Source organism: Lolium perenne, chromosome 5 (genome assembly GCF_019359855.2).
Source record: "Lolium perenne isolate Kyuss_39 chromosome 5, Kyuss_2.0, whole genome shotgun sequence".
NCBI classification, from domain to species: domain Eukaryota; kingdom Viridiplantae; phylum Streptophyta; class Magnoliopsida; order Poales; family Poaceae; genus Lolium; species Lolium perenne.
This window is the reverse complement of record NC_067248.2, coordinates 84,669,829-84,741,917: the sequence shown is the minus strand read 5'-3', so window position 1 is coordinate 84,741,917 and position 72,089 is coordinate 84,669,829. Positions and strand designations below refer to the sequence as shown.

At 46.1% G+C, this 72,089-nt stretch overlaps 2 protein-coding genes across 2 annotated transcripts; one reads left to right on the top strand and one right to left on the bottom strand.

Moving 5' to 3' along the window:
- Positions 1-6,091: 6,091 nt before the first annotated feature.
- Positions 6,092-18,515, bottom strand: LOC127300718 (quinolinate synthase, chloroplastic). Its single transcript, XM_051330876.2, has 8 exons — positions 17,799-18,515; positions 16,710-16,994; positions 15,702-15,920; positions 15,398-15,577; positions 12,948-13,463; positions 12,199-12,360; positions 6,443-6,549; positions 6,092-6,329 (listed from the first exon to the last, which is right to left on the bottom strand). The coding sequence occupies exons 1-7, from the start codon at positions 18,498-18,500 to the stop codon at positions 6,481-6,483; spliced, it is 2,133 nt and encodes a 710-aa protein (XP_051186836.1). The 5' UTR covers positions 18,501-18,515; the 3' UTR covers positions 6,092-6,329; positions 6,443-6,480.
- Positions 18,516-40,928: 22,413 nt separating this feature from the next.
- Positions 40,929-53,409, top strand: LOC127300716 (uncharacterized). The gene is made up of 7 exons (XM_051330875.2): positions 40,929-41,360; positions 41,459-41,538; positions 44,550-44,610; positions 45,946-46,003; positions 46,738-46,795; positions 46,880-46,952; positions 53,086-53,409. The coding sequence occupies exons 1-7, from the start codon at positions 41,007-41,009 to the stop codon at positions 53,176-53,178; spliced, it is 777 nt and encodes a 258-aa protein (XP_051186835.1). The 5' UTR covers positions 40,929-41,006; the 3' UTR covers positions 53,179-53,409.
- The last annotated feature ends 18,680 nt before the right edge of the window (positions 53,410-72,089 follow it).

The following is a 72,089-nucleotide window of genomic DNA, read 5'->3' as shown; positions in this document are numbered from 1 at the left end:
ATCTTATATTCTGATGTAAAGTTCATTATCCTCATTACCATCTTCCATTCTAATTAGCATGGAGTCTTACCTCAATTTATCTCGACAGTTTTCTTACTTGGTACAGCCGTACAGGTGAGTACCGCTGAGGCGCTGATAGTAAACACTGTATTGGCGCTTGGCTTATATAAAAGAAGCCATACATGATTTAACTATTGTTTTGTTGTCTGCAAGACTGCAAGCTTAGGTTCTGTTTGCAGGATAGTTGACATGCTGCCAGATCTAGAATGCTTATTAAGTGTGTTCCTTATCACCACCCTTGCTAAAAGGACATGGTTTCTGTAAGTTTGATTTTTCTCTTTCTTTTTCCAGTTTTAGCCTATTCACATGAACACAGGGAATAAAACTGAGTATATCAATAAGGAAAGGGAATTTAGTGCTAATTCATAAAATCAGCTGACACATATAAAGGAAATTTGTATCTACTGGCTGGCATATGTCAAGGAAGTTTGTTTCTACTACTAGCTCAGGGGAGAGGAACATACCAGTTTACAGCAGACCAGCTTTGCGTGCGTTGCTCTTCTTCATCCATGAGCCCATTGACATAACCAGGGATGCCAGAGTGCTGAATCCTAACCACAAGCGATTCCTTATCACCATATGCCAGCAAAACTGAGATCTTGCCAACGCTCACCACCTCTTCGTCCACGAACTATGGGGACGTCAAGATGTTCAATCTCGACCAGCGGGAGCGCCCCAATGCCCCAATACTGCGCATGCTCACAAATCAGGGCTATTGCCTATTTGCCCTTCTACTCTGGACTCTGGAGCTAGCCTACCCTCTGTGCTTTAAGGCATTGGATCTGGATAGGCGCAAGATTCCGTCACTGGCTCACCGCCACCCCGTTCTGCAGTTTACTATCTCCCCTTCACTTTCTTATTGTTTCTGCAATTCTGCCATGCATGGTCTCAACAAAAAAAAAGTCGAGACCTACAGAATTTGCAAGTCATATCGTACCGGAGCAGCTAATATGGCCCAACCTACCAACGACCGAGTCAGTCAACTAGATTTTTCTTTGAGGGAAGTCAGTCAACTAGATGTTAATAGGAACCGGTGTGATTGTTGTTGAGCCGACTTATAGAATAAAGGCTTCGAGTACCCTCTTCCTACCTCGTCTCTTATATGCCCGCCTTATCTCACATATAACAACTACTCCGAGTACTGAAGTCGATGCAACATTTAAACTGGTATTACACATAGCAAATAATCACCACGGGTGCGGCGTGCCGCCGCGCCTTTGCTTCCTAGTACCGTATCAGACCTAGTCTCCGTGCCTTGCTCCTAAAGAGTCCCGGACAAGGTCTGTATAAAAGGGTCATATATACATTGCTCAAGCCTCCTATAGATCAACCAACACGAATTTCCGCTGGCTAATCGCGTCGAGACGAAGTTCGTGTGGCGTGCCTCTGTAAAAACGTGAGCACGATCAGCACGATCTTCGCTTCCAAGTCTGGAATAAATGGAATTTCGTGATTCTTCGTGGAGGATCCCATCAAGACGAACTTTGTGGTGGCATACCTGCTAAGTAGCCTTGTCTGGCTCAATTTTTACGCGAGCGATTCCCCACCCGAGCAATGCTAGGGTTGGTCAGTTTGTATCCGGACCATAACGAGGGATCAACTGACGACGTTTGCTTGATCGCGTCCGAGCACATCCTCTCCATCGGTGACCGAGGCGATGGCACTCAAAGTGATTCCGCCGTACTACGTGTTTATTATTGACATACCCGAGCGGCCTCATTTTTTTTTTTTGAGGTGAATCAGTGGGTTTCCCCACTATGTATATTTATAAATTTTCAAAAAGTAGTATGTACAAAGAAAGTATATTGCTAGAGTTTAGCAATAGCTAGCTAACTAGCAGGCCCTAAGCCCAAAGAAAGAAGAAGGAAAAAAGAACAAACTTATCTGCGCCTATTGAAATCTCTCAACCCAGAGTTTGAGGCCAGAATAAGACTTTCTAGTAGTCTTATAAAGAAGCAGCGAGACTTCCTCCTTGAATTTTCTTCGACATCGATATAGATTCGGTGGAGTACTTTTGAAGATGAAAGCATTACGAGTAGTCCAGATAGCCCACGAGATCAACATGATCAGCTCCATAAAGAAAGGAACATTCAGAGATAGTTTCAAACTTGTAATGAAGCTTTGAATATCTGTCTGTTGTGGGGGAATCCAGGTTGGGCTTACATATTGCCAACACATCTGAGCAAATGGACACTGAAAGAACAGGTGAGTTCTTGTTTCCAGTTCATCCTGATCACACATAACACAAGAGTAAGTGTCCATGAAGAAATTCTTCCTTTGCAGCATAGCCCTGGTATTAAGGCGATTATGGATCAGCAGCCAGAAGAAGACCTTATGTTTCTGCTGACAACAACTATTCCACATCCATTTCAAGGCTTGGATAGTGCCACCCTTGTTCATGAGAGATTTATAAATTGCAGAAGTTTTAGTAGCCCTAGAATTCCCAAGAACAGTCCAAGTATCCAAATCATTAATTGGCTCAAGATTCAAAATCAGGGCTTGGAAAAGATGGAATTGCCGCAAAGCCTCTTCAGATAGAGGAAGGTAAAAGAGTTCTACCAGATCATTGAGAAGCAAGGCCTGCTGAATAGAAATGTTTTCATCCTTACAGAAGGAATAAAGGTGTGGCCAAGTATCTTTCAAGATATTAGTGGTCCATTTGTCTTGCCATAGAAGAATAGTGCTGCCTTGCATAAAATCACATTCAGCCAGGGTTTTGAAGGATGGCTGCAGCTTCAGACAGTCCCTCCACCAGAAAGAAACCTCTCTAGTTCTAACTGGAGGCAGACAATTGGAATAATATAATTCCCAAGACATCTTTACCTAGGGCAGATTAGCTCTTCTATAGAATTTGTGCAGATGCTTCATTAACAAACAATCATTGTGGACTGAAAGGTTCAGGACACCTAGTCCACCTTGATCCTTGGGTCGACACACCAAATCCTAGGCAGCAAGAGGAGGATTCCTTTTCTGTAAATCCTTGTCTCTCCATAGACAGTGTCTTCTGTACTTATCAACTTCATCAATAACCCATTTGTAGATCTTTAAAGAACAAAGGTAAAACATGGGTAAAGATGAAAGTACTGAGTTAACCATCCTTAATTTGCTACCATAATTCAGATACATAGCACAGGCTGGTAATCTCCTCTGGACAGTCTGTATTAGTGGAATGAAAAATTCTTTTCTAGGCTTGGTTGTACTCAGAGGGAGTCCCAAGTAAGTAAAGGGAAGGCTTCCCTGCTGACAATGCAATGCTTCAGTAAGAGCTGTAACTTCTTCATCAGCAATATTTATTGGGATAAGACTAGACTTAGAGTAATTGACTCTCAAGCCAGAAATATCCCCAAAGTCCTGCAGTATCTGTTGTAGATGCCTAAGTTGTTGCTCATCTGCTTGAAGGATGATAAGGGTGTCATCAACATATTGTAAAATAGGAAAGTCTGTGGAACAATGCAAGGCCAGGGGTCTGCAGAGAAGGCCATCCCTCAAAGCTTCATTAACCAATGATTGCAGAACATCAGCAGCTAGAACAAAAAGCAAAGGGGAGATGGGATCACCCTGTCTTACCCCTCTTTTACACTGGAAAAATGATCCAGGAATTCCATTCAATAGCACAGAGGATGTTGCAGAGGTTAAAAGCTGTTTTATCCAGGAGCACCAAACAGGGCCAAAACCCTTTGCCTCAAGAACTGCCAAAAGGAAGGAGTGGTTGACCTTATCAAAAGCCTTCTCAAAATCAATCTTAAATGCCACTGTTTTCTTTTTAGTTTTATGGCAAAAATGTAAGTATTCATAGGCCCAAGCCAGACAGTCTTGAATAGTTCTAGATTTTATAAAACCATATTGATTCTCATGGATAATACTCTGAATGACAGTTTATAGTCTGTTGGCCAGCAGCTTGGTGAGAAGCTTCAAGGTGCAGTTTAAGAGAGAGATTGGTCTGAAGTCATGCACTATCTCAGGATTGTCTTTCTTTGGCACCAGAGTAATAAAGCAACTATTGATACTCTGGAGACAAAGGTTTCCTTGATGGAACTGATCACACAAATCATAGAAATCCTTCTTAATGATAGGCCAACATTTTCTAAGAAACTCAGCATTAAAACCATCAGGCCCTGGAGATTTGTTATTTGGAAACTCCTTAATAACTGCATCAATTTCATCATGAGTGAAGGGTGCTTCCAAGAAAGTAAGGTCAATCCCTTCATTATTAAGCAAATGTGCAAAGGGAGACAGAGAAGATATGTTCTCTGTTTGCCCTAGCCTATCCTTGTATGCATGTAGGAGCAAAGTGGCCTTGGTAGCATGATCACTGACAGGGACACCAGAATTGTCTTTAATTGTAGCAATATGGTTTTTATTTTTCTGACTTGAGGCCATTGAGTGAAAGAATCTAGAGTTCTCATCTCCCAAAGTAACCCACTTAATTTTCCCCCTTTGCTTCCAGTAGGCTAGCTGTTGTTGCAAAAGAGTTGCCAGATGTTGTTTCATAGCAGTTCTAAAAGATCTTTCCATAGTGGATAAATCTCTGAAGTTTTCAATAGCATCCACAAGTGAAATCAGGGAATTTAAATCAGCTATGTCTTCCTTGATGGATGAAAGATTCTTAGCCCAAGCCTTGAGGTCCTTTCGCAAGCATCTGAACTTAGCAGTAATCCTCTTGGCTGCATCAGCATAATGGATAGATTGAGTCCATGCCCTTTCAACTAGAGGCAAGCGGCCTCATGAACGGCAGTGGACAACAGGGGACGGTTGCGACCACGGTGTGGCGTTCAAGTCGGCAGCAAAGCTAGACATCGGCTTGTGCAGGTGGCCGATGGGTGCAACGGTGGAGTGGTGTTTGAGTCGGCAGCGGCGGAGCTCGACCTAAACATGAGCGTCATCATGGACAATAAGGGGCCGCCGTGATAGTGGTGTGGCGTTCATGTCAGCGGCAGATTTGTACATCGGCCTTGTCGCGCATAGCAGGCGCCGCCTGTTATGCGCGAGGATTGACCTGAATGGATCAGGCTAGAGCTGAGCTAGAAGAGCAAGTGAGAGGCATGGTGGATGGGGCAAGTCGGCTTGCTTGCTTCCAACGTGTCCGTACATAGATTCGGCCGGCTACAATGAAGGTATGAAAGCATGGAGCCGAACAGCCTTTGTACTTCACTCAACGGCAACATCAAAAAGTTGTTAGAGCATCTCCAACAGAGGCTCTAAAATTTGGCGTTGTAAAAGTTGTTTGCAGCGCGCTTGATCCAGATACAGCGCGCAGCGCCGGCGTGAGCTTTACCAGAGACTCTATTCTACAATCAAGATGCCAAAAACAACCCTTCACCAGAGGCTGTAAAATAGAGCTTTACAAACAAGTTATTTCAACATACATACAACAAACAACAAGATCAAATAAGCCACAAATAAATCTAAAAAAAATCAACTAAATTTTACAACTCTAAGAGGGCTTATCCATCTAGCTATCAATTGATCTAGCTAGCAAGAAATTACGATTGATTGCATGCACGCGCAATTGATTCCCATGCGCGCCTGGCGGCCGGTGGAGCTCGCAGCACGGAGGCTGGCCAGCGGAGCTCGCAACGCGTGTGGAGCCCGGCGGAGCTCGCAGCACGGCGGCCGGCCCGCGGAGCTCGCAACGTGCGCGAAGGCCGGCGGAGCTCGCAGCGTCGGGTAAGGTCAGGCATGGCCGGCGGACCTCCTCATCATCGAAGCGCGGAGAGGCGGACGAGGAAGACATTTCAGAATCGTTTTCCTTCACGCGGTGGGAAGAATCACACTGCCAATTTACACAACGCGCAAGCCGACGCACCAGACATATCGCTTTAGATAGCGCAAACTGCCGCACACACTAAAATATTTACAGCGCGACATACTTTGCAGCGTCTGCTGGAGGACGAAAAACAGGGCTGGCGCTGTATATTGACGGTTATTTTAGCTCAACGCTATTTTACAGCCTCTGTTGGGTGCTGTATATTGACGGTTATTTTAGCGCAACGCTATTTTACAGCCTCTGTTGGAGATGCTCGAGATGCTCTTAGTACGGATACACTGTCGCAATAAGTATACAATTATATTTAGTTTCTTCCCGTTACATGTAAAGCACACAAATCGATGAGCGACTTTATTGTACACATTGTCGCACATTTATGTACTCCTTATCTGACACCCACATGTTGAACATACGCGAGGCAAACATTTTGATTGGGAATAAATCACAACTGGTCAGCTCAGTTTACTTACCCACTGCAAACGCCGCAAGTGTCATTCTGCACCTGTAATATCAGCAACGGAAAACATTTTAACTAAAGAAAACGGATACTGCACCCCACAAATCTATATCAGGTTGTACTCTACTCGGGCAGCACACTGTCTCATCCAGACATACCTGAACGGAAATAACAGGGAGGGTATGAGGAATGGCCATCATGAAGATTTCCCCCCGTTACCATGGATAGCCTGATAAACAAGCTTGTCTGGTAATCTCTTTGTCGCCTGAAATAGATGGAATTATCATAAGCATGGGTCTGGTAAAGCCTAGAAGGAAAATACAAAGGAACGCCACTAAAATTGGCACGTGAAAAGAATATTACTTAGTTTAGAATGTGACATGTTAAGAAAGAAAACCCATTATGTAGACGGCTCCCACCTCAGGCTACTTATAGTTGGAGTAACATGCATAACATTACACATCCTAAGATATTTTGGTGACATGGCATATCAATAAATAAAGAAAAAGAGTAAGATTGTAACTAGCTTAACATCACTCTAAGACATGACAAGTCTACAACATAATAAACACAATGCATGAAACCGCATATGCTATATATGCTACTAATCTAAATTACTCCCCACTGTGACCAGCCTCAAACCCCTCCCCACTGTGACCAGCCTCAAACCCCTGGACGCCACCTCTGGCCTTCCAATCTTGCTGCCATCACATGTTGCCTTCACTGGTGGCCTGTCGGTGGTGGTGGGGCATCCCTGCGTCTTCACCGTGTCGGAGTCGCCTAAAGATTATTCTCTATCGGTTTGCTGATGCCATTGGGCTGCGCATCAATTTTCAGCCTCTACCACCTGCGGTGATCAGGCCTATCGATGCCCTTCACCGCACCTTCCTGTGGAACGCCGCTTAAAAAGCCTATGGGGTGAAGTGCTTGGTGGCCTGGGACAGCATCTGCCACCCTAAGGTTGAAGGTGGGCTATGTGCTCGTTCCCTGTCTCCAAAACGACTCCCTGCAAGTAAAGCTTCTTCATCGGCTCCACACGAAGCCGGTGCTGCCGTATGCGAGCTGGGTCTGGCAAATGCTCGACGGCCCTATCTGTGCTAGGCGCATGCTCCACGCTCATCGGTCCCCACTGGGGGCATCAATTCCCGTTCTCCTCTCCCACTGTGTCAGCTCTGACATCTCTGTCCGTCAGGTTATGGACGGTGCCATCTTGCTCGTTCCGCGGCTCACGAAGGTGGCCGCGCCTGAAAAGGAGGCCCTCCTTGGCATGTTGTCTCCCATGACTGTCGCGGTGATTGTGTGGACGAGCGCAAGCTTCTCCAATGCCGATGGCCAAAAGGGCCGTTCTCTGCATCAACACTCTACAAACTCTGCAACTGCAACTTCGGCAGAGTCACGGCTGGTCACTGGGTTCATTTGGTCCAGCCATGCGCCGTCCAGGTGAAGTTTTTTGGCTGGCTCTTGGCGCAAGATCGTGTTCCCGCACACACTTCACTGCTGAAGAAAGGCATCCTAGAGCCAAGCGAAGCCATCTGTCCCATCTGCAGAAGCCCGGAGGAAACCAGCGCTCACCTATTCTATGGGTGCAGTTTTGCGAGGCAATTCTGGGAGCCCGCCTGCCGACGCCACGGTCAGGAAGTTCTTCCTTTATCCTGCTCTGTTATTGGCACTTGTGCAAGCACCGTAACGGGGTGGTGTTTCACCTGCAGCCCTGACTCCCTCTCATCAGCAAGCTCTGTTGAGATGACGCCCTGCTATGGCAAGCAGACTTCCCCCAGGATACCAACATGAAGCGGCGATGTGGGTTTGCTGTTTCCCTGTAAACCCCTGCTGAGTTTTCTTCTGTATTGACTCTCGGGTTCCATTCTCCTTCCCAATGTAAACATGTATATGAGATACAGGCCTTTGGCCACTTATAAATGAAAACTCAGGTGAAGAATTTTCTGCCTCCCCCGGTGAAACTTAATTAACAAATGTCCTGGAACTGCCCCAGCTCCCTATGGTGACGTGGTTGGTGCAAATCGTGGTCTTGCACAGCAGCGGTTGCAGGTGGCAGGCTCCGCCAACAAAGTTACAAAGGTAACTGGCTGTGCATGCTTAGGGTGGCGGCACTTCTCCTTGCTGCCATGAAAAATCCACTTGTGTGTGGCATGAGTTATATCTTTTTAGCCGGTGGATTGCAAAGGAGCTTAAGCCATGGTGTCCTAGCTTGTCGCTCTGACATTGGCCTCTAATGTGCATCACGAGCGGTTCTATGGATCTGGTTCTCGGGCTGGCTTGTTCGTGAGCGGTCCTATGAATCTGCTATTACGAATTGTCTACGGTAGCCGTGGCACTCCAGGTGAAGGCCCTAGACCTTGTCAGAGCCGACGATGGTGGACACGGCTTAAGATTAAACCACACCTTAAAATCCCTTCAATACATTGGTGCAATCCGCCGATGTAATCTAATCCCTTGAGCCCTTTTTAATAGAAAATTAACCCTAGAGGACCTCCCTACCGTCTTACGGTAAAATGAAGTATGTTGAATACCAGTATTTTCCCATAGTTGATCTTTGTACCTTTACACATACTGCTACCAAATTTTCAAAACTTGACTACACTGAACCCACAAAGAGCTGCATATATGTGAAAGGAGGACCATAATCTTAGATTGAAAAGTAAATGGGAGCGTGAGCCATTCTTTTTTCTCATCATCAATTAGCTTTGTATCTCAAGCTTATTCTCTAATGTGAAACACCTTCGTCGAGCCAATTACCACTACAAACCAGTATGCCATCGACGAAAACCACAACGAACCAAGCAATGCAGCGAAGCGACGCCATCAAGGGTGACCTCTTCGGAACAAGCCATGCGGGGAGAACAAACATCCTCGACAAGACATCACAAGAGACAATCCAAACAACATGACAAAAGACCAAGAGCAGGAGCCCAATGAGCGCACACAACTCCGATGCCATGCGCTAGAATGAGGAGCTTGCGAGGAGGCGCCACGAGTCCAAACGGGAGGCTCTCAAGGCGTCCAAGCTTGCTCGAGAGACGATACAGAATTGTAGTGAGAACCTAAATTGCACGGATACGGATACGGGTATCCGTATCTCGATGATACGGATACGGAAATACGGCATGTTGAAAATGCGCAGATACGAGGATACGTTTTACTATTTTTCTGAAAACAGGAAATAAGTAACATCAGGCCATCAGGGAGCTACAGAAATAGAAGATTTACGAAAAGAGAGAGAGATGGAGAATGAGCTATTGAGCTATATGTCTGTAATCACACTACAAGCATGAGCTACATCATGAAAGGACCAAGGAGGAAGGAGACTGCTCCCTGCTAGTCTGCTACTGCCGCTGGAGAAGTGGAGAGGAGGAATTGAGCTGCTGCTGGGTGCTAGGCTGCTGGGCTGCTGGCCTGCATCGGTGCTTCCTGCTTCCCGTGGGCAAGGCAGTGACCTCGAGTTCTGCTCCTAGATCCTGTCGGTGAGGAGATGACGGTGAGGCGGAAAGGTGGCCGGATCTCCGCCGGCTAGGTTGTCCTCGTCGGTGGCGGCTGGATGTAGATCGAGGGAGGACCGGAGGAGGTGGCTGTGTCAGGGCTCGGGGAAGGCGGCTGTGTCGGGGGAGGAGGATGATGCGAACTGGGAAGGGGATGGGGTCACAGACGGGGTAGGGTTTTTAGTTTTGGGCTGGGCCGTATCAAAGCTGTGTCCAGAACCGTGTCCAGAACGTATCCAAATTAAAAGCAATTTTTTTAATTACCTTAATTTACCGATACGGCCAAAACCGTAGGGATACGGTATCCGAGCCGTATCCGTATCGGATACTGTATCGGACACGGACTCGCCACTGATGCACCGTATCCGTGCTGCGGAGGTGAGAACATCTGAATCCTTGGAGAAGCCACTCATGTCGGTCTACGCACGATGCCTGCCCACATCCACGAGCAAGTCCAAAGAATCAGGAATGGGCACGGACAAAGTTCTACTTCACCAACCACGAACTCAAGCAGCCACACGGGGAACCTCCAGCTGGAGCACGAAGACAAGACCCACAACCAAATAGGGGACGAGAAGTTATGTATTTGGCGAACCTCGCCTGACTACTTGTCCCAAGGATAAGGATAGACCAATAGAAGTTCCAAGCGATCGAGTTACCTAAGTATTTTTTTGACCATGAATTACCTAAGTATTTTGGAGATATCTAAACCGCTGGAGTTCACAAGGATCTATAGTTCTATACCGCAACAATCATGGCAACTAGCATACAAGAACACGACGGTGCCTCAAATTGTAACCTCACTCCATAAGATCATGGAATAGATTGTCGCATAACCACTACCAAGCAGTTCACGAGCAAACCAATGGGAGCTAGCAGTCAACATGTTTGCCATGATCAAGTGTTGAAGGACATCACGGACTGTCCACCACATGAGCAGGAGGGTGATCAACCACGAGGAACCCGCTGGACAGTCCAATTGCTATATTATGTCATGGGAGGTGTAAGTAAGCCAGAGTAGAGGAGGACCACGACCAACAAGTTTGCCTCAGAGGCCGGTGGGAGAGCAACAATGATGCCCTTCGGATGGCTAGAACCCAGGGTGGCCGTAGACTAGGGGTGAAAACGGAGCGGATACGGTCGAATAATAGTGAAACCATATTGTATCCATATTTTTTTCGTATTCGGAATCTGAGCGAATAGTGTGCGGATACAAATTCGGAATCGGAGCCTATCGGTTACGAATACGGACCGAATACGGGGCGAATACGGTTCGGTTGTGGATAAACATTTTGTCGGATCTCTTTAAAAATAAAAATAGGACTCACCAGCGGAGTATTATTAGCTTGTAAAAATTCTTCTACAAATAGAGAATAGATGCTATTAGCGCCCATCGGCTAGAGCTACAACATTAAAGGAGCTGGTGGCCACGAGTGCGGGCTAGGGGAATTAAAAAAGGGTAGGCTTACGATGTTAGGATATATATAACGAGGTCGCCATTTGTGGGCTGGGCTGCAATTTTATATAATGTTGGTCCTAAGATTTGATTTATTAGTTGCCGAGTATTTCATCGGATATTGACCGGATATAACCGTGAAATATGGTATATCTTCTGATAAAGACAGATATTAGTAAAACCATATCCTTTTCCGTATCCATTTACTACTAGCCGTATCCATCAACTATCCGACCAAATCCGTTTTTGCCTTCCGTAAGCCTCCGGTCAGCCGGTCGGAAATAATCCGTTCTGTTTTCACCCCTACCGTAGACTACCCTGCCACAGGCTGGGGCTTACCCCTGCTATAATTGGTTCCCCACGTAAGCTACACGTAAGATTTCAAGTTCACTCTCAAAGTAGTTAAAGATGCTACTATTCATTGTTGAATTTCTTTTGTACCTGGAAATGAATGAGTAACAACTTCAAATTTTGCATTTCTCTAGAACATTATTCTCACGATTTAGTGTATAGATACGTCCAAATTTAGACAAATCCACGACATCCTTTTCGGGGCAGACGGAGTAGTACTTGAGACATCAAAACATGGTTTCCACCGGATATTTTATCATTCACACAAGCTATAGCATATTATCAAGCCTGTTAGGACAAATCCTAGGAAAACTGTTTTTATGATATTAAAACTGATTTTCTGCATAGGAAATCCAAGTTTGAAGTAATCAAAAATAACATGATGAGATGAAAGATAACTAGAAAATCCTTTGCAGACTTGGTCTGGTGGCAGCTAAAACTCCAGCCCAGCATACCGACATGGCATTTCAATATTCAAATATGAAAATGCAGATAATTTTCATTGTATGGAAGCCAGTGGCGTTTCAGTGGAATAAAGCAAGTGAATCAGTAAGGTGTCACGTAAGGTGTGCACCATGAATTAATGATAAAGAGCAATAAGATGGCAGACCTGGAAATGCCTCATGTGCAAAATTGGCTCACACCCAACCTCCGCAACCAATTTCCCATGAGAAGTCTTAGCATTTAATCGAGTAGCCTGATAGACAGATAGTATGTTGTCTTCATCGGGAAGTTGCTGGCAGACATTAAGTAGCGACCCTAGAGAATTCATCTGCAAAAAATAGAACGGCTATATCACGAGCTACAAAAGTAACCTTCGAAAATTTTGGCTGATACCAATAAACATATTATGCTTTACCTGCCATAAGGTTAGATCACAGACTTTACAAGATCAGAGCAACTGAACAACAATGCTAAATTACCAAAATGAACAATTGACATCGGAACTGCTGGCATGAATACTTGAGGAGTTCCAGACGAATGGGTAGACCAAAAGAGGATGAAACACTAATATATAAAAAGAATGAATTTATTCCTAGGACAAAAGATGACAAATATATCCTTAAAAAACATATATATTAGGAAGTTCTTAAGTGATTATTAGCTCCTGCCTGTATATCTTAAAAAAGATTATCACTCTATGGACAGACAGACATCTTGAGCTAGACAATATTGAAGAGTTATATATTGTAATGCACAACATTACTGACAACAATGCTACTGTTAATAAGTAGTTGCAGATTACATGAACAAAATAGCTTCCAAATGAAACAATCAACAAGTTATTGTTGATATTATATTAAATTGATTGAATCTCAAATTTCTAATTATCAGTAGAAGAAAAGGGAGAAAACAGACCTTCATGTAAGGGCATGACGCACAGCCCCCGTGGATAGAGCAACCTTCACCAGAAACCACACCAGGGACAATAGTAATTTGTTCAAAATCATTAGTTACTGAAGAGCCAAAATCATGAGAATCGTCAACAGATGTCTTAGAAACTGAATCTCGTGAAACAGGGAACACAATTTCTACTTCAATGTTAGCACCATATTCAGAAGATTCATAGGAATCAAATAATTTGCGGACAGCAGCAACAATCGAAGTGATCATTCCTGATTCTGTTCCTAACACAAACTGAAGATGATCATCAACATTCCGGTCCAGAGCCTGTTTCAATTTATTTTTAATGAAATCTAAGATATTCTGAGTGGATCCAACAACTCCCATTCCCCTGGTCTTTGCTTCCATGGACAAAGAGAACATTTCTCCTGGGACCTCAAAGTGTGCTGTTAGAAATGCATCACAATATTGCTCCTTTATTTTCTCCACAACTTCATGGCCGAACATATCATGGACAATACAGTTACCATTCTGTAAACATATAGCAAATGAGAAAGAAACAAATCATGAGATGAAAAACAATATAATATTGTACAAAACGATGAGATGGAAGCAACGCTTTTGTGCGACGACAGGCCCAGAGATTCCAACAAATTATACTAATGGTAAACAATCTTGCAAACTGATACTATACAGGTTATATTTTTATACTTATATATACAATTTTGTAGTTACGATGATACAGATTTGTTCTCGGATACAAGATGCATACAAAACATCAAAGACTACCGAATCATGTTATCACACCCATCCAGATATCCACAGCAGTATTTTTCTGCATACCTCTAGAGTCAATTTCGTACCCCAATTTACATACACTTCCTTGCCTTTTTACAACTATGAATATACTCCGGCCGGCATTAAAAACTTGTGGCAGGTTTAGGGAAAATGTAAGCTAAAATATGTCTAGGTTCACTGAACCCCATGGTTTAAGGCGTCGCCAAGTCGTCGCCCAGGCGACGCCTAAGCGTCAGAGCGCCTGCAGATGGCAAGGCGTCGTCCTCGTCTAAGGCTCGTGTCTAAGGCGTCCAGATTCGACCTTTTAGGTGTCCAGGTCGTCGCTTAGGTGGGGAAGGCATCGCTCTGGCAGATTTTGGACGCCATGGACAGGTCGACCTGTGGTGCTGTGGAACGTGCCCCTCCGACTTTGCTTGTGGTGTGCCCGTGAGTGAATAGCTCAGATCTGACGGTACAGTATGTGAACAGTCCAAGTTACACTATTTACCAACAGTGCACAGGTGCAGTGTTGTAACTACAGTGCAAAGTCCATAGTGCTTCGTCTACAGTACAGAATCTTGACCTCTAATTTCTTATCCAACGGGCCAAGTTAGCACAACATAGGAACAGCAAAGTCAGAGGAGCTCGTTCCTCCTGGTGCTTGCTGCTTGCCTGGTTGCTGCTTGTGCCTCTGTACTAAGGCGTCGCTTCGCGCTTTAAGCACCTAGGCGTTGAGGTTGGGGCCTGGGCGCTCTCGCCGGCTTGCCGACGCTACTCGCTGCTGGATGGTCGCTGCTCGGCAGAACAAGTATCTCCAGCAGTTTGGACCTTTGCCGCTCGCCAGATCGAGTATCTCCGGCAGTTTGGACCTTCGTCGCGCAGTCGCCGACTCACGAAATCACGGCCTTAACTGGCGCCATGGATGCGGCACTGACTAGCAGGAACAACCAAGTGAAGCGAGGATGTGGATCAAGAACAAAGCGGAAAAAATGAATTGCCTGTCTGCTTCTCACGTGAACTAGGCTGGGTTAGTGGGCTTTAGGATACACATAGGTATAAAAAAAAGTGTTTTGCTCCTTGGCTGGGCGGACCATGGCCCAGTTTTGCCCTAAAGAAGCTCCGCCAGTGCGCCCCCCACCCCACCCCCCCATCGTCTTAAACCTCCTCAACGCCTTACAAACCATGATTGAACCCGCGACAAATAGTTAGGGCTAGAGGGAGTACATCTATTTTGGTAATTTTTTTCTTGAATGCTATCAATATCACATATACACAAAATAAAAGTTTTGATAGTCAGTAAAAAATATTATATATTGAAAAGACAACCAAAACTCGTAAATTTTTTATATAGAAAAATCAAAATATCTCAAATACAGAGAAACTCTGCTGCTTAACAATTAGCAAGTTAAAGCAAAGATTTCAAAAATCATAACTGTTAGAATAATGGAAGTCCCAAAAAAAAAGAATGAAAAATAGTTGGTTGACTGTAAGGTCATTAAAACTGAATTAAAGCAGAGATGTAAGAAACTAACATGTAAAAGGAGAGATTGGAAGGAATGTTTTATACTAACAAGCATCAGATGTTTGAATAGAGCACTCACGGTGAGGTTCATTTAACTGCATTAAAATGTGCAAGAAAGCATGAATAAACTACCGAATCTGGCACAAAGGTACATAATCACACAAACCTGATAGTAATGTAGACGTGGTAGCAATGAACTTATAGTTTTTCTGTTGTGATCTGGATGTATCTCAGCAATCTCTTCCTCTGACATAATAGCCATTCTCTTAAATAGGTCTGCTATGTTGGCACCCATATAGGAATCAGGACCGTACCAGACATTAAGATCTGGTATTTGGGAAAATGCCTAAGAGATAGATGGATAAGGGGAGCATATTGATGTAAAAAGATAAAAATAATTAACCTTGTTGGAAAATAATGCAATATAAATCCACCAAGAAATATAATATTGATACAAAGAAAATGAGTACCTGTAATATAGTTGCAACAACATTGGAAGAAGTACAAGTTATTGTAGGAACAAGTTCATGAGAATGAGCTTTTGTTTCTAGGGACGTATTGATATAAATAACATGTAAAGAAGGAGAAGATCTTGATGCTGCCTTGAGAAAATGTGTATAAGCAGAACTCGAAGCAGCATCTGCCAAGGAACAGCCAATTTGCTCACTTGACATTCTATAAACACCAACCTGTGTAACAAATCCGTAAGTGAGAGATACAGAATGAGAGGGAGAGAGGGGGTGTCAAACATAGATGTCCTTTCAGAAAGACATAAGCAGTTGTGGGTTATCAAAACATTGGGTATTCTAAATATGCCGGCGTCCGATAATAATTAGGTTACAATCATCTAAGTCACCAGTATTGACAGGTTTTATAATGCCACGAATGCGGTAAAATAAAGAGTGTGGATTTTGTACACCCACATATGGGTACACGAGTTATCATGTCCACATGACCATCTTTGAGATTCATGCAAATTATTTGAGCAGCTCATTGTGAAACTGGGTTGTGTAGACATATGCAAAGTGAGAGCGGAGAGAGATGGTGAGTTCTAGACATGAGAGAGAGAAGGCCGACAAGTAGCGCTGGAGAGGGACATGGCAGCCACATGTGTTATCAACTTTTCAGAGATTCTATTTTGGTAAACGATCTCGCGAAATGCAAAAAAATCTCCCAGGTTCGATGTTTTTCCGAATCACCAAGCAATGTGTGGTTGAGATAGCTCGTGTACCCATGCGTGGGAGTACATATGCATTTCCGTAAAATAAAACTATAACAAGTTAACCAATATAACAAATCTTGTCAAAAGTACAATGTCATATGAAGGACCCAAGTAACACTATTGCAACCAACATGACCTATCAAAGTATATATACAAACCCCCTAGAGCCTAACTCTTGTGTTGTGCTGTGTCCATAATGATAAGTACGAAACTTCTTAAAACTTAGTGAAAGTCAATGATATAGCTGAAAAAATACCTTATTAAAGCCTGCCTGATCAAGTATTGCACGAACATTTTCTGACATAAAGTCAACACCTAGGACAGCGATATATTTGCATCCTGCTTCAGCCATCTGAACAGCACGATCTGCCATTACCAACGAGTCAGATATGTGAATGTGGGGCCATTGACTCTTTGCAGCAGTTAGTACGCCTTGCACCTCAGGATCCATATAGAAATGGGCCACAATCCCAATTTTTCTCTCCATAAGGGTGTTCACAAGCTCGGCAATTTTGGATTCGTCAGGCGATAGAAACATTGCCTGCGAAATTAACAATTAAAACCAGTCACCAAGTCTTTGTACACCATGAAGGAACAATGAAGTAAAAAAATCTTAACCTATCTTTCATTTGTTACAGATTTTTAATCTATAAACTCATGTAACTGTTGATACTTGATGCTTGTTACGGACTCCTAGCATCAAGCGTAATAATTGGAGACATCCGTATTACGCTTGACACTTAGAAGTGTTGCGGCTCTTGTAGCCAAAGTACATAGTTGCTTCTTTTTTCAAAAGGAACGCCCTTCCATTGCCAGTCAGGAAAGAACAAAGCACGCTTTTGTTTTGTAAATTGAAATATATGTGGTGTATATTCGGCATTTAAGGGCATGCCCAACTGAATTTTCCCTAAGCAAGCCATCAATAAAGCAACAGAAAGTAGAAGGTAAAGGTGAGGTTTTTTTGCGGGTAAGTGACGTTGACACCATTTGATAGTGGCCATTCTTGACCATACACACAGCCATGACCACGAGTCAGTTCCTTTTCGCATGACAGATTCTAGAAAAAGGAAAAGGGGGAAATGGAAGAACCAATAAAAAAAGCTAGCTTTAGATGTCCCGTATAATTATAGTGCAAAAGTTAAATTGGCACCCAGCCTTGGCAGATTCTACACGTCGTATATTATTCAAAGCAAGCCACTGCTTTCTTAGCTAGTACTTATTTCTTAGTCAAAAATGTCGCTGATTTCCAATTTGTGGAGAAACAGATACGTCTTTTCAATGAGATGCTGAGAAAAGCCGAGTGATTAATAAAGGACGTAAGCCGAAAAAAATAAAGAGAGCGCACCTGGGCTTTGGCGTAGCTTCCCTGCGCACGGACGGCGCCGTCGCGGGCAATGACGAGAGAGGGGAACGGGTCCCCACGGGGTCTGCCCTCGCGCGCCGCGATGGCTGCCCGCGCTAGCTTCTTCATGCCGACGAGAACGTTGTGCCACGTGTTGGCCCGCGACCTGGCCCCCGCGGCCACACCGAGCGGCGCGAGGTCGGCGGTGTCCACGTCGAGCACCTCCTCGGGGCGCGCGCCGTCGAGCGCGGAGACGAGGCAGGAGCAGTAACCCCGCGAGAGCTCCGAGTCGGAGTCGGCCGCGAAGAGCATATGCCCCGCTCCGTCGCAGCTGGCCAGGAGCCAGACCTGCGCCACGCACCCCATGACGCGGTTGGCGGCGACGCGGTCCGCCTGGGTCAGCCGCGGGAGCGCGGCCGCGTACGCGAGCAGGCGGTGCGCGCGGTCGGCTTCCGGGAGCGCGCGGAATTCTTCGGAGATTCGGCGTAAGCGGAGGCGCGGAGTAGCGACCTCGTCGTCATCGGAAGCGGCGGGGAGGGGCGAGAGTGGAGGTGGTGAAGCGTGGGAATTGGCGCAGCAGACGGCGAGGGAGGCACGGCGGCGAGGGAGGCAGGGCGAGGGATTGGGTGGAAGGAGCAGGTTGAGGTTGGGCGTCTTGGCGAGCGTGACCAAGGAAGCGACGGCGGCGAACGTGGAGGTGTCCATGGAGATGGAGGTGGAGTGGAAGAGGGCACGCGTTTTTATTTATTGAAAAAAAAAACGGGTGGAGGAGGCGGCGCAGGGCGGCGGCGGCGGCGGCGAGTCAGGGTTTGGAATCGAATGGGTGCGCGCGGCTGCACACACTCTTGCCGTGCCGACCGGGGAAATTTATTATTTGCCCCTGTTTATTCTGCCACTTTGCCTTTTGCCCTTATTTAGTTGGTGCTTTAGTTTTTGCCCTCATTTACATCCACACTTCACCATTTGCCCCTACTAACCCGGGCCTACCACATAAAGACCAACAATGCCCTTCTTGACTCTCTTGGAGAGAAGCTCGCTGACGGCGCCCCTAAGGCTGGCCATAGTGCTAGTATCATAGGTAGTATCATGCATACTAGGCCCACAAAAATGATGATGTGGCATGCAATTAAGGAGGAGAGATGGGATTAGAGTAACATAGGTAGATACTGTATCATAGCGCACGTTACGAGAAAAGTAAATGCTAAATAGATCTTGTACATAGATTTACATTGGGATTCTACAAAATAATAAATTTAGAAGTTTATGATACTACTCCTATAATACCACCCACTATAGAGATAGTATCATAGAGAAGTATTATATGCATGATACTAGTATATGATACTATGCACTATGACCAGCCTAAGGCAAAAAAAACTCACATCTTCTCGCCTCCCCCTACCTAGCTTTGCCTTCTACTCCTATCCATCATCTTCCCCACCTCTCTCGTCATCCTCCCCTCCCCACCACCTCGGGTCCATGCCTCCCTTCTTCCCTACCTGTCCCTACAGCAATTCCACGCAGATCCGCCAGCGTTGCCGTTCGCCGCTACGGCACGTGCCACCATGTACAAATGGAGAAGGACGGGGACGACGAGGTTCCGGACGACCATAAGTTGTACGTCTCCGATGGCACCCCGTCCAGGTCGCCACCATTCTTGGTTTCGTGATCTCTGGCTTTCTAGATCGAAGAAGACGCAACGGCGCCCAAGGTCGCCGTGACCGCATACTCTTTATCCTCCTACAAAGCGATCGTCATCGAAAGCGTTGCCACCATGTCCGCGCCGGGTTCTTCTTGAAGGTTATACACAACCTGACATCCATGCAATTGTTCTCGCCCGCCATGGCTAGTTGCATTACAAGCTTTGTGCCGGTGGTGGGAGAGCAGGGGAGAAGCAGACGGGCGGCACGTAAGGAGCAGTTCGCCGGCTACGACGTGGATGGAGCAGTTCGCTAGCGACGGTGGTGGAAGAGCACGAGGTGCTAGGGGTTATTTCGGCCCTCGCCTAGTCTTGTCGTCCAAACCAGAGAAAATATGCTGGAAAGGGCAAATCATAAATTGTCAATGTAAAGGAGGGTAAAAAATAAAACACCAAGTAAATGAGGGCAAAAGGTAAAGTGACAAAGTAAACAGGGGCAAATAATAAAATTCCCCCTTGTCATCCCACCTGAAAGGGTGTCTCCAACTGCCCCTCTATCGTTACCTGTGTTCATTGGAAAAATGGGTGGAGGAGGCGGACGGAGACACCCGTTCCGCAGTTTAAAAAGAGAAAAGCATTTGAAAAACAACGGGTCGAGACCTATGCCTATACTTCGAGGATTTATAGACGATCAACGACGGCGGCGAGCATCTTGGCGCAGAGGTTGACGACGTGGTGACACGCACCTGCTTCCATGATTGGGAGGTGGAAGACGACTCCCTCCCATCGCGATCTTTTTACGTGAAAAAGTAAGGTGGGTCGGGCTTGGCTGGGCTGTGCGGTCGGCTAGAAGTTGGGTTGTTCTGTGGGCTGCTGCTAGACTAGCTCGGGTAGCTGGCATGTCCTGGTTCTCTCTCTCTCTTACTTATTTTCTGTTTCCTTTTCATTTTTTGTTTTTCAGTTTCCATTTGGAATTATGTTTTATAGATGTTTGTAAATAATTGAACTCTTGAAGATTTCTCCTACACCAGAACTATAACTTTATTAATATTTTTATGAGTTTTAATATGATGATGTTTTTAACATACTAAATATTTTACATAGATATGTCAACAAATATTATTTTCATTCTCTTTCTTTTGGAATGCAAAATATTTTTCTAATACTTATAATATTACCTTATAATAGGTAAATGTTTATTTTGTTTCCTTTACCAAGAAATGATTAATAAGAGGTGATATTAGTACCTAGTTTCTTATTTTAGAATATTATCTCATGGGCATGATTGCATGTGCTTAATTATTGCTAAGGACTTGGAAATTTGTTTAGGTTTGTCCTAATGGGTTAGTCTTATTTTATCAAGCCTTGTTTTAAAATGATTAAAATAATTTTATTCCTCTCATGAGATATGTATTTTTAGGATGGAACTTTGGGTTGTATGACACTTGTTAACTTGATTGCTTCATTCATGGTTTGCCCTTAGTTTTAAGGATAAGTATTTGATTGCACCACTTGGATTTGAGTGTAGAAATTAGTACTAGGGTTTTACTGGTGATCCCCATGTGATACTCAATTTAAAGTTGATATATGTGGACCTAGGTTTCTATAAGTGGTTTGCTACCATGTTAAGCTAACTAGGTTGATCTTCCTCACAATAATGTGATGGTATCTTTAAAATAGTTATAGAGGTGACCTAGGTGCTTGGCTAGGCAAGGTCTTGGTATAATGGCATTACTTCTCTAGTCATGATGTGAATAATGGTCTAGGGTAGCTTACTAGTGATCTCCCTATGATTTTATTTGATGGACGATATCTGCTTATGATATTACGGTTTGACTTAGTATTCCATATCTCCAGAGCATAGTCATGCATGCATTAAACATGATCAACTTATTCTCAATAACATCTTACTTAAGGTTCTGAGGGTTAATGATCATTACCAATTTGTGATGATCAACGGTTTGGCTTCCTAAGGATTGACTTAATGAAGTATGGTGCTCACTTCCAATATCAAGTGTTTGCTTAAACAACTAGAGTGTAACACTCAACTTGTATTTTCTTGCATATGCATGATTACTCTAGGATTTATGATATACTCACAAGATCTCTTTAGGTATCTAGGCTAAGACTCCACTTGACTAGCTTCATTGGATTAATCTCTTCTTACTTCATCTAATCATGGATACGATCTTATTCCATTTGATACTGGATTATATCACAATCCAAATTGAGATAGATTATATCCTAATGCTTTAGTTCAAGAGTTGTCCTTGCTTCTTTGATAGGTATAGCTAAGGTTGGTATCAATGGTTTCTCTCACTTGGATTTGGCTTGAATAATAGCCTAAGGTTATGCTCCAAAGATAGTGATGTGACCATCAAGATCTATGGTTAGTACCAACGGATTCTCTCTCTAGGAAATGTCTTGAATAATACCCTAGGGTTCTTATTAATAGATGATGATGTGAGCATCTGGATATATGAATAGTCACCTCCCTTCTTTGAGGTTTAATGACGATAGATTTGGATATAGAAGAATGGAATGGTTAAGGTTTGAAAAATAACTTGTATGAATGTCATTGACATGATTTCAAGAATTGAGTTTAAGATATACCACGAGGATCATGGTAGAAACATGATTTGGTAAAGGATAAGGAGAAGATAAGTCAAGAATGGTTTCCTAATTATTTATTATTCTTTTATTTGTGGTTGAATATATATCCATATGTGGTTGCAAGGAATACCATATTATGATTCTTTATAAGATTTGGTATTTGATCCTCCCTTAAGGTGTGGTTGGAATAGTTCTAATTCCATTTGATCTAACCCATAGATAAAATCATCTCCACCCAAAACAAGGTTTTAGCAAAGATCACATTGAGGTTTATAGATGATCTAATTCAATTCCATCAACTCAAGTGAAACTTCAGTTATTGTGACAAGTTTTTTGAAAGCGCGAAAATTCCCTGGATTTTCTATGCATGAATGCAATGCACATATCTGTTTCCTCTAATTTTTTAACCCCAAAACCTGGGATGATACGGCCTCTCCCCCTTAAACTAAATTTTGTCCTCGAAGTTTGAACTCTCCTATGTTTCGGGATGTGGAACTGACTTGTGCAAAGTACGACCTTTCTCGAACTATGTGGTTGCGGTGACCCAGCATACCACTGCATGTTGTAGTATACAAGTCGTTGATATGATCTTCATGAAGGGACTTCTTCACAAATATCACATCCCTCAGAGTGGTACAATAGAAACATTGCAGGTCATAACACTCGATAATAAATTACAATCATGGTCTTAACAAGTTGGTATTCTCACAGGTCCGATGAGAACACCCTACAACATAAGGTACTAGTACAAACCAACATCACTACACGATGGACCAAGCATGGAGGCAAACAACTGCCGGGAAAAGTTGACTTATGGAGGCAATTTAGCTGCCGGTACAAGTTTACTGCCGGAATAGAAGCAAGGTGGCAGATGAATTGCCGCTAAAACTTTTGGATCAAGGGCAATTAACTGCCGGCGCAAATCGTGGCGGGGAAACTGCCGGAACACATGCAGCAGAGGCACCTCATCTGCCGGCACAAAATTTAGGCGCGTGGGAGCGAAATTATTGCCGCTGCGGGAGGGAAATCTTGGCGCGCGAATGAAATTGTGGCGCGTGACCCGGCGAGCGAAATACATTAGCAAAGTCCCCAAATCCCCAAATCTCAGAAACCCTACCGCACACACTGCTCTCCTCCGCGCCGCCGCCGCACCCACCTACTCGCCGCCGCGCCCACCTGCTCGCCGCCTGCTCCCCCGCTCGCCACCTGCTCGCCGCGCACCTGCTCGCCTCCGCGCGCCGCCCAACCGCCGCGGCCGTGCTCGCAGAACGCCGACCCGCTCGCGGCCACGCTCGCCCACCCGTCGGCGTCGCCGCTGCAGCTGCCCACCGCCGCCACCTCTTCCTCAGCCCTACGCCGGCCGCGGTACCCTCCTTCTTCCTCCCTCTTCCTCCCCCTCCCCTCCTTCTCTCTGGCCGTCCCCTCCCTCTTCCTCCCTCTTCCTCCCCCTCCCCTCCTTCTCTCTGGCCGGCTATTTTTCCCCTATGTTTCCTCTTTTTTGCTTTGTTATAGAGTAGTGATCTACATGGAAGAGCTATAATATTGACAAATTCCAGAATTAGCCATGCTACATATACTACTCATACCTATGGCCACTTACACCTGTAACATGTGGAGAATATGGCACTGAAATTATAATTATTCGTAGCACTTCAGTAGTAGAAGCAGCAGCAAATTGGAGAGCTTCTAACACATAAGTTTTGTTTGCATGCAATTCCTAACAGAATTGCGTTCTTGAACACATAGGACATGTTTTGATGAGTGGTGCTGCTTATGCTTCATTAACCGTGTGCATTTCTTTTGTGAATACTATGATGAGTGGTGATATTTTTGCTTATGTTACATTTGCGTTGCATTTGTTATAGGTCTATCTTATTGTAACTAATAAAAATGGACAAGAGATGGATGGGTGAGGCTAGGCACACAACACCTTATACTGATGGTGTAGCTCGATTTATTCAGTTTGCTTTTGCACATTCAGCAAGAGGAAATACAATATTATGCCCTTGTAGGAATTGTTATAATTGTTCTTGGCTTGAAGCTGATGTTGTCCGTGAGCATTTAGTATGTGATGGGTTTGTATATGCAGATGGAGGAACAGAAGAAGTCCACGGATAAGCCTACCTCAGCTCCCGTTCAAGAACAGGTACACTTGTCTTCTTGCTTCTGAATTTGCTTATTACCATGTGATGTTTCAAATACTCTGAAATAAAATAACTAGTTCTGTAGCACAATTACTTTGTGGTGTTTGACTTGAACAAAAACTGCAGTTTCAAATATTCTGAAATAAAACTAGTGCTGTAGCTCTTCTTGTGTATTACAAAACAACACATGCAAGACAATAAGATGAAAACAGCAGCAATTCACTGGGTACATGACGTTTGTATCTTCCCTAGTCTAGCATGGGTTAGATATTCTCTGGAAGTGTCAAAGCATTTGGTTTTTTTCTTTCTCTGCCCAGTTTTTCTTGCAAAGTTTTAGTATATAAAGTTAATTATTGTTACTTTAGTTTTAAGGTATTAGAACAAGTATATGTATAAACTACGCCGAGAAGAATGAAATGCTCAGGTGTTCATCCTACTGACTCTTGTCTGATAAGACATATAAGCGCTAGCTTCTCTATTTTTCCTTTTCTTGAAACATAATATGCAGGCTCAGTACATTCAGTGTGATTCTTACTTATTTGTATCCTGTTGTAAAGCAGGAAATTTAGATAGCATAAACTTTTTTATTTTTCACATTGATGTTAGCTTGACAACTCTACTTAATGTTCTCAGACCTTCCAAAAACATGGATTCTTGTTGAGTTTTTTTATATCCTGGCGCACCTTTGCAAACACCTGGGTACATGACGTTTGTATCTTCCCTAGTCTGTAATATATGTGGTGAAGTAGCTATGTGGTATATTTTGTTTCTGGCGACGCGGGATGCTTCCGCGAGGAAGATTGGAGAGGGGCGGCGCATCTCGAGGAGGAGGCCTGAGGAGAGCCAGAGCTGCCTGGAGCAGTGGAGGCTGTAGCGCCGAGGAGCGCCGTCCGTGTGGCCGGGGACGACGGCCCGGCGCGGGTGAGGGAGGCGGCATAGAAACTTGCAGGGGACTAGGAGGGGCGGGGAAGGTGCAGGTTTACGAGGGATAAGCGCGCCGCCAGCCAGAATGCGTTCGTATGATAGAAATCGGACGAGTCCAGTGGATTTTGAACTATCCCGTCTCTAGCTCCGAAGTCCGTCCAATGATACTAGACCTACTGTCCATTTACGTCCATTATCCACTGCGGTCCAATCCAACTGTGCCCAACAAAATTAAATCCAAAGCCCACTGGACGGTACCAATCCAGTTCCAGATTTAGTGCTACAGAACTACACATGCAAGACAATAAGATGAAAACAGGGAGCTTGGACAGTGAGCTTTCTTCAATGTTTCTTTGCTCAATTTTATGTATGTGCAAACAGTGAGCTTGAACGCATCATGATGTTCCTGGCAACTTTCAACTCAACTTCTTTCAAGATACTGAACATATCTTAGCCACGCTATCACTTGGGTGTATGTATGGCTGTTGCTAGCTTCTTGACAACTTGCCAACTATAAGTGTGCATGTACTTTGCTTTATTCTCTACATCGAAGCAAATATGAGCTTTGACTAGTTGGTAAAATGCATATTCGGCTAACTGTGAGTTTTGGACATGGTCACATTTAAAAAACCAGACATTGCACCCTCTATACCATTACAGACTACTCACATTTCATTGATCTTCTCATTTATTTCAGGTCAACAGGAATGCAGACTAGTTCCTACCATCCAAGGCGCACTGTGATGACACTGGTGGTTCGATTAGAGATGTCTTTTTGTTTTCCAGCTGAAGTGTTTTGAAATATTTATGAATGTTGCACTGCTAGTGGGCTGATGTATTAGGCGCAATATTAAGTGGCATATGTATGCAATGTTGAATCAGACTATGAATCTATATCTGTATGATCTGACTATGAATCTATCTATGTGATCAGACTATTCTGAATGACCTAATTTTGTTTCTGAATTCATCTGTATGCGACATGTTTGATGACTTGATTTTGTTTCTGAATTCATCTGTATGCGATATGTGAATTGATATTGGCAGTGGGCCTAGAATGGCCAGCATGTCGAAATTGTGGCGATTTGACTGCCGGTAGGAAATTTCAGGCAATCTAACTGCCGGTAGAGATATTTGTGGCAGAAAAACTGCCGGTAGGATGTTTCAGGCAATCTAACTGCCGGTAGAACTATTTGTGGCAGACAAACTGCCGGTAGAAATTTACGGGCAGCATAACTGCCGGCATAGGGTATGTGCCGGCAAAGAATTATCCTAGGGCAGCTAGCCTGCCGGTACAGAATTATCTGCCGGCACATGTTTTTGCCGTCAGCATTATAGAGGGCAGAAATGTCTGCCGGCACAACATTTGTGCCGGCAGGCTACTTGCCTCCATAAGCTGCTTACGCCGGCAGTTTTATAGCCTCCATGCTTGGTCCATCGTGTAGTGCATAGATATGAAAAGAGCTCAGCAACTTATTTAAGTATGCCACTACGCTGCTCGGCTCTATATTACTAAGGTATATCACTACTCCTCCACCTCCATGTCATCGGGTCCGTAGACTATCCCATAGTCTACTCCTTCAACTCCGCCGGTAAGATTAGGTTCCTCGTAGACCAGCTCGTAGCTTCCTCCTGGTGCTCCATCGGCGATGGTTTCCACTTCCGTATCACAGTCTAGCAAGGGTGTCGAAAGAAAGTGAGTACAGGGGTACTCAGCAAGTTCAAAAGAGTAAAAGGTGTTTGATGCACTAGCTACGACCTTCGATCAGAAAATCTTAGGTCAATGCATGTTTCGAAATCATTTCTTCAAAAGGTTTATTTTATTCTGAAAACTATGCCCGTCAGTCTTCACAGGTTGACTAGAACTTCACGGAGTTCCTTTCTCGCTGCGTCATAGCTCCCTTCCCGGAACAGGGAGTGACAGCCACAATTTAATACACTCTGCAGAGGTGCGTTACTTTTCCCATAAGAGATCTCACCCTTTTTGCCATCCGCAGGGACTTGCCCCCGTTCACACTTCCTTGGTGTGAGGCCAGGTATAAAGATCCAAGCCCACATCGCCTTCTCCGCGACCTCGCAGACCCACCCTTTTGTAAGTCTGTCCTCTCCTATATCTATGGGTAGACTAACACAGGCACTTGTTCTCTCCTATACCGTTAAGGTAGACTGATCCGAACAACTTATGTGCCCTGTTCTATACACCATAGATAGACTGATCCGGACAACCCTTACAATCCTTCATAGACCGATAATAAGTCTACCCTCTCCTGTATCTAATGGTCGACTGTGCAGGACCACATGTCCCCACCTTTACCAAAGATAGACTGATCCGGGCAACCCTTATTACCAATCCGTTGGCATGCGAGAGGGAAAAGATACAGCTGGCTTCCCCAGAGCCATTATAGATCTTATGGTCAACGCGATATGTACGGCGCTAGAATCACTGGACGGCATTGGTACTTAGTCCTAGATGAATAGTACCCTTGCAATGGAACCTCCACCAATCAACACATAGCATGGTTCCATTGCCAGCCACATAGTCATATTCATAATTGGAAAATGATGAGGACATCCCATCTATTGATACAACCGCTGTACCTACAGCCACACAAATTGAAGGACCAATCACTCGAGCTCGTGCCAAACAACTTAATTATCAGGTACTTTCGTTTCTTGGAACTATTCCTCACATACATGAGAATATGATGCTGCCTAAATCAGATGTGTTTGTTACTCTTAGGAATGATGGACCTAGCATGGATGAGAGGGACAAGCATTGGAGCATGATCACACATGGAGGAGATGGCAGCAAACATATGAGGATTGAAGAAGACGCTGCGAGTGGAGATTTCAGAACTTTGAAGCCACCATAATTGGAGATGAAGACATGGACGAAATATAGAGTTCTCCACTTCATAATTTCGTCCACATGAGTCCATGGTGCTGCGACACCATTAGTTTTGGGCCAGGCCCATGTAATTTTCGCAGGATTTAAGTCAGCCACTTTTTAGAGTCCGTATTGAAGGGGGAAAGGCCTTCTAGGGTTTGGTTCGGCCACCATATGCATGGCTGGCCGAAACCCCACCTTTTCCTCCTTTAAATACCCCCATAGCCGTCACGTTTAGACTCGGATTTTGATTAGACAAAAAGTTAGCCATTGCTGCAACTCTCGTGTACTTCTTTTGAGGCCAACGCCCAGAACAAGACCGACTATTCGGAATCCCACCTTTTCAATAAAGCTTTCATCTATATCCGCAATATTCTGATTGCAAATTTAGTTCTTACTTGTTCTCGATTTCAGGTAGGAATTAAGACCCTCGCTGGTCAGGCTGATCGTGCATCCGCAAGATCAGTAACTTCCGGAGATTGTCCTAGCGATTGCATTGGCGCACGAGCTTTGCACGTGTAGTCGGATCGTCAAGCACGAACTCCACCAACAAATCGATTTATCTTCATCTCATCGAAAGATCGGACACCTTTGCCCTATCAAGTGGTATCAGATTTCAGGTTGCTCGGTGAGATTTTACTGTTTTCCTAGTGTAGATTGCATCTGCCATCATACCCATAAACCACGAAAAAGCCAAAAATACAGTTAGGGTTTAGATCATCTCGTTCCATAAACCCCCCTGCCACGCCTTGCATTGTCTTTTCAGTTTTGCATAGTTGAATTTGTGTCTGCATCTTCGTGTCGAGTTGCTGGTCTTAGCGTCTAGTTCCTTTAGAGTTTCGAGTTCTGGTCATATTAGTCACGCCGCCGTCGGCCGCTCGCACCATACGCAGATCACCGCCATATACAACCACCATATACTTCCGCCACTACCATATACACCCTGCCATATACACCCTGTCATATACACCCTGCCATATACACCCTGCCATATACACTCTGCCATATACATCTGTATCCACCATATACCCCGTTTCCTACCGCGACACGGATTGTTGCTGTTTCTCTGCCGTGACAGAGTCCGAGTAGAATTAGGTTTTATTTGTTTTCCCCTCTTAGCTGTTGCCTTCTAATTCCATCTGTGCTGTAGAAAAAATTTCCGTGAGATCAGTTTCGGCCGCCAGGAAAAAAATTGTGAAGGAGAGCAAAAAAAAAAAAAAGTCTGGAAACGCTTCAGAAAAAATTTTCTGGCTACATTGGTTTTTCACCTTGGCGATCACTTTTCGCCACTGCCCGTTATAGCGACATTTTTTTTGGCGCCTGCGCGCTTTCCGGAGCACTTTCCAGAAATTTCGACAAAAAATTTTCTGAGGTTATACTGTTTTTAGACCTTGGGGATCAGTTTGAGACACTTGCCATCATAGTGCTTTTTCGCCGTTCGCGTCGCCACATCATCGCCACCTCATCGCTGCTCGTTGCTTGTGTGCCGCGCCGTGACCTCGTTTGTGTTCTAGGCTCGCGTCTCTAGTACGGTCTAGCCTAGGACCAGCACAGTACCGTTGTTGAGCATACTTTCAATACTGCATTGCTGTTTTGACAATTGCTGTTTTGCTACCATATTAGCCTTCCTACAGCTCTACATATTGTCTCCACGTGCACTGTGTCGACCCTGGTAATCGCTTTGGCAATCCTTGGAGACGCTGATTCCTGCTGGTTGTTACATCGCCTTCCTCCTGTTTGGTAAGGACTTGTAAGGGCTTTGTATTTTGCTTGACGAATTGCGCGTGAACCACCATATTCCGTAGTTTGTAGGCATATACATTTGTGTTTTTTTTGTACTAACCATGACAGGCACAGAGTCGGCGAACGTTGACCCGGATAAGATGACGAATACAGAGATGCATGCTCACTTCCTCCATCTTTTGGGCGGGCATACAACCGACGTGGATGGGCGCCTCGGTGATGTTGACGCCAAACTCACTGACGCGCTGGACAAGATCGATGGCCTCGAGGCAGCTTTCAACTCCAAGCTCGACGCCAAGTTCCAGGAGCTCTTGACTCGGTTGCCGCCACCTCGCGTCAACGTGCAACGCCGCGCACGCCGCGTTCCTCGTGCGTATGTTCCTCGCGGTACCGCTTCTGCCGCAAAGCAGCTCGCACATGACGCGCCTTCGATGAAGGATACGAGGGACTATGGAGGGAACGAGGATGAGCAAGTAGATGAGAACATGCTTTGGATGACGAGGAGGTCCAACAACCTCGCACCTGGTCGTCCACGACAACCGAACCGCAACGCCGCCCACCTCCACGGCCGCACGTAATGATGATGATCATGTTGCTAAACTTAAATTGAATATTCCGCCATTTGAGGGTAGATATAATCCTGATGCATATCTTACTTGGGAATTGGAAGTAGAACAACGCTTTGCATGTTTACGATATCCTGATCATTTGCGTGTTAGTGCTGCCACTTGTGAGTTCACCGATTTTGCATCTATTTGGTGGTCTGAGCATTGTAGAGTACACCATGCTAATATTCCTACTACTTGGGTTGGTTTAAAACTTGCTATGCGTACTCGTTTTGTTCCTCCACATTATCAACGTGATTTGCTAAAGAAATTGTCTCGCTTAGAACAAGGAAAAAATTCTGTAGAAGACTATTATCAGGAATCGCAAACTGGCATGATTCGCTGTGGTATTGTCGAGGATAATGAGGCTATGCTTGCACGTTTCTTTGGTGGTTTGAATAAAGAGATTCAGCATATTTTAGATTATAAGGAGTACAACACTATTACTCGCTTGTTTCATCTTGCTTGCAAAGCTGAACGTGAAGTGCAGGATCGTCAACCACCATGGAGAAAAGCTAATGTTTCGCAGGTCGTACATCGTCATGGACTACGCGACAATCAGCGCCACAATCTCGTGGGGCTACACCAGCACCTTCTACCTCCAAGTACACCGCGCCGCATCACGAGCACCACCGGCTGCTACTTCACCACCATCTGCTGGTCCTCCTCGGAGTTCATCTTCGATGGCCTCCACGGGAAGACGCGCGACATACAATGTCGCAAATGCTTGGGTTTTGGACACATAGAGAGAGAATGCAGAACCAAGCGTGTGATGTTGGTGCGTGAAGATGGCGAATATGATTCGCAAGTGACTTTGATGAAGATACATTGGCCCTTATTGCTGCACGTGATGGTGCTAATTCGATTCCGAGAGAGAGATGAAGGTAATGGAAGCCGACACCGCTGATCAAGACAGAGCTTAGTTGCACAACGTGTGTTGAGCGTGCAATTGAGCAAAGCTGAGCATGATCAACGCCACAATCTGTTCCAAACAAGAGGCGTTGTCAAAGAGCGAGCTATAAGGATCATCATTGATGGAGGGAGCTGCAATAATCTGGCTAGCGTTGACATGGTGGAGAAGCTTTCTCTTCCTACAAGACAGCGCACACATCCATATTACATTCAATGGTTTGAGAGCTCTCGGAAGCTCAAGGTAACAAGAACTACACGTGTGCATTTTACTATTGGTACATATTCTGATTTTGTGGATTGTGATGTTGTACCTATGCAAGCTTGTTCTTTGTTACTTGGTAGACCTTGGCAATTTGATAGAGAATCTGTTCATAATGGTAAAACTAATCAAAAGATTCTCTTATGCATGATGGAAAGAAAATTGGTCTCAAACCTATGACTCCTGAACAAATACTAAAAGATGATCTTGCTAGAGCTAGTCGAGTAAAAAACGAGGAGAAACTTAAGAGTGAGAATCAGATTGTTGCTGCAGATTTTGTGCCACATAAGACTAATACTAAATCTGATTCAAACCATGCCACTGAAATTCGTTTGAAAAATCCTTGTTTGCTTGCTAGCAAATCTGATATTGCTGAACTTGATGTGAACACTACTCAATGCTATGCTATTATTTGCAAAGAAGTTCTGTTTTCATTTGAGGATATGCCTCCTTCTTTGCCACCTGCGGTTGCTAACCTTTTGCAGGAGTTCATTGATGTGTTCCCACAAGATGTACCACCTGGACTACCACCTATTCGTGGGATAGAACACCAGATTGACTTGATTCCAGGTGCTTCGCTGCCCAACCGTGCGCCATATCGTACCAACTCGAAGAGACCAAAGAGATTCAGCGACAAATTCAGGTTCTCCAAGATAAAGGTTACATTCGTGAGTCTCTTAGCCCATGTGCTGTTCCTATTATCTTGGTACCTAAGAAGGATGGTTCTTCACGCCTGTGTACTGATTGTAGATCTATTAATAATATTACCATTCGTTACCGTCATCCTATACCTCGTTTAGATGATATGCTTGATGAATTGAGTGGTTCTATTATGTTCTCTAAAGTTGATTTGCGTAGTGGTTACCACCAGATTCGTATGCAATTAGGAGATGAATGGAAAACAACGTTTAAAACTAAGTTCGGTTTATATGAGTGGTTAGTAATGCCTTTTGGTTTAACTAATGCACCTAGTACTTTCATGAGACTGATGAACGAAGTTTTACGTGCTTTTATTGGACGTTTTGTGGTGGTATACTTTGATGATATTCTGATTTATAGCAAATCTTTGGAGGAACATTTGGATCATTTACGTGCTGTTTTCAATGCTTTACGTGATGCACGTTTGTATGGTAATCTTGAGAAGTGCACCTTTTGCACCAATCGAGTTGCGTTTCTTGGCTATGTTGTTATCGCAGTGGAATTGAAGTTGATCCAGCCAAGATTGAGGCAATTGAGAATTGGCCACAGCCAAAGACGGTCACACAAGTGAGGAGTTTTCTTGGCCTCGCTGGTTTCTATAGGCGCTTTGTGAAAGATTTTGGATCCATTGCTACGCCATGAATGAGCTTACAAAGAAGGATGTGCCCTTTGTGTGGGGCGATGCACAACAAGACGCCTTCATGATACTGAAAGATAAGTTAACACATGCTCCATTACTCCAACTTCCTGATTTCAATAAGACTTTTGAGCTTGAATGTGATGCTAGTGGAATTGGTTTAGGAGGTGTGTTATTACAAGAGGGCAAACCTGTTGCATATTTTAGTGAGAAATTGAGTGGGCCTAATCTGAATTATTCTACTTATGATAAAGAATTATATGCGCTGGTTCGGACATTACAAACTTGGCAACATTATTTATGGCCTAAAGAATTTGTTATACATTCTGATCATGAATCTTTGAAGCATATTCGTAGTCAAGCTAAGTTGAATCGCCGCCATGCAAAGTGGGTTGAGTTTATTGAGTCTTTTCCTTATGGTATCAAACACAAAAAGGGTAAAGATAATGTTATTGCTGATGCTTTGTCGCGCCGTTATACTATGCTATCTCAACTTGACTTCAAGATTTTTGGATTAGAAACCATAAAGGAACAATACTTGCATGATGCTGATTTTAAAGATGTGTTGCTGAATTGTAAAGATGGTAGAACATGGAACAAATTCGTCCTCAATGATGGATTTGTGTTCCGTGCTAACAAGCTATGCATCCCAGATAGTTCCGTTTGCCTTTTGTTGTTGCAGGAGGCGCATGGAGGAGGATTGATGGGTCACTTTGGTGTGAAGAAGACGGAGGATGTACTTGCTGCACACTTCTTTTGGCCACGTATGCGTCGAGATGTTGAGAGATTTGTGGCACGCTGCACTACATGTCAAAAAGCTAAGTCTCGACTTAATCCACATGGTTTATATATGCCTCTTCCTGTTCCTAGTGTACCTTGGGAGGATATTTCTATGGATTTCGTTTTGGGTTTGCCTGCATACGTAAGGGGAGGGATAGTATCTTTGTTGTTGTGGATAGATTTTCTAAGATGGCACACTTTATTCCGTGTCACAAAACTGATGATGCTACACATGTTGCTGATTTGTTCTTTCGCGAAATTGTGCGTTTACATGGTGTGCCAAATACTATTGTTTCTGATCGTGATACTAAATTTCTTAGCCACTTTTGGAGATGTTTATGGGCTAAGTTGGGGACTAAATTGCTGTTTAGTACTACATGTCATCCCCAAACTGATGGACAAACTGAAGTAGTAAATAGAACATTATCTACTATGCTGCGGGCTGTTTTGAAGAAGAACTTAAAATTGTGGGAAGAATGTTTGCCTCATATTGAATTTGCTTACAATCGTTCGCTGCATTCTACCACTAAGATGTGCCCTTTTGAGATTGTGTATGGTTTTGTTCCACGTGCACCTATTGATTTATTGCCTTTACCATCTTCGGTGCAAAATGATTTGGATGCTACACAACGTGCTGAATTGATATTAAAATTGCATGAGACTACTAAAGACAACATACAACGCATGAATGCTAAGTATAAAATTGCTGGGGATAGAGGAACAAAGAATGTTGTGTTTGATGTTGGTGATCTTGTTTGGTTGCATTTGCGCAAAGATCGTTTTCCTGCATTGCGCAAGTCTAAGCTCATGCCACGTGCCGCTGGCCCTTTTAAGGTGTTAGAGAAAATAAATGATAATGCATATAAACTTGAGCTTCCTGCAGAATTGGATCCGGTTAGTCCTACATTTAACATTGCAGATTTGAAGCCTTACTTTGGTGAAGAAGATGAGATCGCGTCGAGGACGACTTCAATTCAAGAAGGGGAGCATGATGAGGACATCCCATCTATTGATACAACCGCTGTACCTACAGCCACACAAATTGAAGGACCAATCACTCGAGCTCGTGCCAAACAACTTAATTATCAGGTACTTTCGTTTCTTGGAACTATTCCTCACATACATGAGAATATGATGCTGCCTAAATCAGATGTGTTTGTTACTCTTAGGAATGATGGACCTAGCATGGATGAGAGGGACAAGCATTGGAGCATGATCACACATGGAGGAGATGGCAGCAAACATATGAGGATTGAAGAAGACGCTGCGAGTGGAGATTTCAGAACTTTGAAGCCACCATAATTGGAGATGAAGACATGGACGAAATATAGAGTTCTCCACTTCATAATTTCGTCCACATGAGTCCATGGTGCTGCGACACCATTAGTTTTGGGCCAGGCCCATGTAATTTTCGCAGGATTTAAGTCAGCCACTTTTTAGAGTCCGTATTGAAGGGGGAAAGGCCTTCTAGGGTTTGGTTCGGCCACCATATGCATGGCTGGCCGAAACCCCACCTTTTCCTCCTTTAAATACCCCCATAGCCGTCACGTTTAGACTCGGATTTTGATTAGACAAAAAGTTAGCCATTGCTGCAACTCTCGTGTACTTCTTTTGAGGCCAACGCCCAGAACAAGACCGACTATTCGGAATCCCACCTTTTCAATAAAGCTTTCATCTATATCCGCAATATTCTGATTGCAAATTTAGTTCTTACTTGTTCTCGATTTTAGGTAGGAATTAAGACCCTCGCTGGTCAGGCTGATCGTGCATCCGCAAGATCAGTAACTTCCGGAGATTGTCCTAGCGATTGCATTGGCGCACGAGCTTTGCACGTGTAGTCGGATCGTCAAGCACGAACTCCACCAACAAATCGATTTATCTTCATCTCATCGAAAGATCGGACACCTTTGCCCTATCAGAAAAGTAACAGTTTATTTTCAATGCAGGAATGATAAGTAATATAGCTTTGCATTAAAGTGATAGAAAATACTCAAATTGACATGAGCAAGGGTGAACTTGCCTGTGGACTGCGAGATAGTGCAGTTCAATGCGTTGGATGGAACCTGGACCTCGGGTTCTGTAAAGAAGCATCATTGTCCGGTAAGGACAATGTTATAAAATCCAAATGATGCATGCATGGATGTATTATTTTATGTTGAATCCCTTTACCCCAATGAGTTATTACAATTTAGGGTTGAGTTAAGATTTATGCCTTTGGCAGTAATTTGCAATTGTTTTAATGTATAAACCACTTTAATTCACACAAGGTAACATAATTCAAAGTAAAACTACTTTATTTTTGTGATTCATTATTTATTCCAAAATAATTTGAAATAATAGAGTTGTCTCTATATTTTTGAGAATAAAGAGGAATAGAATATCTTCCTTTGGAAAATACCTTTTTCAAATAGAAATGACTTGGAATAATAGAATTTCATTTTGAAATGTTTAAAAATAAGTATTTGAACTTATTTGGGATTTTTCCTTGATTTATTAATACAAGGACATATAATTTGAAATTCCAAATGTTTATTTTAAATTCATAAAATTCACAAATTTAAATTTGTTCATTAAATTTTATTTCATATTTTATTCTTATCAAGAATAATTTTTCATTCACCAATCCAATTTTTAATGGATTTTTAGAGTTGTATTTTATTTATTAAAATTTGGTGGAATTCTGGTTATTTTTAAATGTGAAATGACTAAAATACCCCTCCTGGCCCCTATTGGGCCAGCCCATTAACCTAAGCCCATGGGACAGCCCACTAAGGCGTGCCCCATAGCGGCTCGGTGGAGCCGAACGGCCCACCGCTCTCACTCACTCGGCCCTCTCTCACGTCTCGTTCCTAACCCTAGCTTCTCTCTCGCGACGCCCTGGCGATGGCGTCGCCGCCGCGGCCGCCGCCTCGCTCCGGCCATCGCCGTGCTCCTCCGCCGTAGCCACCTACCAAACCAGAACCGCCGCGTGCAGATCTATCGATCTGTCCGCGTGGTTTTCTCATCCTCTTCCTCTCCTGGCGAATCGCCTCCGATCTGGATCTCGTGAAGAATCGCCTCGACGAACTCCGGCGAGCTCTCGTCCTCGCCGACGATGGGTGCGCCCCTGGGGTTGACTTGGCGCGGGTGCTGCTCGCAGTACTCGTGCCGTCGCCTCAGGTGCTTGCTACGGTGGTTTTGGGTTCGCCGGCGTAACGTCGGCGCCTACCCTGGATTTGCAGCTGTTAGGGCCGCGCGAGCACTGCCTCGCCATGCCCTAGCCTCTGCTTCCAGGCGCAAGTAAGTGTTGCATCTCCACCTCTCCTCTGTGCGCCTCCCCTTGTTACTGTTCTTCTTCCTCCTCATGATCTGCTGCTCTCTGGTGATCCTGTGATCACACAGAGCCATGCTATTCCTATGCAATTTGTCTGTGCTTTGATTAATTGCAAGTTCATGGTCCAATTACCATTTACTGGTACTGGCACATGTTGCTTTACTTGCTATTCATGTTGTTCTTGCTTCTCTGCTGCTCCTAGCATGCTCTACACTTGCCATGCTCTACTGTGCTTGCTCAAGAGCTAACTATGCCATGCTATGCTTGGTTATGACTTGCTTATGCTTACTGGTCTATCATGCTTGCTTGTCTAGGTGTACTTGTGTTGCATCTGTGACACTTGTGTGTGTGCCAGAGGTGCCTGTGATATGCTTCAGTGCTACTCCTGCAAGCCAATGATCCATTGGATCATTCTTTGCTTGTTGGCTAACCTCTCTGTGTAACTTGGCTTGCTATGATTGATCCATTTGATCAATTGATTGTCAGTGATGGCTTACTGGCTAATACTGTGGCTAAATGATTCACTTATCTGGTGATGCCAATGCTCAAGCATCACTGTGTGGTTGCTTACTTGTGCTGTTTCTTATCTTAGCTACCTAGACTTGCTCTAGTGGCTATAGATTAACTGTGTTGCTCAACAGTGTGCTACTGTCAGTACTTAGCATGGATCTGTGATAAATTCATGCTTGTATTAATTAGATTATGATGAACTGCTTATGCAATGATGATTTAATTACTTGTTTGTGTCTGAATTTGCTGTTCATGATTCTTTTACAAGCAATTAGAGTCTGAATCCATTTCTGGATAGTGATGCTTTGTATTTGGCTTTCTCTTAATTGGTGCTAAGTGTGATGTGACCTCAGTAGCCTTGCTACTGACTGGTTGCTCACATGGTTGGTTGGATCTTGTTGGCTACTCATCTTTGCTTGTATATTTGGGGATCATAGTAACTATGAATGCCATTATACTTGCCTGTGAAGAAATCTAGGGTTTCTGATGGTTGTATGCTTAGGATTTATTGTGTAGTCTTAGCTGCTAATCCTTGCCATCTACTGGTGCTATCTATGCATCAAATCTGGCTAGTGTGTGTGCATCTGTGCATATGTGCTAGTTTCTGTGTATAAGATCTGTACCTAGATGCTTTCTATTTTAGTGGCTTTTGGCTGGCAGTAATCCTTGGTGAAAACCAAGTGATGATCTACCCATATGAGCATCTGCTCATCCCATGCTTATTTCATGCATATGATGGATTAGATCCATGGGATCTTTTCCAGGAACTAGGTATACCTTGTTCCAGCTCCTAGAAAGAAATGTTTTGTTGATGCAGACTTGGGTTTGTGTCACAGCCCTTCACCTCCGTGTCTTGGATGATCTTCTCGTGTCACCATGATTTCGGTGGTTGAGTGGGTGTGTATGTGTTGGTTCTGCTTCTTGCTCAAGAACCGGATGAACTGAGCTTGTTCTTGCTTCACCCTTACCTGGTGAATCTTTATCCGGTCGATCGGTTATGATTTCTAGGGTTTGTGCCCCTTTTATATGAACCTCGCTTCTATCCTTGCATTGACACACAAGCCTGGCTTCTTTGGTGACTAAGCTGATGCATGGCCTTGTTGCATCGCCAAAGACACTTGAGCTGTGTGCTCTCATATGCTGAAACTTGAGCCCTCGTGTGTGCTCAGGTTTGGTTTGCTGCTGCCCTTATCTTGTGCTGTCCATGGTTTTGGACCAGCACAAGTGTGCATGACACTTGGTTCTGTCCAAACTGAATTATTTGACTAACACTAACATTCTGGCTAGTGTTGGTGTTTTACCTTGCAGGTTTTTGAAGATGGACATGGCCATGAAGAATACTTCAAGTCATATAGTCTAGATTTTAGTTTAGGAATAATATTGTAATCTTCATTTTTATTTCTGTTTATTATTCATCAATTCTTGTATCAAGAATTTTGTAAAGACAATGTAATTTGTGTTGTGATATCAATAAAGCCCAAGTTTTTGTTTATGAGCTTTTGATTTATGTAATATTTATTTTCTGGAATAAACATTGTATTTATGATTCACTTTGAAATTCAAAGTTGTTTGAATTCATAAGTTGTGTTTAAATTATGCATTCCCTTTATATTGTTCAATGCTTATTGTTAAATGTATTAACACTTGTCAAATGAAATCAATTCCCCAAATCAACAAGATACAAAAGAGATCATGTCGAGATTCCCTAACTCACATTGCCTAACCCTAAGTGCAAAATGAGAGAGAACCTCGATCCCTCTTAGGTTTAGTTGCAATAAGGCGCGAAAATTTCCCCCGTTTTGCGATGAAATGCACATCCCATTTCTAAATCTACCCTTCGTTGTCCCTATGTTCTGGGTTATTACAGTGGTGATCTTGTTGGATATAATTGAATATATTCCTTGTCCAGATTCATCCTGGAATCCGCTTGTGTCTGCCACTGAACAACTTTTACTTTCTTCAATTCTATGATTCCTTCCAACACTATAAGCTTGTTTCGGTTATCTTTGAAGAATCATTAGGACATCTTCTTATGATGATGGCCTTATTAGTTGTGGTGATCGCCTTTTACTAGTAGGCCATTGAACAACTTGGTTCTAAAGCGTTTGTCGCTCGTATCGGCATTCGTGGCGTTCGGGAGACCTTCGTGGTAGCCCGCATCTCTCCAACGTGACGTACCTCACCTTGTGTGTGGGAACAGGGGAATACATCTTCGTCTCCACGTGTCTCGGTTATCTCTATACCCGAGTTTACTTTCCTTGTGATAGACATCGTACTTGAAGTACATATACCTTTCTATCATTTGTGTTACTTATATCTTGTGCCTATCTTGCTTATCTAAGTTGTTGTTGTTGCACTTAGTTGAGCCTAGCATATTTAGGTTTTGTGCTTGTAAAATAAACGTTATTTTAATTCTGCATTCTTACAAGCCAAATCCGTAATAGTTTTTAAAATGCCTCCCCCTCTAGGCGAAATCTCGTCCTTTCAGGCTATAGCTTATTGCTGACCTAGACAAAAAGTTGTCCGCTAATTAATATGATCATGCAATGGCTAGATCTTGCACAACATTGCTACGATCATGCTTAGCAATGCCATGGACATGATAAAGCTGAAAACATACATATTTCCCAATTCGGAGCATGCACTGATGTAACATACGTAGAAAGTACGATTTCAAATCGGGGAAAAGTTGAATCCAACTCTAATCAAACCTTATTCGTGCGAATCTACAACGGATCGAGTATGTATAGATCGAAAGAAGCAATTACAAGGCTGTATGGACGCCGGAGAGGCAAATTTTATCCGTTGTTAACCTCCCTAAAAACCCTAACTGCACATCGAATCTAGAAAATCGAGGACTTACAATGAACAAATCTGACGTTGTAGCCGCTAATGATTATCCAGGTTCATGCAATGAAGCTCCCGACGTCGTGGACGTAAGCCGCGGCGGCAGGGATGGGGGCGGCGCCGCCGACGGAAAAATCGCCGCTAGCTAGGCAAAGGTTGGCCCAACGACCGCCGACGCCTTTCCCACGGCCGCACTCGAGGCCCCGGCCTCCGATGATGCCGCCATTGTCATACCCCTTGTCGCGCGTGCTCGCCATCTGACCGGCGACGGAGCTCTGAGAGCCTTCGCCAAATCGAAGTCGCTTGCTGTACCCAGCCTCTTGACCTGGTTCGCTGCTCAATGCTCCTACACGAACTGATTGCGCACGACCAACGTCTTCCGTGATGGAGGTGGGATGGAGGAATGTCAGCCATGGCAGGTGGAGGTACATAGGAGGTGAGAAAGTGGTTTTTAGGCGATAAGGGGAGTGGAGTGGAAAGTTAACGCGGAACCGCGGGACAACGTTTCGAATTAGATATGTCTGGCGGACCAATTGCAAACGAGCCGATTTCTTCTCAAGCTTAAGGGAAACCAGTTAAGCGAGAAACCAAACTAGTAACCTACTAGAAATTGGGAAGTTCTAAATCAGCGTGCGTTCACTGTCGTCACGGATAGACCGTCCCCCGGCTCCCGTGCCCCCTCGGCGTCGGCGTGGCGCCATGGCCCCCGCCCTCCTCCCGTCGCCTCCCCATCCAAAACCACCGCTACTGCACCACAACCCAAGCCCCGCGCGCCTGCACACCCGGTGCGCTGCCTCACGCCGCGACTTCACCATCCACACCGCCGTCGCCGGCGCCGCCGCCTCCGCCTCCGCCGCAATGAGCCGCGTCGTCGCTGCTGCGGCCGAGGAGGCACCCCATTTGCTGGCACCCTCACCGACACCCCCCTCTCTGAACGGCGGAGCCGCCCCGTTTTTGGGCGGCATCGCGAACACGAGGTCGTGGTCGCAGTACTACGGCAGCGGCTTCTCCATCCGCGTGCCGCCGTCCTTCGACGACATCTTAGAGCCCGAGGTGGGTGACCGGTCTCATTTCCACTTCTTCCCCCCAAGTTCGGGTTTCCTTAGCAATTTTGGGGCGGAACTCTAGATTTAATTTCGACTACATTTCAGGATTTCAACGCCGCGATGACCTACTATGGTGACAAGGCGAAGGTCAGGGCATACGCAGCTCGGTTCGCATCTCCAGATAGGTAGGTAAGTAAGACCAATTTCGACTTGACGACCTACAGGCCTATATCATTTACAGATGTGTAAAATCTTTACATTTTAGGGAATAATTTTAGGCAGATCTTTGTTAGACAAATTAAGGAGGACAACATGGACTATTTTAGTGCTGCCTTTACTCAAACTAGCATACTTGCGCGGGCACCATCTTTCATTATTATAATTTTCATATGGTGAATATATTGTCGGAAATTCAATTCGGCTCCCGGTGCATATGCTCCCTCTACCAATTGTTAATTGACGCATAACGTCAAATAAAATCTGTAGAGTATATTATTTTTCATATTCTGTTATATAGTTATATGAATCTGAATATAACTAAGTTATTATAGACAAAGCTTACTGCCATGCGGAAAGATTATGGATATCGTGCCAAGAGGCTTTGGGTGGTTTCAAAATTTTCGGCAAAAGAATATGTTACTTTGAAATTTCACAAATTCATTCGCAAAAAAAAATTTATAAATTAATAATGGCTTCGAGATGTAAATATATGAAAATATTGGTTTCATATTGCAGGACTAACAATTACAACAACAACAACAAAGCCTTTATTCCCAAACAAGTTGGGGTAGGAACTAACAATTCAACAAAGAAAATTATAGTATCTAGCTAAATCCTAGTAATATAGATAGAATAAATAACTAACATAGAACAGAAAATTCATAGAAATTAGGCAAAAACACTTTGATATAACTAAGGCATTCTTTCATTAAGATGGAGACAAAGATATTACATAATAAGAAAGGGCATAAAGTGGTCAACGGAAATAAACCTTTGGTGACAAAGAAAAGGTGTGCATTGAATTATATGTATAACATCCCTTACAATCCACTCAACTGAAGTTTGGTTGTACAAACGTGTTAAACTCTGTTGGACCGTATCTGCGCCTGTATGGATGAATGCATCCAACTGCTTACCCGTGCTGAATAGGAGCACACGTCCAGCTCTTGATCATATCGCACCAACCGATGCTCTTTGTGCATTGGGGCTGGTCACAGAAGCGGCAGCACTGAAAGCATGCGAGCGGAAGAGAGCAAGTTAATCATAAATACCACGTGTGCTGGCATCAACAAAATCGATTGTTGATTTACTAAATACGCAATGCTCCTGTAATTTCATGGGGTGATGGCAGCGTGAGGATGTAAAGCCACAATGTCTCCAGTGTAGAATAGATCGGATAGGTATAGGGAAATTAGAGCATCTCCACCGGCGCCCCCCGCGCTGGCACAACATCCTCCATTTGCGGATGCTGTTCCCACACCGGCGCCCCCCAAAAAATAAAAAATATAAAAACGTTACAAACAACAAAATTCATACGAATTTAGACTAGTTTATACAAAAGTGACTCGAATTTAAACTAAAAACTTTAAAAAATAAACTAGCGGCGCCCCGGAAGGCGCTGTAGTCGAGGTTGTCCGTAGCGTCGCCGTCCTCGTCTGAGAAGTTGAAGGACCAGTGTCGTCGTCCTCCTTTGGCGCCGGCAAAGGACCGGCGAGGTCGACGAAGTTCTCGTCGTGGTCCATGGTGGACCACACCTCCGACTCGCGCCGGTTGAGCGTGATCTGTCGTTAGTCTTCCTCGACGGACCGACCGACGATGAGGTGATGTCCCGGGGAACTCCTCTGGGTCGTCGCTGCTACGGAAGGCCGCCTGCGCTTGCGCCTCCATCTCCCACCTTTTCTTCTTCGCCGGCGGAGGCGGTGGTGAGTGAGCGGCGTCCTCCTTGGGGCGGTGGCGTGTAAGCGACCTCGGTGTCCTCCGAGCCGGAGCGGAAGCCATGCGCCCCGGGCCGTCTTGGATGACGACGCCACTCGAAGGAGGATACGCGGCTGTGCACGTGCGGCCACCGGTGCTCGACGAGCCAGAGCGCGAGAGGCCCGACGCTGTCCTTGTTGGCGGTCTCTGCAGCGGTGGCGCCGGAGGCGCCATGCTTTGCGCCTGGGGGGTAGTAGAGCGGCACGCGCATGGGGTCCACGCCGTGGATGCGCGGGCGGTAGCCGTACTCCTCTAGCGTCGCATCGACATCGCTACCAGGCCCAGTGGCCAATGCGGTTGAAGCAGCCGGCATCGCGGCCGGCCGAACGCGCGAGCTCGATGTCGCGCGCGTCTTAGAAAGGCCGTGGCCACGCTGGGCTGTTTTGCGCGCTGCTCGGCTGGCTTCGTTCGGCTGGCGTCATATGCGACCGCCTCTCGGCGATGAGCGCGCGCATCTCTGGTCCAGGTGGAGGCGGCACGACATATCCGGCATTGGAAAGCTGCCAACCTGTGCGGCAGCTTGAACTGCAACGGCACCGGGATGCGCTGCCAATAGAGGACATCGGCCTCATGGAGGCTCAGCTGCAACGACGGGAGCCCGCTGCCGCAGGCCTCGTCATTGTACGCCATCGCGAGGTGGTGGTGGATGTGTCGGTGGCGGCTGAGATTGGTGGCGGCAGCTAGGGTTGGACGATGGGGAGAAGAACAGCGTGCCGACGGGTTTTTAAGGGCGGCGGACGTGCATTGAAGGCGCGTGGGGGGGGGGGGGGGGGGGTTGGACGCCGCGTGGCCAGTCGGTTGGCCGCCGTCCTCGTCGCCGCCTCGGTTTCCGAGCGAAGCTATTGACGTTGACGACCAGCTTCGCGCGCGTCGTTTTTAATGTGACCCGTCGCACCGCCAAGGCGGCCCCACCCACGAAATCCGCCGTGGCACGAGGCGCCGGCGCGCTCGATTAATGCCCTTTGCGAAGGGGCTGACACGGGGTTGCTGACGCCTCTATTGGGCTTGAACCCGCGCCGGCGCTTTTTGGGGCGCGCCGGTGTGAGCCCAAAAACAGCGTCGGCCCCCAAATAGCTATCGGGGCCGCCGGTGGAGATGCTCTTAGTTGATGTCCTTGGTGGGTAATTTGTTTCAAATCTAATGTTTAGTGGCTATTTCAAAGCTTTATCAGTTGTGATCTGTTGATCTGCTGAATTCACCGCTAGTTGTTTTGCCTTTACAGGTCAGAACTTGTAAGCGTGGTAATCAAGCCATCGAATCAGCTCAAGATCACATTCCTAGAGGTCTGTGGAAGAACTTGCCATTTTTCATAATCTACTTCTGTTGCTCATACTTTGCATAGTATTTGTTTATATGTACAACACTACAACATTGCTCCTGTGTAACAGTAAAATAGTGGCGTATAGCATATTTGGACGGGAGAATCAATTGTGATTTCAAATCTTTGACTGCATGTGTCTCTGTTTGTGCATTTATAGGACTATTCTCGAAAACGGAGCTTACATTCTCATGTTTGGCACAACGTACATGCGCCGGGCATTACTAATCATGACTCCCAACTGAAAGTAGAGTATTCAGTATTGTACGCACTAGTGTCACTGGACAAATTCCCAAGGGGTTGGCACTAGCGTTGCATTGTCTTCTTGAGATTGAGAATATCGCTTGAGGCCTTGAGCATGTCCTTTTACTCCTTCATGTCCGCCTAGACTGTCTTGTAGATCATCCTGTCTATCTTCTCAGAGATCTTCTCGCACATGGTGATACAAAGTCTGGTTCCAAATGATTGGTACCAAGCTGTCCCGAGAGAAATTCTGGACAGGGTAACTGTGGTAGGTTGGTGGTGTAGACTGTAGAGCGTAATTGTTGCACGTTGCGGCTGGCTCTGGCAATATTCTGCCCCTTTATATAGGACAGCATTCTGGCCCTTGTTGTAGGACAACACCCTGACTTGACCCACAAGTTATATGTTGACTCATGTAAAATATGTTTACCTCTTTTTTCCTATTTTTCGGGTGGATTGATGGGTGGGGGTTCAGTGTCAGGCATGACTAACCACCTTATTGTATAACTGTGAAGTAAATCTTCTAAGTTGATAACGAATGAAATTAGAGAAATAATATGGTTTATCACAGAACCTTAACTGTCGGCTCCTCTTGTTCTTTGTCACAGCAGCAGTAGTGGTGGCTCCACATGACAACCAGCTAGAGTGAATATTAACAATTGATAACAGACGGAAATGAAAGTATTTGACAACAAAGGGGCATAGATATAGTCATAACATTCTTGTATGCATATATGAAACAAATAACATTCTTGGATAGGGGTGCGTGGAAGTTAGCTATCCACGTTCCGGAACCATAACTTGGTTTCGAGATCTTATGGGTTTCAACTCTAGCCTACCCCAACTTGTTTGGGACTGAAAGGCTTGGTTGTTGTTGTTGTTGTTGTTGATATATGAAACAAATTGTGGGTTAAACGTCTTTTACTGACAGATGCTAACTGTGTTACTGTTGATTATGCTGTTCTTTGTTACTATATCCTTATATGGAAGGGCTGCACTTTTAAAATATTACGGAAATAGTAAGCCATCATGCTCTTACACTGATATATTTTCCCAGGCCAAAGATATAACGGAGTTGGGCACTATCAAGGAGGCATCAAAGTTGTTTGTACCTGGTGATTTCTGCCGTCTTAACTTGAAAACTGCACCATTTTTGTAAATAGAATTGTGCCTATGGCACAAAGTATTTACAGCTTTCAGATATCTGATAGTGTATTTAAAAAAGCTTATAGTACATACAAGAACAATGTAATGCTTAGATACGCAAGTGAGATCCCACCAAAATGCCACTTAGAATTCATTTTGTGATCTCTAGTACAAAATTTGGCCCCAAAATTTGAACTAGACTTGACAAAATGAACTGCAAGTGGGACTTTGGCAGCATCCAACATGACATCTAAGTAATGCTGGCCTTGGTTCATTGTGGGGTGTAACTCTACATGTGTGATATTAAGTTTACAATTGAAATTGATTAATTATCATAATAATGCAGGATTGCTGGTGTAGTATTAAGTTTTAGCATACTGTGCACCAAAGCTCTAAAAATTAAGTAGCTAACATGAATAGCAGAGCTAACTGCTCCGGTGAGTTCTGAAATGTGGTTACACTCTTATTTTTTGTCTTCTGTTTGACATTATGCTTTTTTTTTTAGATCTTTGTCATTATATGATTTTGTGATTTGCTAATGCAACATTTTTCGTAACATAGTTGTGTTCCTTACTGAAAATATGAATTTAAAAACTTTGGTTCACAAGATTGTTCCTTACACTTGCAAAATTTGCAAAATAAATTATGAAGTGAATATCTTAGCATGTCCCAGTTTGGTAATAATGGTTTTTTTATTTCATAGGTGGTGCAAAAATATACTCAGCTCGAACAATTAAAGTGAAGGATCAGGATGATATTAGGTTATTTCTGTTAACTTTCAAGGGAATATTACAATAGGCAACAGCCCATGTAGTTTCATTTTTTTATGGGAAAACGTTTTGCAGGACATACTACTTCTATGAGTTTCGTTTTGACAAACAACATGTTGCTCTAATGACTACCGTTGATAGTGGGAAGGTATCTGCTTTTCACTTTCTATTTGTATTTCTGGACATAAAGGGCATGCTAAAGTTTCTTGCTTTACATCATGCAGCTTTGTAGTAAGAGATCTGTGTTCTTTTCTCGTTATGTTTTGTTTTGCTATTTTCTTGATCCTTACGACAGCATTCTAGATTCTGAAAAATTATCCTGGTAATGTCCCCAAGCATTAGTGGTAGAGTCTAGGGTTCTACCGGGTCTAGGGCGGAGGTTGTAAGGGTGGAAGTGAGGGCGGAGAGGCTGGAGGGCTCGGCGCCGGCGGCTGGGCGCCGTCGCGGAGGAAGGAGGCGGCGACTAGGGTTGGGTGCGGCTGGGCGCAGGGGTCTCCCTTCAGGAGACGAGACAGTATGATACTGAATATTTGTCTGATTAATCTCGAAGGGATACAAGTGTTTATATAGGAGGACGGCCTCCTCGAAACCCTAATTTACTTGGGCTAAGCCCCTAATTTACTTGGGCTAAGCCCCTAACTAGCCACTAGTGGGCTTCCTACGTTGGTAGGTCAGACCGACCATAACATCTCTCCCTGCCTTCTCAAACAGCTCGTCCTCGAGCTGAACTTCTGGAAACTGCTGACGGAGATCTTCAAGCTTCTCCCAAGTCGCCTCGTCCTCGGGCAGGCCGGTCCAATGCACCAAGACGTGCCAAACACCACGGCGCCGCTGGCCTTCAACACGCGAGCCACACTTGCCGGGGCAGCTCGAGACGCCCATCCGAAGTAGGTGGAAGAGCCGGTGGTGCATGAGGGTCGCCCGTAGGCCTTTCGCAGGCCGACGTTGAAGACGTCGTGGAGGCGCGAGCGCGCGGGCAACTCAAGGCGGTAGGCGAGCTTGCCGATGCGCTCCAAAGACACGGAAAGGACCGGCGTAACGAGGTCCCAACTTGCGCCCGGAGCGCGGGTCCAAGGACCGGGTCGTCCGGTGAAGAAGGCGTAGCTGCACCCAATCGCCCGCCGCAAATTCCGCCTCGCGATGGTGTGCATCATAGTACTTCCCGGCCGCCCGCCGAGCTCGAAGAAGCCGCCGCGCGCTCGCCCGCATCTCATCGCGGGTACGCAGCAGTCATCCGCCGTCTCGCACGGGCCGTGCGTACGCATAGGGAAGCATCGCCGTGGTGGCCTCCCATAGACCACCTCAAAGGGAGTAGCGTGCAGCGCGGAGTGGTAGGACGTGTTGTAGCAAGACTCGGCCCACGCCGCCCACCCACCCAAGCTCGTGGACGATCCCCTGCGAGGCAACGCAGGTACATGGCGATGATCTTGTTGACGACCCTGACCGGCCGTCCGTCCCCGAGGATGAAACGCCGTACTCATACGGAGCTTTACGCCCGCCAGCCCAAAGAGGTCCCTCCAGACGTGACCCGTAAACACAGGATCACGATCACTGACGATGGAGGACGGAAACCCGTGGAGGCGAACGATGCCGTCGAAGAAGGCGCGTGCCACGGACGCCGCCGTATAGGGATGGCCTGTGGCGATGAAGTGCGCGTACTTGGAGAAGCGGTCAACCACCGTGAGGATGACGGACTTGCCGCCAACCTTAGGCAGCCCCTCGATGAAGTCCATGGAGATGTCCGCCCACACACTGGGACGCACGTCCGCCGGCTGCAGCAAGCTCGCCGACGGACGGAGCGTCTCCGTCTTGTTCCGCCGCGTGTGACACACGCCCGCACTCAGCCTCGCACCAGTGGCGTTATCCTCGGAATGTAAAAATCAGCGCGGAGACGGTGCAGGTCTTCTCGGGCGCCCTCGTGACTCGCAGAATGCGCCAAGGACAAGGCTCGGTGGCGCAGTCTCCATGATCCGCACGAAGATGCGGCGTCCATGGAGGAGTAGTCCTCGTCTGTGCGCCATGGCGCGCGCCGCCGTCGGCCAAAGTCGCGTTAGCTGCTGCGCATCCGCAGCTCGTGCGCAGAGCGCGGCGAACCTCGTCGATGAAGACGAAAGATGGCCCGGCGTGGATGCAAAGGGGTCGCACCGACCGTGGGCGCGTCCGCAGCTTCGCCAATGTCGCGGCGGGACAGTGGCGTCGCGATCGTATTGAGGCGGTCGGCGGTACTCGACGGTGAAGTCGGCCGAAGAGCTTGCCGATCCACCGGTGTTGCGGCACGGTAGAGAGAGGCGCCGATCCAAAGAAGAACTTCAGTCGTAGTGGTCCGTGCGCACCCGAATGTCCGGCCCCAAAGATACGCCGCTGCTGGCGCACCGCTTGGACCAGCCCGATCGCTCGCTCGCGCTCATATGCGCCGAGCTTGTGGTGGCGCGCGGCGAAGGGGCGATCGAAGAAGGCGAGTGGACCTCGCCCGGTGAAGGACGGCGCCGGCCAATGCCGAGGCATCGCAGCCCACTACGAACGGCTCGTCGAAGTCCGCATCCGAAGAACGGGACCCGTCGTGAGTGCCCGCCGCAGGCGGCGAAGGCCGTGGCCGCCTCCTCGTCCCAAGAGAAAGCGTCGCGGCGGCTGTGCGCGTAAGGGGCGCCGCGATGAGGCCGAAGTCCCGGATGTATCGCCGGTAGTATCCTCGCGAGGCCCAAAAATCCGCGAAGAGCTCGTGGTGATCGGGGCGTTGGCTGCGGCGACGGCAGCCGACCTTGTCCGCGTCCATCGCGACACCGTCGGCGGAGATGACATGGCCCAAATATGCGACGGAAGTCGTGCCAAACGAGCACTTCGAGCGCTTGAGGTGAAGACGATGCGCTCGAAGCTCGTTGAAGATGATGGCGACGTGCTGCAGGTGCTCCGCCCAGGATGCGCTGTAGATCAAAATATCATCAAAGAAAACAAGCACAACGCGGCGTAAGTAGGGGCTGAGCACGTCGTTCATCGAGCTCGGAAGGTCGCCGCGCATTGGAGAGGCCGAAGGGCATCACCAAGAACTCGTAGTGGCCATGGTGAGTGCGAACGCCGTCTTGGCGATGTCGTCCGGTGCATGCGCACCGATGATAGCCCGAGCGCAAGTCGAGCTTGGTGAAGAAGCGCGCGCCATGCAGCTCGTCCCAGAGCTCATCCACGACGGGGACGGGAAACTTGTCCTTGGACGTGACGGTGCTGAGGGCGCGGAAGTCGATGCAGAACGCCACGTGCCGGCTTCGGCCTTGCGCACCAGAGCACGGGGCGCAGTAACGGTGACGTCGAGATCCTGATGATGCCCTCGAGCGAGCATGACCGCCACCCGGCGCTCGAGCTCGTCCTTCTCGCACTGGGGTACCGGTGACGGCCGCACAACGACGGTGCCGTGTTTGGCCAGTGGATGCGGTGGTCACAGTGGTCGCGAGGGAGGGAGGCCCCGCGGCTCGTCGAAAAGGTCGCCGTGTCTGGCCGCAGCAAGTCGGCCAGAGCGGATGCGCCTCGTCGAGCGCGGCGGCCATCGTGTGTAGCCGCGGGGATGTGCCGTTGCTGCCCATGCCCGTCCAAAGGAACACGGCGGCCGCCCTCGCGCCAGAAGATGAGGGACAGCACGTCGAGGTCCCACAAGATGGGGCCTAAGGTGCTCAGGAAGTCGAGGCCGAGGATGAAGTCGTAGCAGCCCAAGTCGAGGCCGACGCAGTCGATGGAGAAGGGCTCGTCGCCTACAAGCACGGGAACCTGTCGCGCCACGCCCTGGCACGTAAGACGATCCCCGTTGGCTACGGTAACGCTGTACGTCTCCGCGCCCGCCGGCTGGAGAGCGAGGCGGCGCATGGCAAGGCTTGGACAAGAAGTTGTGTGTGGAGCCCGTGTCCACCAAATACAGCTTAGACGCTCCCCATTGATTGTCACCGGAAGCGCATCGTCTTTGCCGTTTTGATGCCCGCCATAGCATGGAGAGACACGACGAAGGCGGACGCGTCGACCGGCGCGTAGGTCGTGACACCGGCCTCGTTGACGGTGGCGGCCGCGAGCTCGGCGCGAGGGCATCAACGTCGGCGCTGCCGACGGTCTCCAAGTAGAAGAGGCGGGCGCACGTGTGGCCCTGCGTATTTTTCGTCGCAGCTGAAGCACAGCCGCCTCGGCGGCGCCGCTCGCTGCTCCGCAGCCGTCGCCCGCTTGAAGGGGCGAGTCGGCGCAGAGGGCTCGCGGCGCAGCCGCCGCGGGGCGCGGCGGGCGCGGGCGTCGGGGCGGGTCGGGGCACGGGCCGGCGCCGCCACGTTGCGCGTAGACCCGTAGACCTCGCCGCATGGCGAGGGCGCGCTGCTCGTAGGCTCGTGCGTAGTACATGGCCGTCTCGCAGTCCCGCGGCTCGCGCATCTCGACATCGACGCGAATGTAGCCTGTGGAGGCCGCCGACGAAGAGATCGGCGCCGCCGTGCCGAGACACCCGGGCATGGCACGCGAGTGCCCGAAAGCGGTCGGCGAAGTCCCGGACCGTGGTGGTAAAGGCGAGGCGTCCTGGCCGGCGAGGCGGCTGCCACGAGGGTCGGCCCAAACCGCCGGAGGCACAGTCGCGAAACGCTCCGAAGGCGCATCCCGCCTCGTCCCGCTCGAGGGCGTAGTACCAAGTCTGCGCGGCGCCCGTAGGTGATAGGAGGCGATCCATGTGCGGTCGGTGCCGAGCGTCCGCTGCCCCCGAAAAATTGCTCACACCGGTTCAGCCGCTCAGGGGGTCGGTGGCGCCGTCGTAGGTGGCGAACTCCGCCTTTCGTGAAGCGGGCGGCCGCCGTGCCACGGCCGGGACCATGGGGGCGCCCTCCGGCTGGTCGGGTTGACGGACGTGCTCGCGGCGAAGGGCCCCGGAACCCGCCGTGGCCGCCAAGGCGGTGGCGGGCCGGACCGTCGTCCGCGCCGCAAAGATGAGTGTAGACGGTGCCGCGTGGTCCATGTGGGAATCGGCGAGGGCGACGGCGGCCACCACGCGGGCCGGCCATTGCCGGCGGCGGAGGCGGCCGTGGGGGCGGCGGCGTAGCAGCGGTCGCGGTGGCGGCGGCGAACAAGCCGGCTGGGCGGCGGCGAACGGCGCGTGGGGGCGGCGGGTGCCGGCCGGCCTTGATCTCCGCGAGCTCGAAGCGGATGGCGCGGAGGTCCGTCGGCGAGGTCCGCCAAAGTAGCGGGCAGGAGGTCGAGGCCCGTGGGGACAGCGGCGGCCTGGTCTCCGTTGGCGGCGGCGGCCCCCTGCAGCGCGTGGGCGCCGGTCATGGCGGCGGAAGTGGTGGTGGTGGCGGCGGCGGACGTGGCGGCGATGGTGTCGACGGGGGGGCTGTTGGAGCCCATAAGACCTAGGCAATCTGATACCAAAGTGGTAGAGTCTAGGGTTCTACCGGGTCTAGGGCGGAGGTTGTAAGGGTGGAAGTGAGGGCGGAGAGGCTGGAGGGCTCGGCGCCGGCGGCTGGGCGCCGTCGCGGAGGAAGGAGGCGGCGACTAGGGTTGGGTGCGGCTGGGCGCAGGGGTCTCCCGTCTCCCTTCAGGAGACGAGACAGTATGATACTGAATATTTGTCTGATTAATCTCGAAGGGATACAAGTGTTTATATAGGAGGACGGCCTCCTCGAAACCCTAATTTACTTGGGCTAAGCCCCTAATTTACTTGGGCTAAGCCCCTAACTAGCCACTAGTGGGCTTCCTACGTTGGTAGGTCAGACCGACCATAACAATTAATTCTTTGATGTCACATGCACCAATAACATTGAAATAATCAATTAACTGTTTAATGTAGACAATTCATTTTTTTATACTTGGTCAGCTGGCACCTATGTTTTGGATGTATATGCGATTGCATGACAATAATGATATGGTTGATGGCTGACGACAGTAATCATGATCTGTTGTGTTGTGACTCTGGGATGCTATAACATATGATTTTTTGTTTTGGGTTAGATATTGTCAGTTTACTCGGCCAGTTTTATTTGTTTGTGGTTAGTATGTGAACATTCTGCTTGATTTTGCTGTCTAACGAACAAAGTTCCCTGGTTGCGCTCCTTTCTTTCTATTTTACTGGACTGCCATGGATGGAGGCTATGTAAAGCAAAATAATTGTTGCAGTACGCAGTATAAGAAATCCATGACTAACAAAAATAAGAAGTGCACAAAATATTGATATCTTGTTTTTTCTAAGGAAGCAAATATGTTCTTGTTAATTTTTGGGTTTTTCGTCGTCTTTGCATTGCACTATTTGACATGCATTGGCCCTGTGATGACAGACATATATTGCTGCTGCTACTGCTCCAGAGACGAGGTGGGAGGCGGATGGCGTGAAATTGCGTTCAGCTGCTATATCTATGTCTCTCGCGTGATTTTCCATTTACATTAGATCTGCGGTGTTGCAGCATGTTAAGTAGAGTTTTCCCATTTTATTCTAAAGGTGACTCCCAGTTCAGCACAATACTCATTCTAAGCAACTTCACCTTTCTGATGATAGCCATCAGATTGAAGTTGATGAAACATATTTATTTTACGGCATGTTGCGTAGAAATATCCTTTTTTGTGATCAAAATGAATCCTATTGCAACATTTACACGAGGCAATATCAGGTATAGAATTGTGGTGATCATAATTGCAGATTCAGTTTAGATTTCAACATTTATGCGAAGCCATATCAGGTTTAAAATAGCAATTGTCTTTATTCTAGATTCAACTTAATTATGGAAGTTACCCTGGCATGGTTAGCTCTTCAGAAGCCAGTCCAAAATATACATGAGATTGGAGTGAGTAACTGTAAGGACATATACATCGATGTGATGTCGGCCTTTTCAAGTTTGTAACTGTAGGACAAATGCAACGATGTGATCTTAAAATTTTCTTAGAGGTGCCATGTGTAAGTTGTATTGAGTTGGAGAACACAAAGAATAAAGAGAATGGTGTCTTCTCTTGAATTTGATGATCGTTTGGAGCTTAAGAGCATCTCCAACAGGCGCGCTAAAACGCCCGCGCGGCATAAAAACTGCCGGTTTGTAGCGCGCGGGAGGAAAATCGGCCCTCCAGCAGGCGCTGCAAACCGTGCGGCGCTGTAAAAAATTTAGGGCGCGGGCCGGTTTGCGCTATCGCAAGCGGAATACTTTGTGCGCCGGCTACAGCGCGAGGCATCGCTCGTCCACGCGCGAGAAAATCCCCGCGCTGAAACTTCCCCTTTCGCGTCGCCGCCCGATCGCCTAATCCCTCGTCTCCGCGCGGCCGCCGGCGCAATCCCGACGATGGACGGCCCCTCCGGCAACCCACCGACCCCTCCCTACTCCGTCCCTACTCCGCCCAATCCCTCCAGGATCTCTATCCTCAAGATGCGAGTGCAACAGATCGTCCAGCGGCACAATAGTTGCAGCCAACCCCAGGGTTGCACCAACACCTCCAAGAACTGCATCGAGGCCGCATCCTCTAAGGCTCTAACAAGGTAACTAGGCCTCCCTTACATTTTTTTTTCATTCTTAACTGATTTTATTTACTAATTAATGATTTTTTCACATCAAGTTGTTTTACAAAGAACTGATTGGTGGTGATTCTTTCATGGTGGTCTTCCGTGCTGGATTGATGAAATCGATTCAGTGCTTATTTCCTGGGAGATGGTTTTTATCGGCTACTTGGTAACACAATCTATCTGAATCTCGAAACTGCATTCATTGAAGATACATAAGTGATAGTGCCACAGGTGATGGTGATGCCAACTGTCAGCAGCAAAGCAGGACGTGGTAGAGCAGCTGCGATGCAGCAAGGCTGACACAGGAGCTAAGCAATAGCGTCAATGGTGGGAAGGAGAATAGAGAATGGGAAAACATGATTTGGTTGGGGGAAAAGGCATCGGAGTGTTCATTCAGTAAGTCTATCGAGAACAATGATCCAATCATATTCTTTCAGGTTCAGTTATGTTCGTATATGTATTCATATTCTTTCAGAAAAATATTAATATTTTGCAAAGTGAAAGTTATGTGTCGGCTTCTTATATTTTTACAGTTGTGTTCACTGAGATTGCATATTTAGCTGAGTGTTGCCACCCTGGCATTCGGGCTCCGCCTCACGCAACAACTAGAGGATCTTCCCCATCAACTTTGGCAATGGCGCCCACCGCCACCGGGGTAAGGCCAACTGCAGCAGTGGCGGGGGAAGCTAAGTTCGACCCAAGTCACTAGAGGAGGTGGCACATGGGATCGGAGTAGTAGGATGGACATATCCGATAAGCAAAGGATCATGTTACTTGTGGGAATGCGTTTTAATACCTAATCAACATCTTAAGGATTCATTATAGCTTCATTCAGTTCATCATTGCTGAATCATATCATCTATGTAGCACGAGTATGGCTCATACAATCACTACCTAATGAATGTTTTCTCTAACTAACTTTGCGTTATAATAAGATATGCTCAATACTGTTTACATGGCAACATAAAACATTTGATTTCCGTGTTTGAGATGAAGCTATTATTCATCTCCCCATTTGATTATCTTGCAGAAATAATAGAGCTTATTTTAAACATGGTATATTCCATGTTGTTTTCAACATGAGTTATCCATGTGAGTCATTGCTGTTGCATTTCCTTTTTCCGTATAGTTTTGAGTTTCTAACCACTAAGCTTCCTCTGGAGCTAACTTGATCTGGAGCTACATCATCTTCGTTGGTTTTTTTCTTGATATCTTGTGTGGTGCTTAAAATGGACTTATGTTGGCATTCTCCATATGAAGAAGAACATCATGATAAATATTGGAAGTCTTGAAAAGCATCAAGGCAGGGATCTGCCAGACAAAGCTGAGTTCTGATGTGAGTGTTGAGGACAAGCCAAGTGTGGACCATACAATTTTCTCAATATTGTCTTCTTGAAATGCGGCTTCATTAACTTCATCAAGGTAATTTTTTAATCATATTTTAGATCTCTTTCGAAATATATTTGAATTTATTACGTTTCTTATTGTTGTAAGGTAATTTTGTTGACTCAATGCAACCTTCAAATATCTTTATTGTTGTACATGACCAAAACACATATGTTTATAGATGAATCATTTGGTTCAGTTGATGGGTCGTGGAGGTTTACTTATATTACTAGAGGTTTTCAAAAGCATTTGTAGATGTCACTTTATATGCGAATAAACCTTATTTACTTATGCAAGTTACCTTTCGTTAAAAAGGAGAATCACGGCGATTTTGTGTTGTCAATTAACTTTACCGTTGCGTGAAGGTGATTGCAAAGTGCCTTTTGGTGGAACTGATTGTGCGATATGATTTGTGTTGCAATATCATTATTGTCAGTATTTAAGAACTTAAGTGCATCAAAGTTCTCAATTTCACTAAGTGATGATTCAGAGCTGAGAGCTGCTGGCAAGGAACTCCACCATTGAACAGAAGCTCAGTTGATCAGTTTGCCTTCCTTTGCCTCTATCCTCCCATCCCATGTCCGAGTATTGAACTCCATCTCACTGATTGGATAATGATACTGTGGGTGGAGGTAGGATTGAGAGCGCCCAGGTGATTCTCAGGAGTGATTTACGTCGACCAACAGCGGCAGCGGACAATTGGGGAAATATCATGTACATGCGGAGCTTTAAGGACGTTGTTCCTTTGTTTCCTATGTTGTAAGGTCTATGGAAAGTGATGTTTATATATGTTTGTTTATAGCATTCTAGACTATTTTTGGCTGGACTATGGCTGTCACTGTCACTGAATATTTTTATATGGATTTTCCCTAAAGAAAATTATGGCTACAAAAACCAACTGTTAGAAATAGCGATCCTTTTTGATGTTATCTTGACAAGAATTTTAGTGAAAATCTCGTTAAAATTTACTCACTTCTGTATTACTTATCGCAACTACATGAGTGCGTATGTTAGAGTATGACAATTTGGCTACATGCTCTCTTAAAATATGAAATTCTTTGTGTGAATTGAGTGTTTGCTTTTTTCCAAGATTTAGTATATTTTGAGGGAGGTGATATACGACTATATAATTAATTCCTATTTCATAGGGGATGATCATATATGGATATGTAAGTTACTTTTAGGAGGAAATACAATAAGTTTGTCTTTTACTCTATATATGGGTTGGCTAAGAATTACAGCGTATTATGTGGCTGCACAATCTGGCAAAGAAATTATTCTACAAGAAAACATGATGTTGCACAATCGGGCAAAGAAGTTACTCTACAAGAAATACAATACTTTTTTTCTCGATAAAGAGCAAATATCGCGAAGATACTATTTAGACCTAGCCTCTACAACAAAGCATTGCCCTAGCAACATTACAAATGCACACAGTCCAACAAAAAATACAATATGTATTGTGAAATATAAAAGTAAGAATATTGGCATGTCTAAAAGTAAGAATATTTAGATAAATATGTAGCAGGTGAAGCTGTAGCAATGCACGGGCATTCAACTAGTCAGGTTTAAAATAGCAATTGTCTTTATTCTAGATTCAACTTAATTATGGAAGTTACCCTGGCATGGTTAGCTCTTCAGAAGCCAGTCCAAAATATACATGAGATTGGAGTGAGTAACTGTAAGGACATATACATCGATGTGATGTCGCGGAAATTTAGTTCGGCTCCCGGGTGCGTATGCTCCCTATACCGAAAAATTATATTTCGAGTTGTCGAAAAATTTTGACAAAAAATTCTACATGTACATATCCATAATACATGTGCATTCATCAAGTTTCACGAAAAATCAATATTTTTTGTGGTCTATGTAAAAAAGAGAAAATTTATCTTGTAAAAAGTATTATTTTTAGCACTGAGTTTTGTCTTTTTTACACACGTCACATGACAAGTTCATTTTTTATGAAACAACTTTGTGAACGCCTAGCAAGTGAAGATGTACGTGCGAATTTTTCGTTACAATTTTTTTGAAATTCAAAATATGTGTAAGATGAATTTTAAGATAGAGGGAGCATATGCTCCCATGTTCCAAAACACCACTCCCGTGATGTCGGCCTTTTCAAGTTTGTAACTGTAGGACAAATGCAACGATGTGATCTTAAAATTTTCTTAGAGGTGCCATGTGTAAGTTGTATTGAGTTGGAGAACACAAAGAATAAAGAGAATGGTGTCTTCTCTTGAATTTGATGATCGTTTGGAGCTTAAGAGCATCTCCAACAGGCGCGCTAAAACGCCCGCGCGGCACAAAAACTGCCGGTTTGTAGCGCGTGGGAGGAAAATAGGCCCTCCAGCAGGCGCTGCAAACCGCACGGCGCTGTAAAAATTTTAGGGCGCGGGCCGGTTTGCGCTATCGCAAGCGGCATACTTTGTGCGCCGGCTACAGCGCGCGGCATCGCTCGTCCACGCGCGAGAAAACCCCCGTGCTGAAACTTCCCCTTTCGCGTCGCCGGCCGAGCGCCCAATCCCTCGTCTCCGCGCGGCCGCCGGCGCAATCCCGACGATGGACGGCCCCTCCGGCAACCCACCGACCCCTCCCTACTCCGTCCCACCCTCCGCCGCCGCCGCCGCTTCCTCCGCGCCGCCGCCCAATGCGTTAAACCCTAGCGGCGGCACCGACGGCGGCAACACAACGGCAGCTGTGCGTGCGCTCTTCGTTCCGCCGCGCAGGGCGCTGCACACAGGCGCCGCCGCCGCGCAGATGGCAGCCGTGCAGGGCGCCGGCAACGCGCGGGCCGCGCCGAGGAGGAAGGCGCCGTTGACCAAACGGCCATACATCGGTGCCGCCTCCGTCGCGCCACCAAAGAAAGCGAAGGCGACCGCCTCCCGCCGGCCGCAACCTCCTCCTCCGACGATGAACCAGACGCCTCCTCCTCCTCCTCCGACGAACCAGCCGGCGCCTCCGTCTGGCAACCGCGTGGGCGCACATACGGTGCATGATGAAATGCCCGAGAGGTAAAAAACTGTCGTCGTGGTGAACAGAGAGATGCCATAGGATGGCTTAAGTTGGGGCCGAATGGACGCTAGAGGATTCGGGGGAGGGTTTGGTTAACATATGGATGGATCTCGGATGGATTCCGGTATCTTTATTGATGAACTTGGCCTTGGCCGGAGGTTGAAGATGAACAGTACAAGCTCTATGAACTAGGGTTTCTCTCTATCAGCTAATGATCTCCTGATGTTCTGCCTATCGTCTTCTACTCCGCGCAAGGGAGTGCCCCTCTCCTTATATAGGGGAGAGGGTGGCTTACAAGGGAAGGAACCCTAATGGTATTTTTGACTAGACAAACTACTTTACAAAGCCTCTTTGGCAGCCGGTGACGCCGGTATGTCTTTAATCGGGGAGCTGTGACGTCCTGCGGATGCTTTAACATCATCTTCTACTTTGGCGTCAGGGCTTCGTTTAAAGCTACTTTTGCTTAGCTCATCTTTGTTCTCTAGCCTTGGAGAGAATCTTTGACCAGAGTGCCAACATGCTACAGTGAAAATCATACCGGTACTCCGGTACCTCTCTTGTTTCCTAAGTTCCGGCATACCCCTCCTGGGATACCGGTAGGTTTGAACTTGGCTCTTGCCAAACTCACCAAAACCATCCGGATTGATCTACAATCCGGCATCTTTAAGATAGAAACATGGCTACTTTGCCATGCCTTTGGCCTACCGGGGGCCATCCCCCCGACATTAGTCCCCGAAGTTGGTATAGTCCGGCAGACTCTGTCTGACGGACCATGCGAGGTTCCCAAACCAACGTACCGGATTAATTCTTCCGATTTCCATTTAAACTCTTCCGGCTCATCTGCCGGACTTGGATCTTTATAACACCTCAACCGAACCACCGGTATCTTTTTCCGGTAGCTCACCTATTTAAGCCTCCTCGGCGAAGTCGAGAATATATCGGGAACTGCGCCTAACAGACATGCGCACTGTTCCTGACGCGCCAGTGTCAGGGGTCACTTCCCTTCGACTTCTGCGCTCGCATTTAATGTGCCACACCGGATCCTCGTTGCCACTCCAGATCCGTGCAGCCTCCCTGTGGTATCTTAATTTCTCGCGTGTACCCGCGCGCCACGTGGCGGCCCATGAAGCGAAGCGCCGCGGGCCCAGCGGTTTCCGGCCCACGAACCCCTCCTCTATTTAAGGGCGCAGCGGTTCCACTTCGCCTTCTTCCTGGCTTTCTCCACTTCCAGAGCACACGAAGCACTCGCCGCTCGCGCTCCTGCTCCAGTGCTCGCCCGCGCCGCCGTCGAATCCACGCTCGCCGGCGAACTTTCGCGGAGAGGCTCCACCGAGCCCGCTCACCAATCTTCGCCAAGACCCGCCGGGGATCTCTGCATTTCCCGACCCAAGCTTTCCACGGCTTCTTCTTCCTCGCCGCCGTTCGCCGCTCTCGGCCTCTTCTTCTCCGCACCACGACGATTCGTCGACTCCGTCGTCCGCCGCCGCTTTCAGGTTCGTCCTTCGTGCGATGTTTCTTTCTCTCCTTGTTACCTTGTTCTTGGGCCGGTAGGGTATTTATCTCCTCTTTTTCCATGTTTTTTCTCTTACTCGTAGATCTTCGCGAGGGGCTAGATCCGGGGAAAACTGTTTACATTTAGATCCGTGAACTCTTGGGCAAAAATGTCTTCCGGCGAATACGAATCGGATTCCGTGCTAGCAGCTGCCATGCCGGGAGTTCCACTGATCCTTCTGGGGAGAAAACCCCAGTCGACCAAGCTTCTGAAGGGCTCATGGCGGACCCCGCCCAAATGGATACTACCTCCTCTGCTCCGGAAGCTGATACCGGAAGGGGTCAGGAAGCCAGCTGCTCCCGCCAAGGTTCCGGCGTGGACCTGACCACATACACCCGCGGAGCCTGGAAAGGCTCAGACGTGAAGCAGCCGGAGATCGATTGGCTGTACCGCTCCCATAGGATACCGGCTGAGGTGACCTGCCGCATTCCAGGCGACGAGCTGGAGCCGGTGCCGCTGGAGGGAGAAATGGTGGTCTTTGCCGCTCATTTTGAGCGCGGCTTCGGCCTACTGGCGTCGGATTTTTTCCGCCGGTTCTTAGATTTCTTCGAGCTCCAACCTCATCATCTCCCTGGCAACGCCATCTTCTACCTCTCTTGTTACGTTTCCTTCATGGATCCCTATGTTGGCCTCCTGCCCACCATCGAAGCTTTCTCCCATTTCTTCACCCTTCGGATCAACTCGGTCCAGGGCAAAAACATTCCTAAGCCCAAGCCTCCGGTTCAATGTGGCTCCAGCATCGTTACTGCGCGCCAGGGGAGCCCCTTCTACAAGTTCTCCGGCTTGGAGTCCTGCCGGGCATGGCAAGAAACTTTCTTCTATGTCAAGAACACCGGCATCGCCGATTTTATCAATCTCCCGGCTTACGTTCCCGGATTGCCTTCGCGAGCCAACTGGAAGCACAACCCAGGGATCTCCCATATCGAGACCAACCGGATCGTCTGGTTTATGGAGCAATTAAACAAACATACTAACATCTGCTTTGATGATATTATCCGCGCGTTTATTTCGCGCCGGGTCCTTCCTCTGCAACGCCGGGTTCACAAGATGGGCCAGATGAGTGGCCGCCGGGATCCAACTAGGATCACCAGCTTCAGACTGAGCAAATCTGATGTGGTTCGCAAGGCCAAACAGATTTGCCAAACCGACATGCCGACAGATTGGTCCTGGGGCCTTCGCCCCCTAAGCTTCAAAAATCCTCCTTCCGATGAAGTAAGGGCTTGGGGAACCGGGTTGATGTTTCCGGCAAACACTTGACATGTGGCTAACTTGCTTTGTTCTTTCAGGCCCGCGAGCGCTTTCCTCGCATCGCTGCCGAGGTTCGGAAACCTTGCCGGAAGAACCGGTTGGATACGGTGGACCCGGACCCATACGTCTCCAAGAGCTCCAAGATGGGCCGGACTCACACCTCGCGCCGCGGTAACTTCCCCATTCCTCGTCCGGCAAATGACTCTGGTTCTGAGGATGGGGTCACTATCCTCAAGGTATATTGTCCATCTCTTTTTTCCTTATAAGGTTGTTTTTCTGTAGCTCCTCCTTCAGCCGGTGCAACTCCTCAGGTCGTCGAGCATGCCGCTCCTCTGCAAGCCGAGGTTGGCCAGGAGTTCCTGGATAACTTGGCCTCTCGTGGGCGTCAGAACAGAGCCCCAGCTCCAGATGCCGGTTCCAGCGAAGCTACTCCTCGGGGGCGCAAAAACAAGGATCTGGCCCCTGAGGCCGGCTCCAGCGAGGCTCCCCCGCCAAGCGCTCCAAAGACGGTGGCAGCAAGCCCTTCACCACGAAGTGCTACCGCAGCAAGATGCCGGTAACCAGCGGGTAAGCTTCCGGTTCTTTTTCCTTTGCCCTTTACTCTTGACTCTCTTCGTTTCATTGTAGGATAACTCTCTTTTTCTTTTTCTCAGGCCTGCTCTGAGCCTCACCCGGAGTGCGCCGGACATGCCGCCGGAAACTCCTGCCGGCGTCACCAGGACTTCCTCTCCTCCTCGATCAAGCCCGGTACCATCTGGTACCGGCAAATCTCCAGCCTCCCCTCTGGGAGGCAACGCAACTGTGGGGTGCGCGGCCCCTGAACCTTCTCATCACCGCGCGGGGAGGGATTTCTTTTCCCCTCCAGAAACTGAAGACACCGGCGCCAGCAACATCGGCGCCGGAAAGGAAACAACGGAGCGGGCGGAACTTCCGGTTCCCCCTGCTCCAAAAAAGAAGAAGAAGAAGACCACCGCCTCTCCTACCAAGACCGCGCCGGCAAACCCGTCACCGTCCAAGAAGACGCCGGATGCTCCCGCGGCAGCCAAGGACGCACCCTCAGCTCCTCCGGCAGCTTCAACCGGCAAGGCTGCTCCCGCCGAGCCTGCTCCTCCGGAAGGCCCCATTATTACCGCCCAGCAATTTGCTGCGGTGGTGACAGCATCGACCGCGCCTCCTTCCGGCTCGCAGTCTCTAGTGCTGCATGCCGGCCACACCGCCGTCGCGGCCAGCGAGAAGGCCTCAGCTCAGCTGGGCCGGATCACCGAGCTCAACCGCGGCGAGGTAAACTTGGGCCCGCTGCTGGGCTACGCCAAAAAGTGGAACCTGGCGGACTTGTCTCCGGACACCCGCGGCTTGGGCAAGGACAAGCTCCCGGTGGTTGACCCTTCCGGCCCGCGGGGCACGGCGCAGCATCTAAGCCGGCTGCGGCGCGCCGTCAAGGAGTTTGACACCGCGTGGCACGATGCCAGCGGCAACGTGGCGGTAAGTTCCACACCTTCATCTTTAAAGCTTTATCCTTCACACACATGCCGGTTTTTAATTTCCAGCTTATATATGTATATCCTCCCAGTCCCCGAGTTTCGGGTTGAGTACGCAGTTCTTAGTGCGAAACTTTCTTGAAACAAAAAACCGGCATAGATAGTCCCCGAGTTTTGGGTTAAGCACGAAGTACTTAGCACAAAACTACAAAAAACCGGCATAGCTAGTCCCCGAGTTTCAGGTTAAGCACAAAGTACTTAGCGCGAAACTGCAAAAAACCGGCATAGCTAGTCCCCGAGTTTCGGGTTAAGCACAAAGTACTTAGCGCGAAACTGCAAAAAACCGGCATAGCTAGTCCCCGAGTTTCGGGTTAAGCACAAAGTACTTAGCGCGGAACTGCAAAAAACCGGCATAGCTAGTCCCCGAGTTTCGGGTTAACACAAAGTACTTAGCGCGAAATTCGGGTTAAGCACCAAGTACTTAGCGCGAAACTGCAAAAAACCGGCATAGCTAGTCCCCGAGTTTCGGGTTAAGCACAAAGTACTTAGCGCGAAACTGCAAAAAACCGGCATAGCTAGTCCCTGATACGTCTCCAACGTATCTATAATTTCTTATGCTCCATGCTAGTTTTATGACAATACCAACATGTTTTAGTCATACTTTATAATGTTTTTATGCATTTTCCGGAACTAACCTATTAACAAGATGTCGTAGTGCCAGTTCCTGTTTTCTGCTGTTTTTGATTTCAGAAAAGTTAGTTTACAAATATTCTCGGAATTGGACGAAACAAAAGCCCACGGTCTTATTTTCCACGGAGCCTTCCAGAACACCGAAGCGGAGACGAAGAGGGGACGCGAGGCGGCCATGCCATAGGGCAGCGCGGCCCCACCTCTGGCCGCGTCGGCCTATGGGTGGGCCCCTCGGGCGCCCCCCGACGCTTCCCCTTGATACGTCTCCAACGTATCTATAATTTCTGATGTTCCATGCTTGTTTTATGACAATACCTACATGGTTTGCTTGCACTTTATATCATATTATGACATTTATTGGACTAACCTATTAACAAGATGCCACAGTGCCATTTTCTGTTTATTATGTCTGTTTATTGCAGAAAAGGCCCAAAAACCAAAGTGCTCGGAAAAATCCAGAAAAATTACAGAAATTCTATTTCGTCGGAAGACTCACGGAGCCAGAAGGGCAAGCCAGGGGGAGGCCCAGGGCCTCCTCCCAATAGGCCGACGCGGCCTGGAGGGTGGTCACCCCACCCTGGTGTGTGGGCCCCTTGGGACTCTTCCGACTCCGACTCTTCGCCTATTTAAGCCGTCGTGACCTAAAACTTCGACACCGATTGACGAAACTCCAGAAAGACTCCGGGGGCGCCGCCACATCGCGAAACTCCAATTCGGGGGACAGAAGTCTCTGTTCCGGCACCCTGCCGGGACGGGGAATTGCCCCCGGAGTCATCTCCACCGCCGTCTCCACCGCCATCTTCACCGCTATCGCTGTCTCCATGATGAGGAGGGAGTAATTCACCCCCGGGGCTGAGGGCTCCGCTGTAGCTATGTGGTTCATCTCTCTCTTTATGTGATCTAGTTGAATATCATCTATGTGCTACTCTAGTGATGTTATTAAAGTACTCTATTCCTCCTGCACGGTGTAATGGTGACAGTGTGTGCATCATGTAGTACTTGGCGTAGGCTATGATTGTAATCTCTTGTAGATTATGAAGTTAACTATTGCTATGATAGTATTGATGTGATCTATGCCTCCTTCATAGTGTGATGGTGACAGTGTGCATGCTATGTTAGTTCTCGGTGTAATTATGTTGATCTATCTTGCACTCTAAGGTTATTTAAATATGAACATCGAATGTTGTGGAGCTTGTTAACTCCGGCATTGAGGGTTCGTGTAATCCTACACAATTAGTGGTGTTCATCATCCAACAAAAGGGTGTAGAGTAGTCCTATTATGTTATCATTGTTGAGAGTGTCCACTAGTGAAAGCAGGATCCCTAGGCCTTGCTTCCAAGCATTGAATCTCCGTTTGTTTACTGTTTTGTTGCATGTTTACTCGCTGCCATATTTTATTCAGATTGCTATTACCACTCATACTCATCCATATTACTTGTATTTCACTATCTCTTCGCCGAACTAGTGCACCTATACATCTGACAAGTGTATTTGGTGTGTTGGGGACACAAGAGACTTCTTGCATTGTATCGCAGGGTTGCTTGAGAGGGATATCTTTGACCTCTTCCTCCCTGAGTTCGATAAACCTTGAGTGATCCACTTAAGGGAAAACTTGCTGCTGTTCTACAAACCTCTGCTCTTGGAGGCCCAACACTGTCTACAAGAATAGAAGCACCCGTAGACATCAAGCTACTTTTCTGGCGCCGTTGCCGGGGAGGAAAGGTAAAAGGCACTCATACTCCGGTTCCAGGTAACATTTCTTTTCTGGCGCCATTGTGTGTGTGCTCGAAGCTATTTCCTTTAGATCCTGCAATTGCATCTTTTTGTTTCTTGTTTTACACTAGTTAGGCATAATGGACAACAATGAGCTTCTTATTTTATTTCCTGAGTTAAGACATGAATTGTGTGATGCGAAAATTAAAGAACCTATGGAGCCTCAATTGCATGCTAGTAGCAATATTATTAGTATGAACGCAATCACTGCTAATGCTATGGATAAGTCTAAGCTTGGGGAAGCTAGTTTACATAAAAATAATCTTTTTTGCTCCTCAGCTTTGGAAGAAATATTTTGCTCTGATAATGCTTTATCTCCCATATGTGATAACTCTAATGATGCTTTTGATATTTTAAATCCACCTGCTGAAAGTATTCCGTATAAAATACCTATGAAAATTATTGAACGTGTTATGGATAACCGCTATGAAGGGGATGGAACTGTCCATCCTGGAGATCATTTACTGTTTTTGCATGAATTATGCGGGTTATTCAAGTGTGCAGGTATCTCTATGGATGAAGTGAGGAAGAAGCTATTCTCTGTTTTCATTGCCGGTAAAGCGGCGCATTGGTATAAATTGTTGAAGAATAGTCATTCTCTTGGTTGGGAGGAAATTGTATCTCTCTTTTACTCTAAATTTTATCCTCCTCATGAAGTGCATATTGATAGGAATTACATTTATAACTTTTATCCTCGTAATGGAGAGAGTATCTCTCAAGCGTGGGGGAGATTGAAGTCACTAATGCTCAAATGTCCCATCCATGAGCTCCCCCGTAATGTTATTGTTAACAATTTTTATGCGAGGATTTCAGGACAACACAAGGACTATCTGGATGCCTGTTCGGAGGGATCTTTCACAAGCAAGGAGGTTGAAGCTAGGTGGGATCTTCTTGATCAGATTGAGGAGAACGCTGAAGGATGGGAGAACAACAAAGGTGAAGAGTCAGGTATAAATTATGATTATGAATGCATTGAAACTTTTATGGATACTGATAAATTTCGAGATATGAGTGCTACTTATGGTCTTGACTCTCAAGTTGCTGCAAATCTTTATAAAGCCTTTGCTTCTCATTTTGAATTGCCTAAAAAGAATTTTGATAAGTATCATGAACCTTTTAAAAAGGCTTGCATGAAGAATGAAATTGTTGTTAATGATTGCAATAAGCATGCTCAAACTCCTAAGAATGCTATTTCCTATAAGCATGTTAATTTTTGTGGAATGCATAGACCTTGTGGAATTAATCAAATCGAAGATGAATATTGTATCCACCATATTAATGAAAAAACTAGAAAGTGGGCTAGGACTCTAGATGATCTTGGTAAAAAAGTTTGTGCCCTCTATCCTTTTATTTGTGAAGTTTGCCATGAAGTGGGTCATTTTAATTTTCAATGCTCCTCCAATGATAATTTGAACCCAATGAGTGCTGCAAATTTGTATTGTGATGATGAAATTACTCCTAATCAGCATGATGAACTTACTTTATTTTTGTGGTGTGAAGAGCTCTCAAGAAAAATCTCTTTGTTACATATGAGTGATCTTGATATTGATGATGTCCTGCATGGGTGTTTTTCTTATTGCATTGATAATAGCCATACAAATACTTACATACAAAATATTTTAGAAGATGACACCTTGCCAAAATATGATAGGACCGCTGTGTGTTTTCAACTAATTAATGAAAAGGAGGGATCCTCCCAAGTTTCTTCTATTGTTTCTGAAAGTAAATCAGGTTATGCGGACAAGCCACCCTTCAAGCCTCTTCCTCCTAAAGAAGGGAATGAGGAGAAGGAAAAGAAGAATAAGAAGGGAACGAAGAAGAAGAAGAAAACGAAGAAGAAGGAGAATAAAAAGAAAGAGGTAACGGCATATCCCCGCGTGAATGAGATAACGCTAGGTAACCGTAAGTATGTTGCTCCTAATGATTATTATAATAATGAATCTGAGTACGATGATCTTCCTATGCCCTGTACCCATGTTAGTGATCATGATTTGGATGAGCACACTACCTGTGATATTGGAAATCTCTTTGGTACTGATTATGAAAGTAATGATGATATCATTATTCATGTCCCCTTAAACGATGATATTGAAAGCTCTAAGCTTGGGGATGTTGTGCTTGAAGATCCTATATTTGAGACCTCTACTTTTAGTGAAAATGATGATATTACATATTCTGGTTTAGATAATCGCTATAGAGATGGATATGACACATATTACAATTATCCTTATGAAACTTGTCATAGTTATGATGGGCTTGCCAAAAACCATTCCCTTAGTATGCAACTTGTTTACCATGTTCAAATTCTTGATAATGATCCTGCTCCAATTACTATTAATGAGAAGAGTTTTTCTTATGTCAAAAATAATGATACCTTTATGCATATGAACCATGATAAGAATGTTTTAGGTGATGGTTATATTGTGGATTTCATCAATGATGCTACTGAAAGTTATTATGAGAGAGGGAAACATGGTTATATTCATCTTAATAATATTAAGTTTCCCCTCTTTATGTTGAGAATCTTGAAATTGTGCTTGTGTTTTTTTCTATGCTTGCCACTTTGTTCTTCATGAATCTATTTGTGTGCAAGATTCCTTTTCATAGGAAGAGGGTTGGGCTTAAATTTGCTTCATACTTGCTTTTTGATACTCTCTTTGCTGCGACTCTCATCCTTATGAAAGCATCATCATTGAAATTGCTAAGCCCATCTTAATGGCTATAAAGAAAGAACTTCTTGGGAGATAACCCATGTGTTTATTTTGCTACAGTAACTTTGTTTTATATTTGTGTCTTGGAAGTTGTTACTACTGTAGCAATCTCTCCTTATCTTATTTTTATTGCATTGTTGTGCCAAGTAAAGTCTTTGATAGAAAGGTTGATACTAGATTTGGATTACTGCACAGAAACAGGTTTCTTGCTGTCACGAATCTGGGCCTAATTCTCTGTAGGTAACTCAGAAAATTATGCCAATTTACATGAGTGATCCTCAGATATGTACGCAACTTTCATTCAATTTGAGCATTTTCATCTGAGCAAGTCTGGTGCCATTTTAAAATTCGTCTTTACGGACTGTTCTGTTTTGACAGATTCTGCCTTTTATTTCGCATTGCCTCTTTTTCTGTGTTGGATGGATTTCTTTGTTCCATTAACTTTCAGAAGCTTTGTGCAATGTCCAGAAGTGTTAAGAATGATTGTGTCACCTCTGAACATGTGAGTTTTTGATTATGCACTAACCCTCTAATGAGTTGTTTTGAGTTTGGTGTGGAGGAAGTTTTCAAGGGTCAAGAGAGGAGGATGATATACTACGATCAAGAAGAGTGAAAAGTCTAAGCTTGGGCATGCCCCGGTGGTTCATCCCTGCATATTTCAAGAAGACTCAAGCATCTAAGCTTGGGGATGCCCAAGGCATCCCCTTCTTCATCGACAAATTATCAGGTTCCTTCTCTTGAAACTATATTTTTATTCGGTCACATCTTATGTACTTTATTTGGAGCGTCTGTATGTTTTTGTTTTTGTTTTTGTTTGAATAAATGCTTGTGTGGGAGAGAGACACGCTCCGCTGGTTCGTATGAACACATGTGTTCTTAGCTTTTAATTTTCATGGCGAAGGTTGAAACTGCTTCGTTAATTGTTATATGGTTGGAAACGGGAAATGCTACATGTGGTAATTGGTAAAATGTCCTGGATAATGTGATACTTGGCAATTGTTGTGCTCATGTTTAAGCTCTTGCATCATATACTTTGCACCTATTAATGAAGAAATACATCGAGCTTGCTAAAATTTGGTTTGCATAATTGGCCTCTCTAAGGTCTAGATAATTTCTAGTATTGGGTTGAACAACAAGGAAGACGGTGTAAAGTCTTATAATGTTTACAATATGTCTTTTATGTGAGTTTTGCTGCACCGGTTCATCCTTGTGTTTGTTTCGAATAACCTTGCTAGCCTAAGCCTTGTATCGAGAGGGAATACTTCTCATGCATCCAAATCCTTGAGCCAACCACTATGCCAATTGTGTCCACCATACCTACCTACTACATGGTATTTCTCCGCCATCCCAAAGTAAATTGCTTGAGTGCTACCTTTAAACAATTCAAAAGTTATTACCTCTTATTTGTGTCAATGTTTTATAGCTCATGAGGAAGTATGTGGTGTTTATCTTTCAATCTTGTTGGGCAACTTTCACCAATGGACTAGTGGCTTCATCCGCTTATCCAATAATGTTGCAAAAAGAGCTGGCAATGGGATTCCCAGTCCCAAATTAATTAACAAAAATAGACACTCCTCCATGGTATGTGATTGTTGGACGGCACCCGAAGGATTTGGTTAGCCATGGCTTGAGAAAGCAAAGGTGGGGAGGAGTGTCATCATAATAAAACTAAAATAAAAAGGCACTCCTTCATGGTATGAGATTGTTGGCAGGCACCCGAGGATTCGGTTAGCCATGGTTTGTGAAAGGAAGGTTGGAAGGAGTGCCACCCAAAAATAAAATAAAATGGGAGCCGCTCTTTGAAGGTTTGTCTGGCAAGGGGGTTAGAGTACCCGCTACCATTCGTTGACAACAACAAACACCTCTCAAAACTTTATTTTTATGCTCTCTTTATGTTTTCAAAATAAAAGCTCTAGCATAAATATAGCAATCGATGCTTCCCTCGTCGAAGGGCCATTCTTCTACTTTTATGTTGAGTCAGTCTACCTATTTCCTCCCATCTCAAGAAGCAAACACTTGTGTTAACTGTGCATTGATTCTTACATACTTGCATATTGCACTTGTTATATTACTTTACATTGACAATATCCATGAGATATATATGTTATAAGTTGAAAGCAACCGCTGAAACTTAATCTTCCTTTGTGTTGCTTCAATGCCTTTACTTTGAATTTATTGCTTTATGAGTTAACTCTTATGCAAGACTTATTGATGCTTGTCTTGAAAGTACTATTCATGAAAAGTCTTTGCTATATGATTCAATTGTTTACTCATTGCATTAACATTGCTTCGAATTGCTGCATTCATCTCATATGCTTTACAATAGTATGATTAAGATTATGTTGGTAGCATGTCACTTCAGAAATTATCTTTTTATCGTTTACCTACTCGAGGACGAGTAGGAACTAAGCTTGGGGATGCTGATACGTCTCCAACGTATCTATAATTTCTGATGTTCCATGCTTGTTTTATGACAATACCTACATGGTTTGCTTGCACTTTATATCATATTATGACATTTATTGGACTAACCTATTAACAAGATGCCACAGTGCCAGTTTCTGTTTATTATGTCTGTTTATTGCAGAAAAGGCCCAAAAACCAAAGTGCTCGGAAAAATCCAGAAAAATTACAGAAATTCTATTTCGTCGGAAGACTCACGGAGCCAGAAGGGAAAGCCATGGGGAGGCCCAGGGCCTCCTCCCAATAGGCCGGCGCGGCCTGGAGGGTGGTCACCCCACCCTGGTGTGTGGGCCCCTCGGGACTCTTCCGACTCCGACTCTTCGCCTATTTAAGCCGTCGTGACCTAAAACTTCGACACCGATTGACGAAACTCCAGAAAGACTCCGGGGGCGCCGCCACATCGCGAAACTCCAATTCGGGGGACAGAAGTCTCTGTTCCGGCACCCTGCCGGGACGGGGAATTGCCCCCGGAGTCATCTCCACCGCCGTCTCCACCGCCATCTTCACCGCTATCGCTGTCTCCATGATGAGGAGGGAGTAATTCACCCCCGGGGCTGAGGGCTCCGCTGTAGCTATGTGGTTCATCTCTCTCTTTATGTGATCTAGTTGAATATCATCTATGTGCTACTCTAGTGATGTTATTAAAGTACTCTATTCCTCCTGCACGGTGTAATGGTGACAGTGTGTGCATCATGTAGTACTTGGCGTAGGCTATGATTGTAATCTCTTGTAGATTATGAAGTTAACTATTGCTATGATAGTATTGATGTGATCTATGCCTCCTTCATAGTGTGATGGTGACAGTGTGCATGCTATGTTAGTTCTCGGTGTAATTATGTTGATCTATCTTGCACTCTAAGGTTATTTAAATATGAACATCGAATGTTGTGGAGCTTGTTAACTCCGGCATTGAGGGTTCGTGTAATCCTACACAATTAGTGGTGTTCATCATCCAACAAAAGGGTGTAGAGTAGTCCTATTATGTTATCATTGTTGAGAGTGTCCACTAGTGAAAGCAGGATCCCTAGGCCTTGCTTCCAAGCATTGAATCTCCGTTTGTTTACTGTTTTGTTGCATGTTTACTCGCTGCCATATTTTATTCAGATTGCTATTACCACTCATACTCATCCATATTACTTGTATTTCACTATCTCTTCGCCGAACTAGTGCACCTATACATCTGACAAGTGTATTTGGTGTGTTGGGGACACAAGAGACTTCTTGCATTGTGATCGCAGGGTTGCTTGAGAGGGATATCTTTGACCTCTTCCTCCCTGAGTTCGATAAACCTTGGGTGATCCACTTAAGGGAAAACTTGCTGCTGTTCTACAAACCTCTGCTCTTGGAGGCCCAACACTGTCTACAAGAATAGAAGCACCCGTAGACATCACCCCTTCGCCTATTTATTCCTTCCGTCGCGAAAACCCTAGTATCGAGAGCCACGATACGGAAAAAGTTCCAGAGACGCCGCTGCCGTCAACCC

Coding starts and splice junctions, on each gene's coding strand:
- LOC127300718 (XM_051330876.2), bottom strand. CDS start 18,500: ATGGACACCTCCACGTTCGCCGCCGTCGCTTCCTTGGTCACGCTCGCC. Junction 15,578..15,701: donor TTGTTGCAACTATATTACAG/GTACTCATTTTC, acceptor TCTATCTCTTAG/GCATTTTCCCAAATACCAGA. Junction 12,361..12,947: donor CGTCATGCCCTTACATGAAG/GTCTGTTTTCTC, acceptor TATTTTTTGCAG/ATGAATTCTCTAGGGTCGCT.
- LOC127300716 (XM_051330875.2), top strand. CDS start 41,007: ATGGCCCCCGCCCTCCTCCCGTCGCCTCCCCATCCAAAACCACCGCTA. Junction 41,361..41,458: donor ACGACATCTTAGAGCCCGAG/GTGGGTGACCGG, acceptor ACTACATTTCAG/GATTTCAACGCCGCGATGAC. Junction 44,611..45,945: donor TCAAGATCACATTCCTAGAG/GTCTGTGGAAGA, acceptor ATATTTTCCCAG/GCCAAAGATATAACGGAGTT.